The sequence below is a fragment of the Trichosurus vulpecula genome, chromosome 2 (assembly GCF_011100635.1).
Source record: "Trichosurus vulpecula isolate mTriVul1 chromosome 2, mTriVul1.pri, whole genome shotgun sequence".
In the NCBI taxonomy this organism is placed as follows: Eukaryota; Metazoa; Chordata; class Mammalia; order Diprotodontia; family Phalangeridae; genus Trichosurus; species Trichosurus vulpecula.
Window position 1 is genome coordinate 398499953 of NC_050574.1, and position 72089 is coordinate 398572041.

At 38.2% G+C, this 72089-nt stretch overlaps 1 protein-coding gene across 2 annotated transcripts; it reads left to right on the forward strand.

The window, feature by feature from the left end:
* Positions 1 to 10438: 10438 nt before the first annotated feature.
* On the forward strand, positions 10439 to 43233 carry ASMT (acetylserotonin O-methyltransferase). 2 transcript variants are annotated; one of them, XM_036747735.1, is made up of 8 exons: positions 10439 to 10507; positions 13135 to 13306; positions 19448 to 19577; positions 22619 to 22687; positions 24265 to 24383; positions 32319 to 32459; positions 39397 to 39519; positions 43022 to 43233. In XM_036747735.1, exons 1-8 carry the CDS (start codon positions 10439 to 10441, stop codon positions 43231 to 43233), a joined length of 1035 nt encoding a protein of 344 aa, XP_036603630.1. The 2 variants fall into 2 exon arrangements, with proteins under 2 accessions (XP_036603630.1, XP_036603631.1); XM_036747736.1 differs by lacking the exon at positions 32319 to 32459.
* The last annotated feature ends 28856 nt before the right edge of the window (positions 43234 to 72089 follow it).

Genomic DNA, 72089 nt, shown 5'->3' on the forward strand with positions numbered 1-72089 from the left:
TCATGTAGGTCCTTTTCCCTTTTTAATGATCTCTTTGGGATATAGACCTAATAATTGTATTGCTGGATCAAGGGGTGTGCATGGTTTGATTGCCCTTTGGGCATAGTTCCGAATTGCTGTCCAAGAAAGCTTTCTCTTGTAACAAGAAGAACAAAAAAAGAAAGAAAAAGAAAAAAAAAGTTCAGCGACACTCACACAACTAAATCTGTCAGTATATGCAATGTTTTATACCAATATTCTACCCTTCCCCACCCTCTGCAAAGTTTGATGCGAATTCATTTTCTCTTCTCTTCTTTGGGGCTAAGTTCATCTATTACAATTATAAAGGATTAATTTAATTTATTGTTTTTTCCCATTTCATTTGCATTGCTGTCATCATTGTTTTCCTCATTTTATTTGCTTCATTCATAGTTAATTCAAATCTTCCAATGTTTCTCCATATTCTTTGCATTCATCATGCTTCTTCTTCTAGAGTACTCCAACTTCTACTATTCCTTCTCCTCCTTAAGTCACTCTACTCAAGTCTTTCTCCTGCTCCTCTTCAAATCCTTCTTTTCTCACTTCAAAGGAATTTGATCTTTCAGTTCAAGCACTTCTTTAGTTTACGAACCCTTCTATTTCATCTCATGTCCTTCTCTTTCAATCTGTTCTCAAGTTCTCCCACACTTCTCTGAATTAATTTTTCTTATCTTCACAGCTCTGGAATTCTCCAAATCTCCTGCACAATTCTTTCACATTTTTCACAGTTCAAGCCGTCCTTTTCCTGCTTTCTATTCCATAGTCTTCTCCTTCGAAAGCTAGAAGTAGAATCACATTCCTTTAAAGCTGCAGTATAAGAGTTGCTACAAACCATGACTAGCTAGGTTCCTATCAGATATTGAGTTGCTACATCAGCATCCCAGAATACAAGAGTGTAGTTGGGCAGGTAACAGAGAGACCTTGCCCCATAGGGTTGGCATTGTCCATCTCTGCTTTTATTCCCCTACTTATCATGGAAGAGTGGAAGGTACTTAGGGTTTGAAAATGGGAACCCCAAATACTAAAGCTATTTTGTAATTATTGGGCAAATAATCATTACCTGCTTTATACCGTATTTCCCCACATTTAAGACGCACCTTAATTTTGGGGCCCAAAATTTGAAAAAAAATGTATTACATAAAGTTATCGAACTCCTGTTTTATTCATCTGTCCATAACTTTCACACATCTTTTGGGCAAGTCTGGTGTGTGTATGTATAATTAGACCATTCCATTTCATGAACCTGAAGCACCAATTGTGTGTCCTCCTTTGAAATCAGTAACTTCTTTTCCATCAGCAATTTTTCCTGCCTCATGCTGAACCATCTTTGTGGACACAGGAATTCCAATTGCCCTTTGCTCTTCAATCCATATCTTCAATTCTCTCTCTAAATCAGGCCATTTTGCTGACTTGCCTCTCATGGCCTTCTTCTGCTGTAGCGTTTTCAGTAGGGTTTCTTCTTCCCATAGCCAGTCTTGGATTGTTTTCTCAGTTGGAGGCGGACCAAACTTAGATTCAGCAGCACGATTTCCATTCACTTTTGCAAACTGGATCACTTTTAACTTGAATTCAGCACTGTACGAAAATCTCTTCTGAGCCATTTCTGGGCAGAACGTGGCGAAATGCAACAAATGCGAAGCAATGAGCGCAAAGACAACAAGCGCGAAAAAGTGGGACACGCAAGTAAAAAAATCTACAACCACTGTATAAGACACACCCAGTTTTTAGACCTCAGATTTTTTGGAAAAGGGTGTGTCTTATACATGGGGAAACACGGTAGTTTATAGTTTTGGGGGCAGTTAAGTGGCACACTGGATAGAGTGAGGGGCCTCAAGTGAGGAAGACTCATCTTCCTGAGTTCAAATTTGGTCTCAGATACTTACTAGCTGTGTGATCCTGGGAAAATCACTTAAGCCTGCTTGCCTCAGTTTTCGCATTTGTAAAATAAGCTGGAGAAGGTAATGGCATTCTCTTTGCCAAGAAAACTCCAAATGGGGTCAAAAAGAGTTAGACATGACTGACATGATGGAACAACAAGCTTTATAGTTTAGCAATTAGAGATTTAAAATTGGGAAAAATATGGAGCACACCATAAGTAGGATGGGGTCCATCCATGTGTGCCCTTTGGACACATGTTTCCTATTTATTGATCCTCTATATATGCACCCTGGTTACATGTGTCCCCTATGAATGTCTATCTCCACACGTATTTTCTCCATGTATCCACTCCTACTATTGGAGTTGTGTGTATTTTGGGGAGTGATGACCTTTAGTTTATGGAGGAAATGCTATATTGACACTTTTATTGCTCTTTTGCGGCAATAAATACTTATGGTTTGAACAAACTTGGTATTCTGACTGTCTAAGAAAGGCAAACATATCAATGGGGGACTCGTAAGTTATAGTTTTGGGGATGTGGACTTCACAGAATGCCTTGCACCTGGGGTAATTATTCACTTGAGGATTTGCTTTGTGAACAAGAGTTCAGGGTTCACTCCAGTGCTATATAAGTGCTATGAGGGGCCAATATGCACTACAGACAAGATTGTTTATTTTTATGCGTAAGTTAGTTAAAAATGTATCTTTTGCTGTTGTTTAGTCATTTAAGCTGTGTCTTACTCTTTGTGATGCTATTTGGGGTTTTCTTGGCAAAGATACTGGAGCGCTTTGCTATTTCCTTCACCAGCTCATTTTACAGAGGAGGAAACTGAGGCATATAAGGTTAAATGATTTGCCCAGGGTCAAACAGCTAGCAAATGTCAAGCCAACATTTGAACTCAGGTCTTCCTGACTCCGGGCCTGGTGCTGTAACCACTGCATCATCTAGCTGCCAATAATGTGTCCACCTTACACAAAAATCTTCTGTGGCTCCCTACTGTCCTTCAGATGAAATATTTAGCTTTGCTTTTAAAGCCTCCTGTAAGCTAGCCCCAACTTCCATTTCTAGACCCATTTCACATTGCTCTCTTTTGCACATTCTATACTCCAGGCCAGTGTTTCTTAAACTATGGGTCATGACCCCATGGGGGATTGTGAAAAATTTGGCAACATTAAGAAGTTTCTCAACAAGTGTATGACCAAAAATTAATTAAAAATCAAACAAGTAATGAATCCAAGGTACTTCTGACAGTGCTTGCCCATGTTGCATCGCACATTCATTGCAACCTTGCTTCTGATGCAAAGCATGCACACTTTTCACTGCATATGTCCTCAGGCCATGCAATGCCAACCAATGCTGCCTAAATGTGAAAAGGGGTCCTGAGTGGAAAGAGTTTAAGAAGCCTGACTCTAGGCAAACTGGCCTACTAGCTATTCCTTTAACTCAACATTCCATCTCCTACCTCTGTGTCCTTTCATAGGCTTTCTAGAGTGCTTGGACTTCAGGTCCTCCTCACTTGCACTATTTAGAATCCTTGGCTTCTTTCAGGTCTCAGCCTAGGTGTCACTTCCTTTGGGAGGTCTTTCAGATCCTCTAGTCACTAGTGTGTTCTTCTTCCTCAAAGTATGTTGAATTTATTTTTCATCTGAAAGGTAAGGTCATTCAGAATTGCTTTTAGTGCTAAAATTTGCTAACAAACTACTGAAGTCTTTTGTTCTGCTTTTATGATCTGCTGCAATTCAAAATAATGTTGCTGTGTCCTTATCTGCAACATTTATCTCAGGTACAAGTTCTCCTTGGGAATATGATCTGCTGCAATTCAAAATAATGTTGCTGTGTCCTTTTCGTTCTGCTTGGGAATGTGATCTGTTGCAATTCAAAAATCATGTTTCTGTGTCTTTATCTGTGATATTTATCTCAGGTACAAGTATAAACTGTGAGCTTCAGGACTTCAGCAAATTCCAACTACTGTCATTGTCGAAACATGTAGGTAGGGGGTGTGAATAGCAGTTGTTATTTGGAACTCTTGACAGTCATTTTTGCTGTTGTTAATCATGGTTATAGAACACAACATTTAGGGCAGGAAGTAAACTCAGAGATAGTCTAGTCCAACTCCATCATTTTACAAGTAGAACAAGACTTGAGAGAAGTGCAGTGACTTGACCAAGGTCATGCAGGTAGCAATTGAGATTCAAACACAGCCTTTGATCCCAAATGTTTAGTACAATTTCCACTATACTGTGTTGGAATTTATAGAATTTATACATTTTAAAATATAGTTACTTTTATTTTGAATTAACGATAATCAAAAAAGAACATTTTCAAATTGAAAGTGGGACAAAGATGATCACACACACACACATATGTATGTATAAATGTAAAGCCTATTATTTGAAGCGTGCTTTAAAAAAGTATATAGGGAGCTAAGAAGGTGGATTAGGGGCAGCCACCAGCTGAACTTTCCCAACAATTCCCCTCCAAACAACCTTAAAATAACATCTCAAATAAAATTTTATAGTAGCAGAGCCAATAAAATGTTGAGGTGAAACATTTTTCTGGCCTAAAAAAACTTAAGAGGTTGGCAGAAGAATTCTGTTACGTGGGATGGAGGCTTGTCCAGAGCCCGCAAAGGCAGTAGTGGTGATAGGACTGCAGCGGCAGCTTCAGGATCTCTCAGGCCAGAGATGATAAGGGATTTGGACAACCAGTGAGAAAGAGATTATGGAGGACCCTTTGCTAGCACTTGGGAGAGCTGGCATTGAGGGGCAGCTTTATTGCTCATATGCAGTTCTGTGCAGTTCCAGGGTGGAGAAGAGCACTGGTGGTTGGTCACAAGGGAGCAGGGGGCCTGGTCACAGTTCTAAAGCAAAGAGGAATACTAGCACTTGTGGCTGCAGGGGACCAGGACCCTTCTTGGGTAAAGATAAGAGTGCAGACTAAGAAGACAGTGACCACACTTCTCTCAGGATCACACCACCTTGTAAGCAGCAAAAATGGGAAGGCCCACAGAAAGAGCTTTGAAGGCAGCAGCACAAAAAAGCCTAAAGCTTGGGATAGTGCTTCCCCACCCCAAGATGAGCAGAGCCCAACTTTAACGTGAAATTCAAAGTCAAGAAATAGGCTAGAAAAATGAGCAAACAGCAACAAAAAAGGAATCTGGCCATAAAAAACTAACACATTGGCAGGAACACCAAGGCATAGATTCAGAAGAAAACAACAATGTGAAAAAAGCTACCAAAATAAAAAAAGAATGCTAATTGGATACAAGCCCAACAAGAATTCCTGGAAGAGATGAAGAAAGAAATAAGAGTAGTAGAGGAAAAGATGGTAAAATAAAAGAGAATGAGGTAAGAAAATTATCAAAAGAGAACTAACAGCTTGGCAAAAGAGATATTAAAAATGCTGAAGAAAATAATTCCTTAAAAAAAAAAAGAATTGACCAAATGGTAAAAGAGGGACAAAAATCCAGTGGAGAGAACTCCTTGAAAAGCAGAATTGGCCAAATGGAAAAAAGGTACAAAATCTTACTGAAGAAAATAATTCTTTAAAAATTAGAACTGGGCAAGTGGAAGTTAATAACTCCATGAGAAATCAAGAAGCAATAAAACAGTCAAAAGAATGAAAAAACTGAAGAAAATACTAAATATCTCATTGGAAAGCAACTGACATGGAAAATATATTGAGGAGAGAGAATTTAAGATATCAATATGAAAACTCCTAGGGAAGTTATAGCCAAATTCCAGAGCTCTTATGTCAAAGAGAAAATATTGTAAGCAGCCAGAAAGAGACAATTAAAATATCATGGAGCTATCGTCAGGATCACACAAGATTTAGTGGCTTCCACTATAAAGGAGTGGAGGGCTTGGAATGTGATATTCAGGAAGGCAAAGGAACTAGGATTACAAGCAAAACTGAATATAACCTTCAGGGGAAAACTGAATATTTAAGAGCTCAATAAAAATTTTTGAAATTCAAACATGGGACTTAAAAAGGTAAACATGAAAGAGTAATGATAAAGGACTTAATAAAGTTAAATTATTTATACTTCTACATGGGAAGATAATACATGCAACTTCTAAGAATTTTATCTTTATTAGAAGAGTTAAAATGAGTTTACATAGACAGAGAGCACGGATACGTGTTGATTATGTTGGAATGATCTCCAAAACAAATGAAGGGATGAGAAAGAGGAATGCACTGGGACAATGCACAGGGGAGGGGAGAGGTAGAATGGGGAAATTTTTCTCATATAAAAGAGGCATTCAAAGAAGAACTTTTACAATGTAGAGGAAAATGGGGGGGGGGTGGGTGGGCAATACATTTACCTCACTCTCATTGGAATTGGTTCATAGAGGAAAGACTATATATACCCCCTTACTTGTGCATAGAAATGTAACTTACCCAATAGGGAATAGGAGGGGAAAGATAAGAGAGAAGCAAAATGAAGCAAGAAAAACCAGGAGATCATTGTGCACAGTAACAGCAATGTTATAATCAGCATCAACTGTGAAAACTTGGCTATTCTGATTGACACAACGATCCAAGACAATTCCAAAGGAACCCTGATGGGAAAAAAAAAAAATGCCTTCCACTTACAGAGAAAGGACTGATCAACTGAGTACAAATTGAAGTATAGTTTTTTCTCACTTTATTTTTTGCTTGCTTTTTTGAGAAATATGTCAAATTTGGAAATATGCTGTGCATGATTTCACATGTATAATTGATATCATATTGCTTGCCTACTCAGTGGGTGTGAGAGGGGCTGGGTGGGAGGGAGAGAATTTGGAACTCAAAATTTAAAAAGAAAAGAATGTTAAATATATATAAATAATTAATTAAAATGTTAAAGTATATAAGTTCAACATTCTACTTTCAAAGCTGTCCTGCTTGTCTATTTTTCCCTTTGAACTTTATTCAGTTTTTTCTGTACTTTAAGAAAAAAATGGCTTCAGTGGCCTTCTTTTCTCTCCTTACCCTACCTTTCTTTCTCTTACTATTTCTTCTCCTACAAAAGAAAAACACAATTCTTGTAACAAATGAACATAGTCAAGCAAATCAAGTGAATGTCTCATATTGTGCTTTGAGTCCATCACCCGCTCTGTGAGAAGATGGGGAACATGCTTTATCATTAGTCCTCTGGAGTTGCGGTCAGTCATTCAAAGCTATTTTTCTTGGAAGTTTTGTAGTTATTATAGAAATTGTTCTCCTGGTTCTACTCATTCACTTTTCATAAGTTCATAACAGTTTTTCTTAGAGCACAATATTTTTGTTACATTAATTTACCATAATGTGTTCTGCCATTACCTAGTTGAAGGACACTCCCATTGTTTCTAGTTCTTTGTTAAAACAAAAAGTAAAACTACAAATGTTTTCATAGATGTGTATCTTTTTTTTTAATCTTTGGTGGTTACATGATGTATATGGCTTAGCGAATTTTGAGGTTTAGTTGCAAATTACTTTCCAGAATGGCTGGACCAATTCACAGCTCCACTACAAGTCCATTAATGTGCTTGTTTTCCCCCAGACCCTTTAACAATTGTTATTTTCTTCTCTCCTCTCCTCTCCTGTCCTCTCCTCCCCTCTCCTCTCCTCTCCTCCCCTGTCCTCTCCTCCCCTCCCCTCTCCTCACCTCCCTTCTCGTCTCCCCTCTCCTCCCTTCTCCTCTCCCCTCTCCTCCCTTCTCCTCTCCTCTCCTCTCCTCTCCTCTCCTCTCCTCTCCTCTCCTCTCCTCTCCTCCCTTCTCCTCTCTTCCCTTCTCCTCTCCTCCCTTCTCCCTCCTCTCCTCTCCTCTCCTCTCCTCTCCTCTCCTCTCCTCTCCTCTCCTCTCCTCTCCTCTCCTCCCTTCTCCTCTCCTCTCCTCTCCTCTCCTCTCCTCTCCTCGCCTCTCCTCTCCTCTCCTCTCCTCTCCTCTCCTCTCCTCTCCTCTCCTCTCCTCTCCCTCTCCCCTCCCTCTCCCCTCCCTCTCCCCTCCTCCTCTCCTTCTCCACTTCTCTCTTCTCTTTTTGGTCATTAGGGTTACTTAGTAAGCATCTGATAGAATTTGAACTCTGGTCTTCCTGATGATAGGAACTAAGAAGGATTAGGGTTCAACTGTATAGGGATAAAAATGTGGCGAGAATTCACAGAAGAAAGGTATTTTGAATGTAAGAGAGGTAGATGGCACCATGAGGAACAATCTGACCAGAAGATAAAGTCATGTAGAACTCCTCACCGTATCTCTTGACTTTAACTGCCAGTTGTCCTCTCCTAAGCTATTAGTGAGATAAGACATGCAGACCAGGACGACAGCAATGAAGTGGTACCTCTCTGTAAAAAAAAAAAAAAAAAAGTGTGCTCCCACGTCCACCCACCAGATATTTGTACCTGGAGCAAAGCACCTACTGCACCGTCCAAGTTATGGTTCTGTCTTTAAGGTCCCTTCCAGGCACAATGATTCCTAGTACAATGGAACTCCTTCGGTATTGGTGTGGGAGCTAGGACTTGCAGTTGCCTAAAAGGTCATGGATTCCTAAACAGTAATATCTAATTCCTAATAAATCTTAAACCTTTCCTGCCAAATCTCTTAGCTAGTTATTTCTATGGTATTCTTCCCCTGGACGACTAGAATAATATTTGAACTCATATCAGAACAAACCATGTTATACTGAAGGTCTACTTTATGATATCTACTTGAGTAAAGGATCATTAATTTAGAACTTGGAGGTACCTTAGTAGGTCATCTAGTCCAACTCCCTGATTTTACAGTGGAGAAAGTGAGACCCAGTAAGTTTAAATGACTTGGTCACATAGGCAATAAGTGAAAGAGTCAGAATATGAACCCAGGTTCAGACTTCACATCCAGTGATCATTCCACTGTGCCATCATTAGGCAAATGAATTCAGAGGGATAAGTGCTTAATGAATGCTATTCATTCATTCATTTGTCATCTACTCAGAATACCTGGAATTGGTCCTTTTGCTTTTCTATAGGGCTTATAAAGGCTCTCATCTGAGGATACTGTTAATTAATTTTTTTTGTCTTTTGAAGAATGATCAACTCTTATTCATTTCCTGGACAGGCCTGAGTGTGCTTTGGGTTTTTGGCCTAGAAGGTTTTATATGCCTTTAGTCAACACTGATGAAGGTGCAGTCTCTGGGAATCCCTTGAATCTGGAATACAGTCTTTGGGAACCCCCTTGAACTCTCCTTGAATCTTCCTACTAGATCTGGCCATAAGCCTTTCCTTATCACTAGGCCCAAGTCTCTACCTAGTCTAGCCCTCTATTGTCCAGCTGCTTCCCATCCTTGATCCTGAACTCTAGCTCTGTTACTCTAGCCTTCTGTTGTCTTTCATCTCCAGGTAGCCTTCAGCTATTTCCTACCCTGGAGTCTGACCTCACCCCAGTCATCCCAGTCCACTCTAAACCCCTCCTCTAGTTGTCCCAGACTACTCAAGACCACCCCTCAATCCCTCCCACAGTCTTTCTGTGTATATGAGTCTCATTTTGCCTCCATGAAGGTGCTCAGATTCAATCTAGCTCAGTAGGTTGAATCTGGCCCGCTTGTGAAAACAAGCGTCACAAATGGTAAGATTTCTTAAGACAACCCATTATGGCAGATCCTTGATAAACTTTGTCTTTTTCTTTGGCTGAGAAGGCTTGAGTCGAATTCTTTTGGCAGGACCCGGGGTGTTGGTATTTTGGGGTCTCGAGCACCCCTAAAAACCTATGGTTCCCTGCCATCATCATTTTTCTTTAACATCATCAAACACTGCATCTTTAGAGCACAATGTTTGACTTGTGTCCCTTTTGTACAGTCATGATTTGTGGTACTTCTTACCTCCATAAACACAACCAACACATATTTAATCAGAAGTTGCTCATGATACCGTTTTTTGCTTATCTTTTATGCCCTATTCTTTCTCTCTTCTCTTCTTTTTCCTTGCCAATATTTGGCTAGTTCACTCTGTTTGTCAGGAGACTCTCCATAAACTGGCATCTCCCTTCTCCCCCCGCCCATCCCCCATCCGATAGGAGAGGTGCCAATCTGTCAAATACTGCTTCTGATTAGAACCTTTGAAAAAGGTTTACTGGGAGAGGAGTTTGAAGCTGATGGCTAAAATGAAGTTGGAGGATTATCAATGGATTTTATTTATCCCTATTATCCCTGGGCCCTGGGGGCATCTTGGCTGCTGTGATAACCCCCTCTGTCTTCAGACTGGGCTTTCAAGAACTTTTCCCCTGACGCAAGTTTCCCTCAGGGGGCCAAATTAATTCTGCTAATGAATCAACAAGGTTATATGCATGATAGCTTAAAGGACATAGAAGCAGGAAGGACCACTGTAACGTTAGAAATCAGTTCAAGGAGAGCCAGTGTGAGCCCATTAATAAGGTACATGGAACCTTCAGAATTATCTGCTTATGACTAACCCTGGTGTGGCAGTGGGCTTTTGGAAGCAACTACAAAACATTTGGCCGACATGTGACCTTCTCATTTCCAAGAAACTTATTTAAACGAGGACAAACAAGGCCTTTCCAACTCTGGCTAGTTCTGAGAAAAAAAAATGAGTCTGGCAGAGGACCTTGACTATGGCCTTTTCAATGAGTATATAAATGGTTTCATGGTCTCCAAGGTAAGAATGTTACGTAAAGTAAAAACGTGTTGGGAGGAAAACATTTTGTTTTGTAACTCTGTTTTGGCTAAGCTGTATGGGCATAACTGAGTAGTTGGACAATGATCATTCTTTAATGGTGATCATAGTTATTTACTACAATTGGGAAAGAAAAAAAAAGAACAGAGATGTGCTTAGTCGGTTTTGGAGCCTTTACTTAGATCAGGGCTGTCCAAAATGTGGCCCGTGGGCCGCATGCGATTTATGGGGCCCACCTACAAGCATAGAAATTTACATAAATGCTTTAGTAAACAAAGCCTAGCTACCGCAGAGCTCTCACTAAAATGGCAAGTCAAAATATATTGTCTATTGTTTCAATAAAAACTTAAGGTTGGACAGCCCTGGCTTAGATAATGAGGCTTGTTCTAGCCATGCTTATTGTTATCTGTCCGAGGGCCTTCAGTTGATTTGACTCAGTTATGGTGATAAGACCAATTTGTTTTATTATGGTTGCCAGTTAGTCAATAAATATTAAGTACCTACTATGTGCTAGACGCTGTGTTAAGCACAGAAGATACAAAGAAAGGCAAAAGAGAGTCCTTGCCCTTGGGGAGCTTACAATCTAATGGGGAGATGACATGCAAACAGCTATATGTGCAAACAAGATATATTCAGGATAAACTGGAAGGGATTAGAATGAAGAGGGACTGGGAAAGACTTTTGAAAGAAAATGGGATTTTAGTCAGGACTTGAGGAAGTCAAGGAAGCAAGACAACAAGAAATGAGGAAGGAGAGCATTCCTTTAGGTGGGTGGATGTCAGGCTGTTAATATGAATTTCTTTTTTCTTTCCCTTTCCCTTTCCCTCTCCCTTTCCCTTTCCCTTTCCCTTTTCCTTTCCCCTTCCCTTCCCCATTTTTTTCTTCTTCTTTGGACTTCCCCTCTGATTTTATAGCTACAGGCAGCTCCCTCTGCCAATGTAGATCACATCCACTATAACATATAACCTTACAGAATTGCCCATAGCACTGAGTTTAGTGACTCATCTATACTTACCTCATATAGACAATACATGGCAAAGATGGGACTTGGACCCAGCTGGCTGAGGTCACCTCTCCATTCACTCTGCTAGTGCTTGTTGATTATAGTTCTCATAAAATCAGAAGGTGATCAATGTACAATAAAATCTGTTTCCTGTAGAGCCTTGGAGATATAGACTGATTTTAGTGTCATCCAGCGTCTCCAATTGGCAGAAAGAGAACACCAAATTTAGTCTGAGAGGAGACATTGGGATAGTCATGCTCTCTTTTCATTGTCACAGATAAAGCCTATATTTTCATAACATTTCCCCAAAACTTACTAGGTTGATTTTGACGGGCAAGACTATGATACACAAACAGATAAAAAGGGTCCCCACTTGCTAGATGTAACATTCATGGCTCAGTTATAGCACAAAAATAAAACAGTTAAGACTTTGGTAACTTGTAATAAGTTAGAGCAAAAGAAGAAATTAAAATGTAATGATCCTCTAGGCCAAGTTGTGCTTAAAGGTAAACACATATATTACTCAGATGTATGACTTTGCAATTTCTTTCTGGCAAAAAATTTCTTTTGCCTGGAGGTTTTTCTATAATAAATTTGCCAATAACTCATTCCAATTGTAAGAAGTCCTTCAGGAATTTCACTGTCCAGTATCTTTCTCCTGCCTGAGCTGGTGATTTAAAATTTCGTGTGTGTGTGTGTGTGTGTGTGTGTGTGTGTGTGTGTGTGTGTGTGTGTGTATGTGTGTGTCTGTGTGTCTGTGTCTGTGTCTGTGTCTGTGTTTCCTCCTTGTTTTCACTCCATTAAGCCAGCAGTCCTGAAAGTATGGATCCCTAGGAGTTCACAAGGTCAAACTAGTTTTCACAATAACACTAAGGTATTTAAATTTCTGATAGATTGGGATTCTCAGTAATTTTTAAGTATGTAAATGGGTCTTGAAACCAAAGGTTTGAGATTCACCATCATAGGTGGTTTCAAGAGTTACTTAAATGTAACAGAGGTTGAAATAGGGAAGGTGCCTGGGGAAACTACCTATTAAGACTCTTTCAGCTGCTTAACTTCCTTTTGCTGCTTCCCTTTTCCTTTCTGCATTTATCACTGCAAAGGTCTGTATTAGAAACACAATGGCAAATACACTTTCCTCCTTGTCTTGGCGCTCTCCCATCCCTGCTATCGGTTCTTGATACAAAAAGGCAGCAGATATAATGGAGAAAACACTAAATTTGGAATTGGAAGAACTCCGTTTGAGGACCTGTCTTTGTCACTCGCTAACCATGTGACCAGGGACTGTTGTTTCCTTATCTAAAAATTGAGGATAACCATAGTTTATTACCTAACTCACAGGGTTTTCATAGGAAAGCAAAATGCTGTTTAAATAAGAGATATTGTGGAACATTTCTGTTCTCTCCCTTCCTTCCTCCCACACCAGCTAATAACCCCATATCTTATGGGACCAATTCATTTTTCAGAGAATGTTTAACATTCTACATACAAAGCTCATTGAAAAAGCACTACATCTCTTAACCTATTAAGTTCCCATTAGGTATTTTCCCCAGAAGAATAAAACATCCTAACTTTTTTTTTTTTTTTTTGCTTTGCTTGTTATGAGGCTATGTTTACGGCTTGTGAATTGGGAGTGTTTGACCTCTTGGAATCTGAAAAATTTCTGACCTTCGATGTCATTGCTGAACGCTTAGGCACCAATTCCCAAGGAATGGAGCAATTACTCGATATTTGTGTGACCCTGAAGCTACTAAAGGTGGAAATGAAGAGAGAGAAAGGTAAATATAATAGGATTAGGATCCCCAAAGGAATGCTCTTATCATTTGAAATCACAGGGTCCTAAAGTTGGGGAAGCAGTATGGTGCAATAGAAGAAGCACTCTGAAGAAGAAGGCTCTGTAGTGAGAAGGTTTAAATTCAGGGGTGGGTAACCTGCCACCTCAAGGCCACATGTGGCCCTCTGGCCCTTTGACAGAATCCAAATTTCACAGAACAATTGGATTCAGTCAAAGGGCCACACTTGAGGACCTAGAGGACTACATCTGGCCTTGAGACTGCAGTTTCCCCATCCCTGGTACCTTCATATCCCCTGATACCCACTATCTGTATGACCTTAGGAAATTCATTTAGTCTCCCTTTTATCACCTATGAAATGAATTGGACTAGATGACTCTGAAGTTCTTCCTTCCCTGCATCTATGATGCTATGATTTGGAAGGGCCATTTTTGCTAAGCCATACACAAACAGAAATCCTGTCTACTGCATCCTGATAGGTGGCCATCCAAATAAGAAGCTTTTAAAAGAGGTGGTAGATGAGTGCTACCTTTTTAAGATTTAGGGACCCCTAGTAATAAGCTTAGAGAAGTTCAGATAAGATTTAATACTGGTGATAATATTGTTTAAAATCTTATTTGAAACACATAATTCTTAAGTCTTAGAGAGGTCTTGATTAAAGGAAAATGAAGAAATATGGTCCTGAGTAGTAATAGTGGGGCTGTAGTTCTTATAAACGGGGCATGCTGTTTCTGAGTTATTTCTACTGTAATGGCAGACCTGAACCAAGACAGTTTTGGACAGGACACAGATGGGCTAGCTTGGACAACTGTACTCTGTAGGCTGAATTTTCATTCATTTAAACTTCAGATTATCAAGGAATTCTGGGCCCATGCCTGGCAGGACTGTGTCTTGGGATAAGTTCATAGGACATTCTTTGAAGATATGTATGCAAAATACGATGCTGGATTCCATGAATTCTTGCATTATCCACCTCATAAGATAATCTTTTGTAAAGTGTTTTATAAATTGTAAAGCAATATATAAATGTGAACTAATATTAAATGTCTAGTAGGAAGTTGGTTATTTGATAGCTGAAAGACAGCATAGCAGAGTGGTTAGAGAGACAAGCTTGGAGTTAGGAAGACCAGGGTTAGAATCTTACCTCTGTGATACACTAATTCAACTATGATGTCAGGCAACTTAATTTCTTAGGGCCCCAGAAAACTCTTTAAGATGATAAGTTACAGGTAACTTGCTGATCTTCATGGGTATAGAGTTTTATAGGTTCAAACAATAAAAAAGAGATATGACATTGAATATAAAGAACACTATCATTGATGAATTCAAGGCATCTGGCTTAGATGAATTGTATCCTTAGGCACTGAAAGAAATAATTTAGATGATTGCTGAGTCATTGTCAGTGACATTTGAAAGATCATGGGGTAATCCAGGGTTGGAGATTGGCAAACTTCTGATTTTCAAAAAAAGTGAATAGAATTTGCAAAATGTAGGCCAGTGAACTTGACTTCAATTCCTAAAAAAAAATTATGTTAATAAAGAGATAGTGAAGAAAATAGTGAAGAAATAGAAGTTGTGATCACAAAACACCAGCATGGCTTCAGCAAAAATAGATCATATTAGACTAATCTTATTTCCTTACTAAACTGGCAGATTAAAGCAATCCAAAGTTATGATTTAACTAGGTTTTAGAAAAGTATTTGATAAAGAATCTTGTTATTCTTGTGGAAAAATGGAGAGATGTTGGCTGGATACTCTGAGATGCATTAAGAACAAGTAGGATAGTCAGACTCTGAAAGTAGTTGTTAATAGGTCAATGTCAATTTTGAAGACAGTTGCCAGTGGAATTCTGAGTGATCTATGTCTGGCTCTTGGCTTTTCAATATTTTTATCAGTGACTTAGATAAAAATGTATTTGGGATGCTCCTCACATTTTCAATGCCACAAAGCTGGGAGAATCTTTGGATGGGATGACGTAGGGTGACAGAGAGAGGATTCAAAAAAACTTTGAATGGCTAAAATTTTGGGCTAAATCTACTAAGATGAAATTTAATAGGGCTAAATTTAAAGTCTTATACTTGTGTTCAAAATAAATTAGCTTAGTAAGTACATGATGGGAGATATTTGATTCGACAATAGTTTGAAAAAAGATTCTGGCCTTTGTAGAATGGAAACTCAAAAGGATTCAACAATGTGATATGGTAGTCAAAAAAGAAACGTGATCTTGGGCTATTTGAAGAGATGAATATTTTCTAGAAATAAAGAAGTGATAATAGATCTGTTCTCCGTCCTGGTCAGAACAGATATGGCGTGTTGGGTTCAGTTTTAAAAGTATCACAAAAATGAATTGATAAACTGGAGCACAATCAGAGGAGGGCAAATAAACTAAAGAAGAGCCTATAATCTATGTCATAAGAGGAATGATTGAAGGAACTAGGTATCTTTAGCATAGTGTATAGGAGACTTAGGGGGTACATGATAATTTTTTTCAAGTATTTGGAATTTGATAATGTGGATGGTGCAGTGGATAGAGTGCTGGTCCTGGAGTCAGGAGGACCTGAGTTCAAATCCTGCCTCAGACACTTTCTAGCTGTGTGACCCTGGACAAGTCATGTAACCTTGTTTGCCTCAGTTTCCCCATCTATAAAATGACTTGGAGAATAACTCCAGTATCTTTGCCAAGAAAACTCCAAATGGGCTCATGAAGGGTCAGACTTGACTGGAACAATTCAACAACAACGTTGTCGAAGAGGGGCTAGATTTGTTTTGTGTAGTTCCAGAGGAGAGAACTAGAAACAAGAGGAAGTCACAAAAAGGTCAATTTAAATTTTATGTACAGGAAAATTTGATAAGTCGAAAGTTATTCCCAAGTAAATGGATTGTCTGGCAGGTGGTGGGTTCCCCCTCACTGGAGATCTTCAAGTAAAGGTTGGATTTTCACTTTTTGTTATGTTGTGTTGGGATTATTCTTTGGGGATATAGATTGGACTACAAGTCCACTAGGGCCTCTTCCATATCTGAAATTTGATGTCTGATAATAATATAAAACTATTTCATAATCAATTGGTTTCTGTTTTAATCCTGTAAACCTAGACTTCCAACACATTATGATGACTGTTTAAGAGAAATATTTTTTAATATCATGCCTTCAATTTTATAGAGGACTTATTACAGGACAAGAGAATTTAAGAGCTAGAAAGGAATTGGAGTGGCCATTGGAGTGTAAGGGAAAAAGTGAAGACGTTGGAATAAAATCTTGCCTCTGATACTTCTGAGGTGTTTGACTATGTACAAATTGCTTATCCTCTCTGAACCTCAGTTTCCTCATCTTTAAAATGGGGATGATAGATTTAGAGCTGGAAAGGACTTCAGAAGTAATATTGGAAAAGACCTTAGATTCAAAAGACCAAGGTCTCCCACTGTATCCAGGGCCATCACCAATCGTCCTGATCTATGTCTTGCCACTGGACTATAATGATTCTGAAGAAGAGAGAGAGTGAGAATGATGACTTTGCACAGCCCTGCCTCACTTAAATCCAATTCACTTGCAAGTCAAGACATCACATTACCAATGTCACTGGCCTGCTTCAAGACCGTAGGATGGACAATAACAAACAATAGTAAGACCAATGACATCTATAGTCCTACCTCATAAGGATGTTGTGATGACCAAATTGGGTACAAATTGCTTTGCTAGTCTTTAAGAGCTCCAAAATTGGCTGCTGTTATTATTAAACTTCCTTTCCTTGTCTTTTAATCCTTATAGCAAGGGCACTTGCTGGTCCAGTCTTTGCTAACTCTAAGGCACAATAGGTTGCTCTACCCCTTTTGTGGAACTTAAGGCTCTGTAAACCTGGGAAGGCCATATAAATCTGTGGACTGAGTCTTCGTTGGCTTACTTAACTAAGTTGATGATATTCAACACTAAAATTCGTTGCTTGGTTTTTTAACAGGTCAAGAAGCCACTCTCTCTTTTGCTTCCAATGCATCTTCTAATGATGGCCAAAGCTACATATTTTGTTGGTCTTTTGGGATGTTTCAGAACACTGAGTCCAGTGGCTTCAGATAATGGCCTTTAATGATTCCTGCTTATAACTTTCTTTGTTCCCTAAATGTGTTCCCTTACACTAAATGAATAGTATATTGATGAGAATTTTTTGAACACTCCTATCTACCCCTTTCTCTACTACTGACTTAGTGTGCAAATGGATTTTGCAGGATAGATGTGCCTTCTCTCCTCTGAGAAGTAGTGTCAAAGGATCTGTAATTCTCTTTATCTTTTTGTTAGCTCTAAGTTCCCAGCCATGACAGTACTTTTGGCAAAACATCTCAGTGTCAATCTATCTTTATAACTATATCCTCGATAAACACCTGAACTCCATTCCCGATAAGTACAACAACAAATGCTGGTGGTTAACACTGTTTAGAAGGACATTTAGAACAAAGAAAGGTAAACAGACATGCTCAGAGGAAAAGGCTTGAGTTTCCCATTAAGGAGTGATAGGAGAGAAAGGAGGGCGGTAGGTGCCACAGTGGATAGAGCATCAGGCCTAGAATCAGGAAGACTCAATCTCCCTGAGTTCAAATCTGACCTCAGACACTTATTAGCTGTGTGGCCCTGGGCAAGTCACTTAACCCTGTTTGCCTCAGTTTCCTCATCTGTAAAATGAGCTGGAGTAGGAAATGGCAAACCACTCCAGTATTCTTGCCAAGAAAACTCCAATGGAGTCACAAAGAGCCAGACATGACTGAAAAACCACTGAACATACAGGAAAGAAAGGTGATATAAAATCACCACCTTTGGGTCCAGGAGTATTTTAGCTCACAGCTTCTGTCTCAAATGTACATCATGCTGATTAGTCCAAGCACCTCACTCACAGGGTCCTAGCCCCTTTCTTTTTGGTGGTTTCCCTTCCTTTCTGCAAGTTCCATGTAGCTTGTCTGTTACCTGAACTCAGTGAACTTTCCAAAGTCACCCAGAGCTGTGGCCTATTATTCCTCATCCTTTAATGCTTTCTTTCTGATACACTCAAAGGGCTTAATTTGCACCTCATAAAAGGATCACCTGGTGAGGCTGAATTTTTATAGTTAATTTAACAACTCATTATCCCATCTCTTTTCTGTGATTAGGTGTGTGAAAAATCAACTTCCTTACACTCACATCAAGGTTCTTGTACAATTCTGTTTCCTGACAGCACCATAGAATTTTAGAGTTAGACCTCAGACACCATTTAGTCTAGTGGTATCAAACTCAAATAGTAAAAGGCGGCACTAAACTGTACGTAAGGATCTCTGTGAGTATATTGACTTAGAAAACCACATATTAAAATAATCTGTATTTTATTGTATTTTAATTTATTTTGTTAAATATATTTCAATCACATTTTAATCTGGTTCAGGGAGGGGGGCCCTCAGGAGTGTTGTGGGCCATATTGAACCAATGGGATGTGGTTTTTATCCATCTGATCTCATCCATACCCCTTTAAAGATCAGGAAACTGGTGTTCAGAGAGTTTAACTGATAATTCAAGGCCACACAGCAAGAGCTAGATTCCAAGGCTTCTGACTCTCAATTTGGTTCCTTTCCTATGATAGCATATTGCTTTATATAGACTTTCTATAGTTCTGCCTCATAGGCTTGACATACTGTTACCCGGAAGATTTGTGCTATTTGTAAGACTTAGAGATGCACTTTCTGTCTTTGAGATATTTTATACCATTATTAAGTATCTAACTGCTGAGACTATCTGGAGAGGTATGTGTTTATTCCTAATTTTAATTTTTTACCTCTAAGTTATTTTCCTCCTCATGATAAAACGTTGTCTTTATTCTTGAGGTGACTTGTTTTATTCTTTTAAAAAAAGGTTTTTACAAAATTAAAAAAGTTAAACCTGTGAGATTTAACTTGTTTGTACATTTACTTGTTCCTTCTTTAGTAAATCTAATAAATTGATCTGGCATGGTTTTCCTACTAAATCCACAAAGCTATACCGGTTGATGTCAAATTATCCTACCCTTTTGTATCATGTCAGCTTGCTATTGGAGGTAATCTAAGTGCTCAAAGGGGATAAATGAACTAAATACACTTATGATGTTGATAAAGGCAATAATTTTGTTTCCTTTCCAGCTTTATATCAAAACACGGAACTTGCCACCCTGTATCTCACCAAGTCTGGCCCGAAATCCCAGTACAATATGTTACTCTACATGTCCAAAACTACCTATTCATGCTGGAATCATTTAACTGAAGCCATAAGGTAAGGTAGGTAGGATGTTTCGAATAGTGATAGCTTATTCTCTGATGTTTTATTCAGGCTTGCCTGACAACACTTGAAAAGTGAAAAAAAAATTACTAGGTTTCTTTCAACCATAACCTATTAAATTAACCTGAAGGTGGTTTAAAACAATAGTTTGCTTTCTCTTAGAGTAGCACTTGCAGAATTCAATAAATAAGTGCCAGAAGAAAAGATACTTAATTAAACATAGAAACACCTGTGTTACCTGTCAATCTCTAGAAAGCTATGCTAATGGAGGTGAGTGATGATGTAGATAATCTAAAATGGGGGGTGGGGGAGGAGATCCTAAATAATGTATTTGGGCTTCTTAATGTGTTTACATACGCACCTAGGTCATGTAATGGACAGAGTATGAGACTTGGATTCAGGAAAAACCTGAGTTCAAATCCTACCTCAGACATTTGCTAGCTGTGTGATCAGGGGCCACTATAAAAGTAAGGAAAAAATTTTATATCATCCATAAACTTTAATTTAACAGTTTGTACTCTACATGTAATCTTTTTTTCATGACCAAGAGGATGTAATAGTGGAGGGCCTGAATCATAATAATCTTGACATTGTCACTATAAATGAAAAAAGAAAGAAATTATAGCTAAATGGAAGGATGAATCTCAGTCTTTCATCGTAGAGGCAAATAAGGGTATTGACTGAATAGCATTTTTTGGTATTCCCAAAGATAAGAAAAATTATTTCATCGATATTTGTTCATCTTATATTGCAAATAAATAATGAGTATTTGCAAAAAGTTCACCATGAAAATAATAGTATATGAACTAATATCTTTTGGAGAGGATGAGGAGGTAAAGAAATTCTATGAAGAACTTTATAAAACTCACCATATTAAATCAACACGTACTTTGGTATTACCTGGCTTCGAAGCAAAGCCAGGAGTAGGAGAGGACGGTGAGAAACATTTTGGAAAACAGAAGTATTGAATCAAGTTTAAGGAAAGAGAAAGTCTAAAGACTGGTAGACTGGGTAGCAACCTCACACATATATATAATGAATACTTTTTTCAAAAAAGAGCATTGGTAGGTAAAGGTTATGTGGAGCACAAAATAACATCACACATAAAAGCCGATTATATGTTTAAATTATTTTGGTAATTTTGAACTTGACAAGCACTAACAATCATGAATATTTTAATATAGAAAGAACAGAAAAGAGAATTGTATATGAAACTATAAACCCCCATTTCCTAAAGTTTGTTTTTTAAGTATATAATAAATTCAGCATGTTAGTTCCATAGCTGTCTCACTTGCCTGTGTTTCCCTCTGAACCTCCTATTGATTAATGATGCTTATTTCTTACTTTTTTTTTGAAGGGGAGGGTGCATATTGTAGCCCAGGTGTGGTACTGGATACTGGCTCATTGATGCAAAAAATATCACCTTCCTGTATATCATCCAACCTGGTACCTCTGCTCACTTCAATTTTCTCAAAGATGGCACACTCACCCCAACTGCCTTCTCACTAGCAAATCTTGGAATTTTTCCCAAAATGAGACTGACCTCAGTCATCACCTCTTTACTATAATTTGTACCCTCTCAGAGAGCTAGGGGTATTCCTGGTGGGGGGAGGGAGGGAGAGGGAGAGAGAGACAGAGAGAGAGAGGGAGAGAGAGAGAGAGAGAGAAAGAGAGAGAGAGAGAGAGACAGAGACAGAGACAGAGACAGACAGAGACAGACAGAGAGACAGACAGAGACAGACAGAGACAGTCAGAGAAACAGAGACAGACAGAGAGACAGAGGCAGACAGAGAGAGAGAGAGAATAAAACCAGTTGAAGTAAAGTTTGTGGGGAAGAGTTAGCTCAACAAGTTGTTCCAAGGGCATTAAAGGATAAAAATGGAAGGAGGGTAACAAATTCAAGAAAATGGAAAGCATCTGTACAGTTTTTTAAGTTGTATTTTTTTTCCTTCTCCAAAGATAGTAGAGCCATCACACTTAGACTCTAACTTCACCAACCCAAATTTGCTTACATTGTGTAAATGACGTTATAAAGAACAAAGAACCAGACCAAATATACACGAAGGAGATCTATATGGGAGTCAACACAATTGTGAAGATATTATGGGATTTATTTACAAGTTATCTAAAGGAAGGGAAGAGGGGCAGCTAGGTGGTGCAGTGAGTAGAGCGCTAGCCCTGGAGTCAGGAGGACCTGAGTTCAAATCTGGTGTCAGACACTTGACACACTTACTAGCTGTGTGACCTTGGGCAAGTCACTTAACCCCAATTGCCCTGCTTTCTCCCCTCCAAAAAAAAATAAAGGAAGGGAAGATACCAAAAATATTGAAAAATGCCAGACCTCATTAATACTGTAAAAAGGCAACTAAAAAAGCATCTACTAACTTATAGTCCTGCTTTCATAACTACATATAATTTTAAAGAAAATAATTTTCACACATTGAAGAAATCTTCATTGAGGGCATTAGGAACATGTTGCCTTTACAAACAATATTACATAAAACATTGCATCCATATTATGTAATTTTGGGAAATTGTAGATGCTTATTGTTCGAATAAAAACATTTATTTGGTATAGCGAATGTTGCCTTCAAGGCTTTCTTCTAATAATAAATCTTCCATCCAATCATCACAATTATTCAAGAAGCCTTAAAACATATGGCAGTGGAGATCAGCAGCTCTCTTTTCATAAATACCACACGATGGGTTAAACCAGAAGTATACCTGCCAAAGATGTTCATGATAGTAATGGAGATGAGTCTCCCATGGCATTCCATCCATCTCATGTTTTCTTAAGATTGCTTTTAAGAATACTTTTCAAACATTCCCCATCCCCGTTTTTTAGTGGCCTCTTACTGAGTATCCTCTTTGGCTCAACTTGAAGGACTGTGTTTGTTAAGGGAGCCTACAGTTGGGCATGTGTATTTATGAGCTCATTAAGAAAGGGTTTATATGTACTCAGGACTCTGGAACATCTAGTAATATGCTGATGCTCAGTAAGTACACATAAGTAATAATAGCTTTTTCTCCCTCAGGGAAGGAAAAAATCAATATATGAGGACATTTGGTATTCCATCAGATGATCTTTTTGAAGCTATCTACAGGTAAAATGAACACTCTGATGATCTGTTCTCTTTATAATTACTGTAGGAGGGAATAAGTAGGAATAAAAACACAAAGTGAAGCTGAGGCTTGTGATTATCCAAATAATTTTAGCAGTGCTGATAGCCAACTATATAATTCAGACCTGTGAAGTTTAAAATTATTCAACCTACAATAAAAGAAACTGAGGCAGAGCACTATATGGGTGAATGGCACTATGTTAAAAGGTCCATGGTTTCCTCCAATTAAGTGGACTTCAGATTTTCCTCACAATCTGAGATATCCCTGGTTCCCAGAACCTTGTTTATATAGGGTTTGATACTCAACTATGCAAAAGAGGCATGGTAAAATACAGAATCTCATTGGTTTATAGACTTTGCTCTTGAGGGCCAAAAATGAGGTATCATCCAAAAAATGATTTATCAGCTGGGGGTGTCACAGGTTGGGGGAAGCACAGGGTATCTCTGCTGACTAAGTGGTCATAACCTGCTGATGTTGGACAAGAGGGAGTGGTTCAGAAATACAAAAATAAGTTGGAGGACTTTCCAAAAAATCAAAGCATCTTACCCACGCTAGGCTTGGTTATGGAATTTGAGCAAAATGGATGGAGATATCTTTGTCAGCATTTTTTTGGTTGTGCAAGTGAGCATCATAGCTGGTAAACAAGTATTGTATATTACATTAAAGTTTGAGGCCCATTATAAAGGCTGACATAATGACCTATCTTATCTCATTATCCTTATATGATTTATGTAAAATATCAAACTGATTAATACTTATTGGAATGGAGTAGGAGTGCAAATGAATCTTTTCTCACTGACCATCTCAAGTCATATCTGTGTCCTGAGCCATCTCAACATGAATCTGCACCAATTAAACCCCCAATCACTTCACTTTGAGTGTACAGACACAGTCTAAAATCTAAGTAAACAACAAAGACAGCTAGATATCTCATTTGGATCTGAAGAATCCATGTAATTTCTCCCTTTGTTTTGGTATATACATTTGTCATCAATGCTTGAATAATGCTTTGATATTAAACTTCTATGAAAGCATTTTAGTCATCTGATGAAATGGAAACAAGCCCTCTTTGATGGTAATAAATGTGTTTCATTATATAAAACTCATCAGGAGAAAGTTACAGAAGGCTTATTGGATCTCGTAAGATCTAATAAGACTAAAAAATGAATTATATAAAAAGATTAAGGTTTATTTCCTAGCCTAGGCAAAATCCAATCCATTACTATATTCCATTTTTTAAAGGTACATTAGTTAGGGATTGCCTTTAATCACTTTTCACAGTGATATATAGAGTATTTATGTAGTTTTTTTTCTTTTTCTTCTCATGTGATTTCGTAAGTATAGTACATGGCACTCCTGAAAAGTAACATTCTCTTTGTTAGGAGGCTTAGAGAATTGTTTGGAGCACTGAGAGATTAAGTGATTTACCTAGGATAATACAGCCAGTATTGTTAGAGGGGAGACTTGAACCCAAGTCCCTTTGACTCCAAGGTTGGCTCTCTGTCTTCATACTGTTTCTTGATATGACATGTGACATAAATATTATTCCGACTACTAGGTCAGAGGAAGAGCTGGTAAAATTCATGCATGGCCTACATGAAATTTGGAGTATTAATGGCAGAGATGTGCTTACTGCATTTGACCTTTCCCCTTTCCCTCTCATTTACGATCTTGGTGGTAAGTATTAGCTAAAGAATTAAGAATTGCTTCAAATTCACTCTGGATGAATGCTGAGAATCAAGGGCTTTCATAGAGGATGAATAAAAATTGTACATGAAGATTAGAATCATGCTATAACTACAGGAAGGGAATAAGCATCTGTATAATTCCTACTATGTGCCAGGCACTGCGTGAAGGGTATCCCACAGCAACCCCAGGAGGTAGGTGCTATAATTATCCCCATTTTCTAGTTGAGGAAACTGAGACAAACAGAGGTTAAGGCACTTGTCCGGGGTCACACAGCTAGTGAGTGTCTAAAGCTGGATTTGAATTCAGGTCTTTCTGACTCCAGCCCCAACGTTCTATCCACTGTTATCACCAGCTGCTGTGGTGATAGGTAAGTTCCTTCTAGTTTGAGGCCTCCAAAAAGACAATCATTTCTAAATTCTTGAGCCCCAAACATTCCCTCTATGTTGTTGGCTTGGTAGAAATTTTAGACAAGGTAGGGTACTGTGTAGTGCTAAGTGGCCTGAATCTGGAGTCTGGAGACCTATGTTTCAATCCTAACTCTACATGGCCTCAGTTGCCACTTAGCCTCAGTCTTTTCATCTGTGAAATGTCCAGGTTAGACTTTATGATACCCAAGGCTCCTTCCAGATGTGAACCTTACGCTCCTTTAAGAGTTTGCCTCAGGGACTGCGGCAGTATCCATGATTTTGTGATTCAAGGAGCCTTACCTAGAGACACTCATTGATAGCCAGAGACATTTCTCTGTGGAAGATTTCTTTTGATAAAGTAGAAGGAAAGATTTCGTTGAGATTTTCGTTAAGGTACTACGAGTGCCCACTTTAAGAAGTTATCATCCACATTCAAATGTTTTGCTATCTGGCTTTATCAATCTCTCTACCATCAAGTAAGCTAAGTAAGTGAATTAATCAAACAAGTAGTATTTGCTTTTGCTGTTCAGTCATTTTTCCGTTGCATCCTACTCTTTGCGACCCCATTTTGTGGAGTTTTCTTGGCAGAGACACAGGAGTGGTTTTGCCATTTCCTTTTCCCGCCCATTTTACAGATGAAGAAACTGAGGTAAACAGGGTTAAGTGACTTGCCCAGGGTCACACAGCTAGTAAATGTCTGGGGCTGGAGATTTGAAGTGAAGAAGATGAGTCTTCCTGATTCCAAGCCTAGTCCTTTATCCACTGTGCCACCTAGCTGAGGGTACTATTTACTAAGCATTGATGATATGCCAGGTGCTGGGGATATAAATGCAAAGAATGAAACAATCTCTACTCCCAAGGAGCTCACATTTTAATGTGAGAGACAAGTACATACAAAATAATACAGTATGTATATGTGCATATATTTTACATATAACAAATAAATACAAGGTATTTGTATACAAGGTAGTTTGGGAGAGAGAATTTTAGCAGTTGCGGGGATCAGAAAAGACTTTGGGGACAAGATGGTGCCTAAACTGTTTCTTAAAGGAAGGGGGGAATCTATGAGGAAGAGGTGAGGAGAGAGTGCATTCTAGGAATGGAGGACAGCTAATTTAAAGGCACAGAGACAGAAGACGGAGGCTCACGAGTGAGGAACAGAGAGAAGGCCAATTTGGCGGATTGCAGAGTATGTTAAGAAGAGCAATGTCCCATGAGGATGAAAAATAGGTTAGGGTGAAGTTGTTCTGGGTTTTAAAAGCTAAATAGGAATTTATATTTTGTCCCATAGGCAATGGGAAGCCACTAGAATTTGTTGAGTCAGATCTGTGCTTCAGGAAAATTACTTTGGTAGCAATGCATAGAATGGATTGGACTGGGGCCAGCTTGAGGCAAGGCGGCCAATTAGGAAGCTGCTGCGATGATCTAGGTGGAGGTGATGAGGTAGCAGTGTGAGTGACCAGAAGGGTCTGCATGCAGGAGATGTTCTGAAGATAGAACTGACAAGATTCGGAGAATGAATGGACATGTGGCGTGAAGGAAAATCACGAACACAAGTTATTATTGAGATCATGAACCTTCAACATTGGAAATAACTGTGACGACAGAACTATGGAAATTTGGAAGAGGGGAGAGCTTGGGGGGGGGCGGGATAATGGGCTCAATTTTTGGCATGTTGAGTTTAAGATGCTCCTGAGACATCCAGTTTGAAATGTGCAGTAGACAATTTGCTATCTGGAGACTGGGGCTGGACATATATATATATATATATATATATATATATATATATATATATATATATATATATATATATATATACACATATTTAGGAAGGATCTGCACAGAGATTATAGTGCATAAATTAAAAAAGTGGTTGAGGAGCATGGAAAAATATACTGTTGAATCTGTTTTAAAAACCACTAGTATAGTCTTCATAGATTGAAAGAAGCTTGAGACTTGAGACGGTGTTAGACCTGGACTTTGGGATTTGGTCTTTAGAGAGGAACAGCCCAGGTAACCCAGCTGAGTGAGCTGCTTCTCAGAGGGGCTTCACCCAAAAGCAACAGCACCAGAACACCACTAGAGGAGAAGAGGCATTAGGGCCCTGGCCACCTCCCTTAAATGTATGCCTCTCTAATAATGCACTCTATGAATGAATGAATAAAAAGACATTTATTAAACACTTACTATGTACCAAGCTTTCTATTAGTAATAGAATAAAGCAAGTAAGTTCCAAAACTGCATGTTTTGACATTTACAACTGCTCAAGAAAGAACTATCCATTCAGAAACAATCCGGGTGAAAAAGCTGTTCTGCCAGCAGAGGGCCACTTACTCTGACTGTCAATAATCCTTAGCAGACTCAGATAGAAAACAACTCTTTCAATTGTATATTAAGTAGCCTGAGGGAGCTATCTCCATTCCTCCTGTTCCATATCTTGTCAATGAGGTCAGCACCACAGCTCTGTAGACCTTCAGTTTAGTAGTCAGTCTAATAACTCTTCTCTCCCATGCTGTCCTTCGGAGCCTCCCAAACCCTAAGCTAGCTCTGGCAATGAGAGTGTCAACCGCATTATCAATGTGTACACTACCAAGGTAAGTTACCTTATCCACACAACCTCGTTGTTATATGCCTGTGAAACCTGGACAGTTTACCAGCACCGTGCCAGGAAACTGAATCACTTCCATTTGAGTTGTCTTAGGAAGATTCTGAAGATCACCTGGAAGGATAAGATACCAGACACTGAGGTCCTTACTCGAACTAAACTGCCAAGCATTCAAACTCTGCTTCAGAGAGCAGTTCTGAAGGGCTGGCTGTGTTGTTCGAATGCAAAACATACACTTAACAAAAGGACTGTTTTATGGAGAACTCACACAGGGCAAGCATTCTCATGGTGGTCAGAAGAAGCAATAGAAGGACACTCTCAAGGTCTCGCTCAAGAACTTTGGAATAGATTGTGTGACATGGGAGACATTGGCACAGAACCGCTCAGCATGGCATTCCCACATCAGAGAAGGTTCTGTGTTCTATGAGCAAAGCAGAATTGAAACAGCTCAAAGGACATGCAGGATGTGCAAGTTTGGAGTATCCACCCCAAATGTTCACATGGACTCTTTGTACCTGATGTGTGGTAGAGCATTCCAAGCTCATATTGACCTGATCAGCCACAGTCAGACACATTGAATCTTGACTCAAGCATAGTGATGTCATTTTGGTCCTCTTTGAGAATGAAGGACAACAACCAACCAACCAACCAATCAACCAACCAACCAACCAACTAACCAACCAGTATCTTGCCACTAGACTCAGATGGCTCTGCAGGAGAAAGTGAGGCTGGTGACTTTGTACATCCCTCCTTCATTTAAATCCAATTCACTTGCAAATCATGGCATTGCCTTCATGTTGTCATGGTCCTCTTTGAGAATGAGGGACAAACAGCAACAACAACAAGTAGCCTGAGCTGAAGAACTTTCAGAGCAAAATACTCAACAGAAAGGCAATTGGGAAAAAGGTGGTGGTAGAGGATTGATCAGGAGACCTTCAATCAGTTTATTTCACATCAGCCTAGTTGATGAAATTATAGAATGTTAAGGATCAGGGAACAGAGATAATGAATTGTTGAGGTCTTAAACAAAGTGCAGGGAAAGGTTTTACACTTTGTTAGGCTTTTATGAAGTGTGAAGAAGCTTTTCAATTAATTTTGATGCAATGATCAGGTTGCTTAAGAATGGCCATACCCTTGGCAGACCTTTAAAAATTAAGACACACTTCTAGTCAGAAAATAGTTCTGAGGAAATGTGACTTCTGATAACAGAAAAGGGAATCATCTATGGAGGTCTTGAGAAGAAATTATCCCTTGATCAGGTGAGGGGGTGTCATGAAGAAGGGATTTCTATTCATAAAGCATGACGGATCTACTCTCTCATTGGATGGAGTCATTACATCCATCAGAGAGCGGGCCCTGTTAGTCAAGGCATAAGACTGAAAGAAGCTTGTGACTTGAGATAGTATTAGAACTGGCCTTTGGGATTTGGTCTTCAGAGAGAAACAGCCCCAAGTAACCCAGCTGAATGAGCTGCTCCTCAGAGGGGCTTCACCCAAGAGCAACAGCACCAGGACACCACTAGAGGAGAAGGGGCGTTAGGGCCCATAACACTGGAGCAGTAAATTGCCTTGGCCACCTTCCTTAAGTGTATGCTTCTCAAATAATACACTCTATGAATGAATGAATAAAAAGACATTTATTAAACACTTACTATGTACCAAGCTTTCTATTAGTAATAGAATAAAGCAAGACAGACCCTGCCTTCAAGGAGTTGACACCCTGGGCGCAAACCAAGCATGTAAAAGAGTTCAGCTGCAAGGGAGAAGGGAAAACTTAGAGATTTCTTCCAGCAACCAGTATCATGAATGACCAGGTCTTAGGATAAATTAGCAGGTCAGATGACCTGGAAAATCTGGAAGCCACAGTGGAGGGTCAGCAGATTGTTAGACATTTTAGTTTTCCTTGTCACCAGAAAGATTCCTAGTCACCCAGTTGTGGACTCATAACTCATCCAAGCTATGTTGCTCTTCTTACCAGATCTCCCTAATGGGCTCTTGACAGCCAGCGAAAGGTGAAGAGAAGGTTGGAAGGCCGTATCTGCTGGAGAGTCTCCCTCTTCTCAATGATGTCATATGCAGTTGTGGGAAAACTCGGCTGTAGGTTTATGGGGGTAATTTGTTACTGTTGCTTCTGCTATGCCATCTCAGCAAATACTTCTTTTTGGGACTAATTCTGTGTACTGACTAAGTAATTTAGGGTAAGACTCCCATTGTTGACTCATGAGTAGTAGTTTTAAGAGTGTGTACCCAGAGAGTACCTTGAACTCTGTGGGTCCACACTGCACCCAAAACTTAAGGTACTTATCTCCCAGAAGCCCTAGCCTGTGAGTGAGCATGAGTTGAGGGAGGTAACCCAGAAGGGATGCTATAGGAAACTGAAGAGAGCAAAACAAAACTTCTCCAATATATGGCATCCTCCATCTTCCTAAATTTGCCATTTGTTTATTGTATGTTGTGATAATATCCCCTTTGTAGTGTTACCATGCCCTAAACTCACATGCAAAGTTTGGATCACTCAGTGGGTAACTACAGCCAAGTTCAAGGTACTCTGTGGGTCCACAATGTCCCATAATGTGGAACCCACAAGTGTGGGTCTTCAATGCTCATCCCTCCACCCTATTTACCTTGAATAGACTTCCAATAGATAGTTACTTCATAGAAAAGATATTTACTGAGATGGCATAGGTTGGACAACAGTAATAATATGAAATAAGCAGAACCACAAAAATAACATGCACAGTGACTATCACAATAGAAACAGAAATAACAGACAACAAAAGAATAAAAACTGAATGCTGCATCTGTATCATGGCCAAGCTTGGTCCCAAAGAACAGATATGAAGACATCTCTCTCCACTTCTTTTCAGAGATTAGTTGTGGAACACTACCTGCATCAAATATTTTTTGATTTATTCATTAACTTTGTTAAACTTCCCCCTGAGCTTTTTTACTCTTTAATATAAGAGCTGGCTGCGTAGGTGGAGTGGAAGGAGGAATATAGTAGAAAATGTAGGTGACATAAAAACAAAAGATATCAATTTTTTTTTCTAAAAAATGAGTAGGTGTGTCCTATAGCTTTAAGGAATTTAGACTTTAATCAGAGGTAAGATGATGGCATAATCAGTGGAAACATATAGTGGAGATATGGCAGTTATGGATTGTTACATTAGTCATTCATGCCACATAAGGTTTTGCTGTCTTGAGGTTACAGGCTTGGTTCATGAGCATTTGAGCCCCAGAGACAAGAAAATTGTGATTTGATGCATCCGGTTGGGTGTATTATTGTGAAGACTGACAGTCGGGTCAGCAAAGAGCCAAAGCATAATGGTCTATGTAGCCTTAGGCAAATAGCTGGAAATCTCTCAATTGTAAAATGAGGTTTTTGGACAAACTGAGCTCTGATATTCATTCCAACTAAATCCTATGGTGTTGTCATAGTCTGAAGGCATGAGATAGTGTCCAGGAACTCTACTGAGTAGCATTAAGACTAGGGTTGAAAGGTTATGATAGAAGTGGTCTTTGGAGCCTTTGAAGTACCAGCAGCCCAGAAGGGAAGAGGTCTATAGCATGGCAACTGTCAGAGGGCTTTTGTTCGTTTTAAAAATAAAGCAGAGTAGGGCTCCTTGCTCAACTCCTCAGTGCCTGGCCAACTTCAGTAACCTAAATTTGAAGGGCTTTCTACAACTAGGGTTTTATCACTGCCTGTATCTTTTGGCCAAATACCCTGGGATTATTAGAACCTGATTTTTTTTGGAGGGGGGGTGTAGTATGGTACAGTGAACTCTTTTGTTCTTTGTCTTTCTGTTCTCAGCATCTACTATAGTCCCTTGCACTTAAGAGGTGTTTGATATATGGTGGAAAGTGAACTAGTTTTACATGCATTCAGGAGAGCTTGCTATAAACCCAGGTTCTCAATGTTTAACTAGCTTTGTCAACAGGGACAATTCATTTATGCTCATTGAGTCTTTCCTAGTCTGTAAAATGGGTATAATCCTACTTGCACAGCACAATTCAGAGGTTTCTTTTGAGGGAGGTGCCTCGTACTATATTAATACGAGCTTTCGTCTTCTAAGAATGCAATAAAGATGACACAGAACAGAAAAGCTCAAGTCAGAGATTGTATTGCAAGATAAGAAAATAGATTCAATTAAAAAATTTGACAGACATTATTAAGCACCTGTTACATACAAGGTACTGTATTAGATTATGACATCTCAAAGATAAAAAATAAAACACACGTAGAATATGTTCCTGTCCTTGAGTTTAAAACCTTGTAGATGGAATGAGACACGTACATGAATAACTATATTAGAAGTCAGAAAATGATTGCATAGGAAGTGAGGTGGGGTGGTCTACAAACAGAATAGCCTGAGAAATTCAAGTGGGGAGGACTTATTTCTAGTTTTGGAGATCACTGCAGGTATCATGGAAGAAGAGTGGCATATAGGAAGGATAACTGGGTTTGGAGTCTGAGACTTTGGGTTTGAATTCCAACTCCAATGGGTACTACCCATGTGGTGTTGAATAAATCACTTGATCTTTTCAGGCCTCAGTTTCCTTATCTGAAAAAAAGTAGAGTTGAACCAGATTACCTCTGAGGCCTCTTCCTGCTCTAAATCCATAATTCTACAAGGTGGCATCTATGGAAGACCTTGAAGCAGGAGAAAGATATCATTAGGCAGAGATGGGGTGGGGCCCTGGAAATACATGGAGAAAAGGAAAATTTCTGAATCCTGGTGCTAGTGAAAAATTAAATGACCAAAAAAAGCAGTTAGCAAAAGGAAGAAGGTGAAGATCCTGGACAATTAGTATCCTGAACAAAGGGCCCCTGGAATTGACTGATTAGTGATGTGAGTGCAACTGGTGTGACCTCCATCTTGAGCTGGGATTCTTCCTCTGTCTTTTTTTTGAGGTTGTTCTGGAGCCCTAGCCAAGGAGTGTATCACCATATATCCCGAAAGCCAAGTGACAATATTTGAAAAGGAAGAGGTGGTACATGTGGCAAGAAAGCACTTTCCATTCCTTGAGGAACCTCGGATCAGTTTCCACATAGGTAGGTCTGGATACCCACAAGGAAAGACTGATAGTGTTCAAGGGATAAGCTTTTTATTTTTTCTTAGTAAAATATATTTGAAGCAATAGGTGACTCTCAGATTTAGATCTGGAAGGGAACATTTTCATCATTTGTCCAAGAGGCCCAAGAGGTAAAGTAAAATTCATCACACAATTAAATAGCTGCATAGATGGGAAGCCAACCCAGGTCCTCTGTCTACAGAGTCACTGCTCTTGACCTTAAACCAAGGCTGTCTCTCTTTGAAGGTTTTGTATTTTATCCTAGAGGACATAGGGAGCCATGAAGATTTGATTTTTCTTGCTGTATTTGAAAAGGTTTTACTTCTTCTTCTTCACCTGAAATGACCCCAATAGTGCCCTCTTCACCCTAATAAAGGAAGAAACTCTGGAGAAGCTTCATTGTGGATGTAGTCATCCTGTCACAATGAGACAAACAGTAAGGGCCCAAATCCCCCTTTCCAGTTTGAATATGGTAGCTAATGGTAGTAGAAGGAATGTCTTCCATTCCATTCCAGGAGTATTCCATTCCTTCTCCTCTTCCCCTCTGTGCCCTATCATGAATTAGCAGCAGTTCCTAGGGCCAGGCTTTTTACTCCTTTTCCCCAAAGCCTGTTTTTGATGGACCCACATAAGAACCCTATAAAAGCCCAACAGACTTTACCGGGAGGGGGTGGCCCGCCCTAGGTGTCCAGCACACCTGACCTGTTGCTGACTGACCTTATTTTAAGCATATGCCCTTAATAAAACTGGCTTCCTGTACTGTCTTATGTGTTTCACATTTCCCTGTAGTGAACTGTTGGCATTCAGAACCTTCCCAAGTATGCAGTAAGACACCACCACACACCCCTCCTTAGTACCTTTTGAGACAAGGCTTAATCAGAACTGCAGAATATTGTGATTCCTTAGGTAGACTAGAAGATCCTTTCAGGAAGGGACTATTTTGACCTTTGTCTTTCTATTCCCAGCGCCTGACCACAGTGTCTTGCGTATCATAAAGGTTTACTAAGTACGTGTTGGATTAAATTGACCTTCAAAACACTTCAAACAATTTTACATTCACATAGAAGTTGTTTGTTATCTGAGTCTTAGGTAAACACCACCTGTAAAGATTCCAGGGGATACCATGAAGCCAGGTGGCAGAGGAGAGAACCATAGATCTTTTGCTCAGGATCTAAGTGATATTCAGAAATATTTTTAAAAAATCATCTATATTGTTGCTTTATGATTAATTTTCTATTGTCTTCTATCATGACTATAATATCACAAAATGAAACAAATATATGGGACTAGATTGCATGGGAAATTAGGGGGGATATCATGGTATGGTTATAAACAGGGCTAAGAAATATTTTTTCATCATTTTGTACTGGAAGTTCAAGCTGAAAACATGAGTGGAAATTGAATGAAAACTTCCCTTTATCATTTAATCATCAAATTCTGGCTTCTCAGTTTTGAAATTATGCCTCAAGGGACAAATACAAAAAATAATAACTTACATTTATATGATAGTTTGAGATTTCCAAAAAATACTTTGCTAATAACAGCCATGTGAAGGTAGTTTAAATATCATTATACTTATCTTACAGATGAGGAAATGGGAAGCATGGTGCAGTGAAAAGAGCATTGAGTTTTTAATCAGAGGGCCTAGATTTGTGTTCCTTTTGCTGCTACTTATTTCTTGTGTAACCATAGACAAGTGACTCACCTATTATGGACCTACCTCAGTTTCTTCACCTGTAAAAAGAGAGGGTATACTAATTGAGTTCTAAGGTTTCTTCTAGTGCTAAGTCTTATGAATATCCTATTTCACGTATGTTCATAAAGGCCTTTCTAAGAACAGAAGGGTTAAATAATTTAGCAAGGATCTGATGGTCAATGGATGATGTAGTAGGTACCCACAAACCACATGAATCTTTGCCTACATTTAGAAATTAGGATTTAAGTTCCTCTATTTGTGTCCCCAGAGCTTAACAGAATAACTGGAACACAGTAGGCACTTACTAAATGTTTCTATTACCATTCTATTTTTTCCAGAGATCTATCATCTATAACTTTTCTAAGATTCTATTCATCCCCTTAGCTTCTTTCTTATCTGTTTTATGGTCAGATTTATTTTGCTCTGAGAGTAGAAATTTGAGGTCCCCCACTGTTGTAGTTTTATTATTTCCTCCTGTAACTCATTTATATTTTCCTTTAAGAATGTGAATGCTATGACATTTGGTGCATTTATATTTAAAATTGAGCTTACTTCATTGTCTATGGTACATTTTTAGCAAAATGTAGTTTTCGTGCTCATCACTTTTAATTAGATCTATTTTTGCTTTTGCTTTGTCTGAGATCATGATTAGTATCTCTGCTTTTTTTTTTAACCTCAGCTGAAGCATAACAGATTGTGCTCCAGCTCCTTAGTTTTTACTCTTTGTTGTCTTTCTGTTTCATGTGTGTTTCTTTTAAACAACATATTTTTGGATTCTGGTTTTTAATCCATTCTGCTATCTGCTTTGATTTTGTAGGTGAGTTCAACCCATTCACATTACCAGTTATGATTACTATGTATTTCCTTCTATCCCTTTTTTATCCCTCCCTCCCTCCCTCCTTCCCTCTCTACTTCCCCCCTCCTCTCTCTCCTATCCTTCCTGTTTTGCTTCTGATCACTGCCTCCATTTATCTATCCTCCCTTCAATCAGCAATGCCCCCTCCCCCATCCCTTTCCTGTCTTACTTCCCTGTTGGGTAAGATAGATTTCTGTACTCAACTGAGTGTTTATATTATCCACTCTTTGAACCAATTCTTATGAAAGTGAAGTTCAAGCACTGCCCATTCTTCATTTTCCCCTCCACTGTAGAAACTCTTCCTTGCATGCCTCTTTTATGTGAAATAATTTTCCTCATTATTTTTCTACCTTCCTCCTTCTCCCAGTGCATCCCTCTTTCTCACCTTATTTTTTTGATACCAACCCATCAGTCAACTCATATCCGTGCCCTCTATCTATGAATACTTCCTGAAATTGCCCTAATAATAATAAAATTCCTTTATGATTTCTCTTTCCTGTTTACCTTTCTATGCTTCTCTTGAGTCTTATGTTTGAATGACAAATGTTCTATTCAGATCTGGTCTTTTTATCAGGATCGCTTGAAAGTCCTCTCATTTCATTAGATATCTATTTTTCCTCCTGAAGGATTATATTCAGTTTAGCTTGATAGGTTATTCTTGGTTGTAATTCTAATTTCTTTACCCTCTGGAATATCATATTCCAAGCCCCCTGATCCTTTAAGGTAGAAGCTGCTGAATCTTGTATGATCCTGACTAGCTCCATGATACTTGAATCATTCCTTTCTGGTTGCAATAGTGCTCTTTGGCTTGGGAACCATGGAATTTGTCTATAATATTTCTGGAAGTTTTCATTTTGTGATCTCTTTTAGGAAATGATCAGTGGATTCTTTCAATTTCTATTTTATCTTGTGATTCTAAGATATCAAGGTAACTTTCCTTGATAATTTCATGAAATATGATGTCTTGGCTCTTTTTTTGATCATGGCTTCAATTAGTACAATAATTCTTAAAGTATCTGTCCTTAATCTATTTTCTAGATCACTTTTTTGATGGGATAGTTCACACTTTCTTCTGTTTTTTCATTCCTTTGTCTTTGATTTATTGTTTCTTGATTTTTTTTTGTGCAGCCATTATCTTTCACTTGCCCAATTCTAATTTTTAAGGAATTATTTTATTCAAAGAGTTTTTTTTACTTCTTTTTCCATTTGGCCAATCCTATTTTTTAAGGTGTTATTTTCTTCAGATTTGTGTGCGTGTGAGTGTGTGTGTGTGTGTGTGTGTGTGTGTATGTGTGCCTCTTTTTATCAAGGTGTCTACCCTCTTCATAATTTTCTTGCATCACTCTTACTTCTTTTTCCAATTTCTTCTCTACCACTCTTATTTAATTTTAAAAATCATTTTTGAGCTCTTCCAGGAATTCTTATTGGGCTTGTGTCCAATTCATATTTTTTTTTTCTTTAAGGCATTGCTTGCAGCTGTTTGGATATTGATATTTTCTTAGTTTGTGTCTTGAGCTTCCCTGTCACCACAGTAACATTTTATGGGCAGGTTCTTTTTTGTTGTTATTGTTTACTCATTTTTCCATCCATTTCTTGACCTTCAACTGTATTTTAAAGTTGGGCTCTGCTCCCAGGGTTGAGGGGGCACCTGTTCAAAGCTTCAGGTTTTTTTGTGGTGCTATTTTCAAAGTTGTTTCTATGGTTTTGTAAGTTTTTGGTGCTTCCAAGGTGATACAAACCAAGGATAGATGCAATCACAGCTCTACTTGCCTATGCTCTGGCCTTTACCCAGGAAGGGATCTTATTCCCCTGTAGTCACAAATGCTAACATTCCTCTTGGCCCTGGAATTATGATCAGGTCTCCAGTTCTCCTGAAGCCACAAGTGTTAGTGCTCCTTTCTATCTTGAAGCTGAGGCCAGGACCCCTGCTCCCTTGTGAGTGATCATATGAACTCTTTTCTGCCCTGCAACTGTACACTGGACCCCTGCTTCTTTGTAGTCACAAGAACTAGTATTCTTCTTTACCTTCAGCTATGACCTAGACCTGTGTATGGACAATGTAACAGGGTCCTGCACCCAGCAAAGGGTCCTATGTAATTCCTTTCTGACCAGTTGTTTGACCCCCTTACTGTCTCTGGCCTGAGAACTCCTAAAGCTGCCGCTGTGGATGTCACAGATGCTTCTAAGACTTGCTGTTGATGTTGTCACTGCCTGGGCTGTGATCCCAGCAAACCCACCCTGATGTCACAGACCTCTCCTGCTGACTTCCTAAATTGTCTTGGGCTGGAAAGAATGTCTTACTCTGACCTTTTCTTGGGTCTGCCATTCCAGAATTTGATATGAGGCATTATTTCAAATGAAGGGGGATTTGGGAGAGTTCATCTGAGTTGCTGCCTGAACTCTGACATCTTGGCTTACCTCCTCAATTACCCTTTTAGATTACAATCAGAGTCATAAAGGGAAGGAGAATTACTCAGTTACAGGAGGAATTGCACTTGCAAGGTAGAAAATGAAAGATTTCTAGTAACTGTGAGGTGAAAAAGTTAGGCAAAATTTGGGAAGGAGCACTGTAATTTAATTCAATTCAAAAACCATTTATTAAACAGCTTCTATGATTACAAACTGTCAACCATAACCCCAAACTCTGAGTTAATATTCATCAAATTCAGCATTGTGGACTTCTAGAAAATTATATATCTTTGAGTTGTCTTATTCCTATTCTTTGATTATTTTTTCTGGGAACTTCAGAATATAAATTATGACAATCTCCAGAGGCTGAGGTAAAAGGGCTTTCTTTCACCTTCCATGGAGGGATAAGATACATTAAAGGAGGGTCATATCAATGCAAAGAAAAATCTGGCAAAAGCACTGGGAGATATTTCAGGATGGAGATAAAAGTTCTACCTGCTAGTAATAGACTTGGTAAATGCCTTGGTGGTACTTCTAAAGGAAGGGAAAGATTTGTATTTTAGATATAGGGAATTCCATGAGCATTGACCGAGTTTTCATGTCCCTGAATGTCTTCCCCAAGCCCCTCTAACATCTGATGACAGTATTTATATATACAAAGAATTTGGGGGTATAGATACATGTATATTTTCATAATTTTGCATGTTTAGATGCTGCCAAAGAGTCATATTAAATTACCACTCTTGGACTTTTGTGCTGTTTAATGTAATCAGATTTTATTTAATCTAATTTAAGAATTTTCAAATGGATCCCTTTATTTAAGGACACCAGGAAATATGTTGCTTCCAGAATTGAGCCAGTGTTTAAGAAGACATTGGAAAGCAGGCCAGTACATGGTACAGGGGACAGGGTACTGGGTTAGAAACAATGAAGAACATTGCTTAATCTTATAGTACTTTAGGGTTCTCACCCATAAAATTAGGGGTTTGGATTAAATATCTCTAGAGTCCCTTCTAGCTCAAAAATGTCTTCATGGCTGTCTTGGAAGAGCTATTGAGATTAAATGCTTGGCATTGCAAGTATATGACTATGTCATTGTCCTTTTCCTTTTCCCCATTGCAAAAGGTTCAATGTGTGACACACAACTAATACTGTGGCAGATCCACTTAATATAGCAGGATTATTTGCATTGAATGATAAAAGGAGGTTGCTTGGTTGTTTATATATTCATGGTATTCTTGATATGATGGATATGTGACTCATAGTTGTGATCTGTAGGCACTTGTGTCTTGAAAAGCCTTCTGTTTTAGATAAATGACTCAAGTTCAAATTCTGAAGGATATTCTGCCTCCTAGCACCTTTTCAATGGATTTTCTGTCCTTAAGGAAAAATAATCTATACTTGAACTTTAATTAGTGCAGAGTGACTAGGTCTTTTCCTCAGCCTAGAGGGCAGTAATAGAAATGTCCTGGAATTTGCCCCTTCACAAGCTCCCTCCTCCACTATGTCCACATTCCACATGAACTCCATACCACCAGGTTCTACCCCCCAACTAAGTGACTTTGTCTCAGGGGACACTTCTGTCTCCTCTGCCTCCTTACCAGTGGCTAGTCCTTGAGCAAAGTAAAAATCTGATAGTGTCATGTGGCACTCTTTCTCTTCTTGAGTGGCAGTGCCCCAAGTGATCTCTTTCCTCCCAACCGCCTCCTCTTTGCTCAAGGTGCTCAGTTACAGCTCTGACCTTCACACGGCCAATAGATTTATTATTGTTTAGTGTTTTCAAATGTATTTATTGAGGGTTTTGACTCTCCCTCAGGAGAGGCAGCTCAACAAAGGGTTATATTTCCCATGTGTCCTTGCAGCTGCTCTAACATAGGATTCTTTGACATAGCTCAGGTTCGTCCAAATGGAATTGAATTGTTGTATTACCTTAGGCCATTCACTTTTGTATTTCAGGGGACTTTTTCAGAGATCCCATTCCTGAAGCTGATCTGTATATTTTGGCTAGGATCCTCCATGATTGGGCAGATGATAAATGCATACTATTGCTAACAAACATCCACCAAGCCTGTAAACCAGGTATGTATGTTTTTGTTTGTTTGCTTTGGGTACTGTGAACTAAGACACATTTACATTTTGTTGTTGTGGTTGTTTAATCATTCAGTTGTGTCCAAATCTTCACGACCCTGTGGACCATACTGTTTATGGGGTTTTCTTGGCAAAGATACTAGAGTGGTTTGCAATTTCCTTCTCCAGTGAATTAGGGCAAACACTGGCTAAGTCACCCAGGGTCACACTGCTAGTAAGTGTCTGAGGCTGGATTTGAACTCACATCTTCCTAACTCTGGGCCCAGTTTTCTATTTACTGAGCCACCTTGCTGCCTCCTAAAAGGATTATAGATCTAGATTTTAGAAGAGACCTTGTTGCTGTTGTGCAGTCAGTTCCAACTCTTTGTGACCCCATTTGAGATTTTCTTGGCTAGGATACAGGAGTGCCTTGCCATTTCCTTCTCTAGTTCATTTTACAGATGAGGAAACTGAGGCCAACAGGGTTAAGTGACTTGCCCAGGGTCACGCAACTAGTGTCTGAGGCCATATTTGAATGCATGAAGAAGAGTCTTCCTGCCCCTAGGCCCTGTGCTTTATCCACTGCTCCACCAAATTACCTCTCATATTCTGTACAGTGTATTAAAAAATATCTTTGGAACTCGTAGGCGGGAAACATGGGTTTAGATATAGTCTCTGACATTTACTAGTTCTATGACCTTGGGCAAGGCACTTAACTGATGCTAATGGAGCATCAGTTTCCTCATATTGTGGGAGTACTGGAAAGAGCAGTGAATTTGGAGTCATAAGATCTGAGTTCAAATCGTGGTCCCCTTAATCCTTTTCAAGGACAGAGGACAAACAATAATGAAAAAGGATGACACAACAACAACCACCACAACAATGATCCTGGGAAAATTACAAAGTCTGTAAGCCTCTGTTGATTAGGTTAAAATAAATGATTTCAAAAGTACTTCCAGCTCTAGAACAATGCTCTTCTGATCTATAAAAAAGGGATTATTATCCTGGTAAAACTTTATGCAAGTCCATCTTGCTGGGTCTCAGTTTCTTCACCTGTAAAATGGGAACGTTGAACTACATGATCCTTTTGACTCTAAGTTTGTGATCTTGTGATGCTATTACTTAGCGACATAATGACTTGAATCTCAGTCTCCCGACCCTCAGCCCATTTTGGTTGTGCTACATCAAATTGCCTGGAATCTTCCCTGGACCAGAAGCAAATTTAGCTTTACCTTAACTGGGAAAGTTAGCATGTAGTGGAAAGAACACGAGCCTGCGAATCAGGAGGCTTTTATTGTATCTTTGGCCTGTCACCACCGAGCATCACAAGATCACAGAGCTGTAAGGGACCCCAGAGGTGGCCCCCACCACGAGGAAACTGAGGCCAAAAGAGAAGAGAGACCAAGGCAATCAATGAATTTACGTAATGAACATTTATTAAGCACCTACTATGTTTGAAGCTCTTTGCAAGGTGCTGGGGGTACAAATGCAAGGAATGAAATAATTTGTTCTTAAGGAATTTACACTCTATTAGGGAGACAAGTACATATGTAGGTATAGATGAATCAAGCCATTTATCCTTTCAGAGTCACACATACTTCCTTGGTAGAATGAAAATGGGACCTTCTAGATCTCTTCTAGATACAGACAGAGTAAATGGTTGCTTAAGGGGTGTGAATTGTGGACTCCATTAATTTAAATGACCCCCCACACTGATTTCACTGAAATATAAGGCATTTGGTGCCACTCTTCAAATAGCTATGCATTAAAAGTTGTTTTTTAAAATGAAATTAATATAATAATTAAAATTAATTATTAATTAATGAAAATGGAAATTAATTGAATGGAAAGTAGAATAATAATTAAAATTATTAATTACTTAATTAAAAAACCCTGGAAAAGGTGCCATGAGAAAAAATTAAAAATAAATAGAATTTATCCCTACAAACATTTTCTCAATCTAACATCACTGCTGTGGTCCTGCTGGTACTCTTATACCTAGTTTTAAATAAGGTCAAGTGACTAAAGAGTTTATATTTCTCCATACACACTTTTCCTCTCTGCAGTGACTTTTTTAAAAAGAAAATGCAGGTAATAAAGCAAGCATTTCTATAACATAGTACAATCAAAAAAGATGATTGCACAGGAAACTATAAATCTACTATGCACAACTTGCTATTCCTTTCAAGTATATAACAAAATTATCATATAAATTTCTTTTGTGCTTTCTTTCTTCTCTCCCTCCTCCCAGAGATGGCTTCCATTAGATACAATAGGTATATACATACATACATATATATATGTACGTATACATAAAATTATTCTATACATACTTCTATTTATCAGTTCTTTCCCTGGATGCAGATAGCATCTTCATATGTTCTTTATAGCTGAAAACATCATTTTTAAAAGTCTGAACCTTCATATCTGGGAATGAAAGGGTTACTTAAGGCCTGATCCTACTGCCGACTAGTGTTGACCTGATCCATTTCTAACTTGGGTCAGTTTCCCCTCCTTGGGAACCCTGGAAATCTCTTCTCCCCAACCCTGGGAACTCACCATGTTAATGCCAAACTCAATGCAGATGACAATTGGCTTAACCCACTGCAGCTCAGAGCTCTTGAGCGCAAGAGACCCACCAGGTTAGTTGTAGCAGTAGAGGGAGGAAGAGGAGAAAAAGGTTTCTGGTCCAGGAGGCCAAGGAAAGATAAGGGAGAAGAGAGGCCTTTTGGGGGAGGACTGCTACAGAAGCTAGTCCCTGCCCCACCCCCCCTTTTTGGATGAAGAAAGAAAGACCTAGAGAGAAAGAAGTTAAATGACTTGTCTAATGTCACATATAGGTTGTAGAGTCAGGATTTGAACTCAGATTTTGTGGCTCTGATGTCTGCATTTGTCCATTTCCTCCTTGGTACCTCCATGAATTAAAATTTCCAAGACCCTTAATGCAAAGCTAAAGCAAAAGGAAGAGATAGCACTTTGTCTTCTCATCAAGTAAAATGGTCCAAGGTCCAAAGCAGAGGTTGAGAATTGGGAAATCAGAGATAACACCAGAAGTAGGTATCCTAATGTATTATGGCACTAGAATTGAACCATGTATGCTGATCTTCATGGATGCATTGGCATAGGCTTGACTGACATATTACTGTGAGGAAAACCAAAACATGAAGGAATAGAGCCGACCTGGAAGTAGATATTTCTCTAGACAGACTGATTACTTGGGGCAATATACCCTTGCTGAATGAGAGTAGAGCTAAGGCCCTGCAAGTACTGTATGTTCATTGCTTTATTTTCATACTGAAAGGAGCTTGGCATTTTCACCGCATCCAGACTTAAAATGTGGGAAGGACTGACCTCCCTGCTCACCTGAAAACAGGCCCTGCACATTCCCTACGGCCAGCCCCAAAACTGAGCCCACTAATGGGAAGGGGAAAGAACAAGAGACAATGAGGCAGAAACCTGATTCAGTGTCTGCTTCTGGTCTGGCCCAGCTAACACTCATTTTGTTTCTTTCTAGGCTCTGGAGTGTTAGTGGTTGAAACCCTTTTGGATGAAGATAAGAGGGGGCCTTTGACAAGCCAGCTCTATTCTATGAACATGCTGGTACAGGCCGAAGGAAAGGAGAGAAATCCAACAGAATACCGCAAGATCTTCACTCAGGCCGGTTTTCAAGATTTTCAGTTTAAGAAAACTGGAAAAATCTATGATGCTATTTTAGCTAGGAAATAATTATTTCCTATCCCACAGCTATCATTAAATACAGGGTATTCATAAAGTCCGTGTGCGATTTAAAATAGTTGTAACTTTGTAACTATATGTGATAGAATGAATCTGTAAAAAGCAAAAGAAAGAAGAAACACTTAATTTTTTATTGTTCTTGTTAATTTTCAACATGTCCACCGTTATTACCAATACAAAGGGTGATACAATTCCATAGTACATGGAAACATTTTCAAGCTGATTTTCAGTAGTGCCAGCGATCACATCAGTTATCCTAGCTTGCAAGTCTTCTTTAGATCAAGGTTTGGCTGAATAAACATTAGTTTTCACAAGTCCCCATAAAAAGAAATCCAATGGAGTCAAATCTGTTGAATGTGAAGGTCAAGAAAATGGTAGACTTTGGACAGCGGTGGTAGATTTTAGTTCAGCCAACCAAAGAACACAGTTTACTTTGTCTTCTAGTGAAACCATGGGTCAACAGTAACCCTGAAAAATAAGTAATTTTAAGTTGAATTTCTAAAAATAAAAATAAGATAAACATAAAATTTCTAAAGACAAAAATAAACTAGATACATCAAGCTTTCTAATCCTTGTTACAGATCCTTTCTATCATATATAGTTACAAAGTTACAACTATTTTAAATTGCACACAGACTTTATGGATGCCCTGTATATGAAATAATTTGATTAGTCTTTGTGAACATACAATATAATCTACAACCTGCTTAGTGAATGGTGGCAGAACACTGTAGGAATCAAGTTCTTCCTCCCATAGGGAGGGAAGATAATATAATATTCTCATATAATAGATTCTCAGAGTTGGAAGGGAAAGTAGATGCCATCTAGGCTAATCCTTGCCTGAAGAATGGATGCACCATTCTTGATAGGCAGCAGCTATTCATTATTATATTTATCCTCTTACTTATCCCTCTTCTACCTCCCACTTAGATGTAGAGATAAAAGAATATTTGAAGGTGTCATAGAAAAAGTGAATTGCAGAATCCTAGAGCTGGAAGGTCTCAGAGGCCACCCAAGTGCAATGCATACCTGAAAAAAAATCCTTGTACAGTAGATCAGCAAAGTTGTCCAATCTTTACCTTAAGACCTCGAGTGAGGAGAAACCCATTATCTCCCAAGGCAGTCCATTACTTTTTTAGATAGCTCTGACTCTTGGGAAGCTGGTCCTTCCCTCTTTTTTACCCCTCTCTCATATCATTTTACTTAACATTTTTTTGTGTCTTGTGTCTCTTGTTTGTAAAACAATCTTAGCTTAGTGAATAAAGTAAAATTATAAAAGTTATGCATTCTTCTTCTTCAATCTTACTTGCACCGAGAGAAGAAAAAATTAAGGCATATTTCAGAGAAAGCCTGACAACAGAAGATATGCTGCATGTGTAAAGAGAGATATGTTTCTTGCTGTGTCTTTTACACAGAAATCAGTGATATCCAATTTGAATGAAGAAGTTCCAGTGGAAGAAACAGTGAAGGGTGACAATATAACCTACAAATATGAACTTGTGCCCACGATGTCTAGTCCACTTATTTTACAGATGAAGAAATGGAGGCTGAGAGAGGTTAAAGTGACTTGCCCAAGGTCACATAGCTAGTAAGTGTCCAAGGTAGGATTTGAACTGTGGTCCTTATCACTCCAAATCCAGCAATCTCTCCACTGCTCCACTTAGTTCAGAATAGGAGGATAGGAATCGATCAATAAGCATTTTTAAATGTGCTATCTACCAGGCATTGTACTAAGCAATTGTGTTTTGAATACAAAGAACCAAATAATCTTCGCCTTCAATGAATTTATAGTCTAAAAGTCATTTGCTTAGTATAACCATTGACTGAGAGAAATATAAGAAATATCAGGTCCAACCTACCTCACAATTCTAAAATAAACATTAGAAAATATGTTCAAAAAGCTAGTAAGTTTAAAAGTGGAAGAAGGGGAAGTGACATTTTTTCCATGTTTCAATTCCTTCTATTGATTGTTAACCCCAAATATAAGCTATACATGTTGACTTTAATGCAGCAGTCACCAAATTGTCCTGCTTGCTTCTTTTTGAAAAAAAAATTTTTTTTCCAGTTATATTTAAAAACAATTTTAAACATTCATTTATAAAGCTTTGAGTTCCAAATTCTCTCCCTTGCTCCCTCCCCACCTCCCCATCATTGAGAAGGAAAACAGTTAAATACAGGTTATACATGTGTAGTTATGTAAAACATATCCTTAATAGTCTTGTTGTGAAAGAAAACATAAGGAAAAAAAAACTCAAGAAAACTAAAGGAAAAAAGTATGCTTCAATCTGTATTCAAGCACTATCAGTTCTTTGGGGATAGATAGCATTTTTTTTTTATCATAAATCTTTCAGAGTTGGAAATGACATTTATTTAAGAAAGATGTCAGACCACCTTTCATCTAGTTTAGAATTTAAGAAAGTATTAGAATCACACAGGTGGTAAAATGGTTAAGTTTTATCATGAAAAGTTAAAAAGATTTTGCACAAAGCCAATGTAACCCAAGTCAGAAGAAAATTGGGAAAATTTTCAGCAAGTTTCTCTAATAAAGGTCTCATTTCTTAAATATATAGAGAAATGAGCCAAATTTATAAAAAATAGGAGCCATTTGCCAATTGACAAATAGTCAAGGGGCATGAACAGGTAATTTTCAGAGGAAGAAATCAAAGCTATTAATAGTCACAAGGAAAAATACTCTAAATCACTATTGCCTAGAGAAATTCAAATTAAAACAACTCTCAGGTACCACATCACAGCCATCAGATTCACTAAGATGACAGAAAAGGAAACTGACAAATGTTGGAGGGGATGGGGAAAAATTAGGACACTAATGCACTATTAGTGGAGTTGTAAACTGATCCAACCATTCTGGAGAATAATTTGGAACTATGTCCAAAAAGCTAGAAAACTGTGCATGTCCTTTGACCTAGCAATACCTCTTCTACATCCATACCCCAAAGAGATTAACGAAAAGAAAAAGAGTCTATATGTACAAAAATACTTATTTTAGCTCTTTCTATGGTAGCAAAAAGTTGGAAATTGAGGGGATGTTTATCAATTAGGGAATGGCTGAACAAGTTATAGTATATGAATGTGATGGAATAATGTGATAAGAAATAATGGAAGGGGATAGTTTCTAGAATAAAGCAAAAACAAACCTTGGGAATATGTATGTGAATTGATGTGAAATGAAGTGAGTCATACCAGGAGGACAAATTTATACAGTAACAGCAATATTGTAAAGATAATCAACTGTGAAAGACTTAGTAACTCCTATCAATACAATGATCCACTAGAACTCTGAAGGACACATGATGTAAATTGCTCTCAAGCAGATGGAAGTGAATTTTTCCCCTTTCCTATTTTTTTTTTTGCTTTTTTTTGCGGGGGGGGGGAGGAGATACAGCTAATGCAGAAATACGTTTTTCATGTCTTTATATGTATAATGGGGATCATATTTCTTGCCTTCCCTAGGGTGGGAGAAAAGATAGAGAACTTGGAACTAAAACTAAAAATTAAATTAAATAAAAAAATATAATTCACAGACTTCAGTTTTTCTTAAAAAAGGAAATAGTTCATTTTCTATAATTTAGACCTCAGCTTTAAAATTCAATTTTTATAGATTCATCCAGATGAGATCATGCTTTGGTAAATTGACTCATGAAATCCAAACACAAAGAAGCTTTATTTGTAACCCAGAGTGATGATTTATGAATTTATAGTTAGAATTTTGTCAGGAAGATCATATTTTTATGTCAGCTTCTAGTCAAAGCACTTTCTCCCTAATTGAGAAAGCTATTTGGAAGCCAAAATGAGATAAGGGTTTAAAAAACAAAACAAAAACAAAACAGAGAACTACTAACCACTTGAATTAAGGACTTGAACTCAAGTCTTCTTGGATTGGAGACCAGTTCCCTTTAACTGAGTGCCTGCTGTGAATTGCTGTGGAGGAGAATTGCTTTGTTTTTGTTTTTGGTCTGAGCTAGTGGTTTCATCATTGTCTGAGAGACTGTCCTCTGAGAGACAGAGAGGGGTTAAATAACTTGCCCCCAGTCATACAGCCAGTATGTATCAGAAGCAAAACCATTCATTATCTTCCTGTCTTTCCCTCTATCTACTACTACCTCACAATAGGATGTATGCCAAAATCAAATTGTGTTCACTATATGGTTTTATCTGCTGCTAAGTTTGTGAGCCCAGACTATAAAACATGAACACAAAGGCAGCATGGTGGGATGGATCATAATGCAAGTGAATTTGCACTTTATAACCACTGAATAAGTATGTATATTTAATTTGTTGATCAGGTAGGTTTTTTAACTGATGACCCATGAGCCACATATCCTTGAGGATGAAGGAATAGAAAGTCCTTAGGACATGAGTCTAAGTATGAATATGTCCCTTTTCTTCTCTCCCTATTTGGAAATTCATGTGTCCTAGACAGGTATAGTTTTATTCTTATTTTCATCACTGTTTAAATGTGGAGCTGAATTTATGCCCTCAGTGGGTGTGAATATGCCCCATTTAATAATAGCAAAAAGGATGTCACACATAGGTTATATGAGTAATTCTTGATAAATTCATAAATATGAATGTGAAGGAATAATGTGTAGTAAGAAATAATGAAGGGGATAGTTTCCAGAAAAAAAAGCAAACAAATCTTGGGAATATTTATGTGAATTGATCTGAAATGAAGTGAGTCATACCAGGAGGACAAATTTATATAGTAACAGCAATATTGTAAAGATAACTGTGAAAGACTTAGTAACTCCTATCAATACAATGATCCACTACAACTCCGAAGGACACGTGATGTAAGTTGCTCTCAAGCTTCAGATAAAAAAATGGTGGTCATAGATGCAAATGTATTTTTTAAAAACTGGTTCAATTCATTATACACTGATGTTGTTTTGCTGCTCAAGAATCTTAAGTTTCTCAGCTTAGCATTTAAAACTCGCCATCTTTTAGATCTCTTTTAAACCAACTTCATTATTCCTTTTATGTACTCTATATTTCAACTCAACATTCCACCACCCATCTCTGAAAATTTGCAAAACCTGTCCCCCATGCCTGGAGGGATTTCCCTTCTCTCTTTCACTCCTTAGGACCCCTACCTTCCATCAAGGCTTAGCTTCTACTTATAGTCTTTCCTAAGCACCCCCACTTCCCCTTGTCCAACACCCTAGCTTTTGGTCTTTACCTCTTCATACTATCTTGTTTTTGTTTCTGTATATGCTATACCTACTCCTCAAGAATGTAAATTCCTTGAGAGCACAGCTTGTTTTATTTTTGTCTGTTTATCTTCAGAGTTAGGCAGAGTAATTGGGATATAGTAGGCACTTAAAATTTGTTGTGTTGCATTGAATATGAAAATGACTTTGGCTTTTTCAAAAGCTATGCCGATGAAATATAAGCTTTGCCATATCCTATCAAGCTAGAAAGTATTTGAAGAATGGGGTCAGAGGTGTCTCTTGTTTGGGGACTAGCCTATATAAGTTTATGTAAGATTATCACTAGCAGGTTGTAACAGCAAGCACCCAAGCACACCCAGTATGGCCTGCTAGCACAGGTTCTTTGATATGCTTTCAAAAGAAAGACAACTTTTTAAAGGGTCAACAATCTTACTTTAATTACATTTATTAGTTCAGGGGAAAGGTCAGCACCCTGTATGTGGAGAAAATACAAGCAGGGAAAATACAAACAGAGAAATTAGCACAGAGATCAACAGACAGGGCTCCAAATGTCTGAACAAAGTGATACAATCACCTATGTACACCACTGGATTGGGGGGCTTTTAACAAAATGGCTACTCAGAGTCCTGTTCAGGGAATCAAAAGGTCCTTGTCATGAGTAAGCCCCCAAAGCAAAATACCAACTTCAGAATATATATGCACTTCTTAGAGCCAGAAGGCATCACAACCCTTATAACTCTGTACCTAATTAGCTTGGTACCAAAAGGTGTGAAAGCCTTCCTGCAAGTCAGCTTCCCCTAAGCAAGCTTTCCTTTCAGGCAAATTCCTTCCCCATTGGGGTCTATGTGACTCAGGATGTATCACAGCTGGGCTGGAGTTCAAAGCAGCAAGACATCCATGATTGAACACATGTGGTGACATAGGCCTATTAATGAAAGGGTAAAATCTTCATATTCCATTAACATTACACAGGTTGGCTACCAGTTGATGATGATGATGATGGTTTTTTTTAATCTTCAGAAATTCATAAACTTTTTCTACTAAGGCAAAGAAGGTCTCTTCACGATGATATAACCATGGATCCTTGGAGTTTTTAAATGTAACTTTTATAAGTTCTGAAGATCCTCATCTTAAGTCCCAATCACATGGATGAGCCAGGTTCCCCACAGCAAGGCTAGCTATATCCCTCCTCAGGTTTCTAGGGGTAACTCCAAGGGCTGAGGGGGTGTCTTCTCTAATGTTATTGTCTTTAGCTTCCATTTGGATGCATTTTTTTCTAATGTCAGTCACTAATGATTAGAACCAATTAGTTTTCATAAAGGAATATTTAGTGAGAAGAGATAGAAAGAACAGAAGTATAAACATTTTCCTTCAACATCTGGAGGGCATACTCTTCTCTATATTATCTCAGTCCTTGAGAAGAATAGGTCCGTACTTAAACTAGATAATAAAGACAACAGTGAGGTCTTCATGCAGAAAAAATGTTCAGATTAAAAAAAAGGGTTGGCTTTATACCCATAGAGTTAAACTGTATTTTATTGGTTATACTAACAGCAAGACATCAAATTCTAAGTCAGAGGAAAATGTGAACACTTTTATCTATCATATAAATGGAATTTGAACACATGCAATATGGCAAGTGCTTTGCAAGTAGCAGACACTTAGATAAATAAATGAAAATATCCATTGCTAAGATTTGTGCATAGTGGCTTCCTTTGACTTTTTATCTTCTTATTTCTTTGACTTTTTATCTTTTTCTTTATGTCCTTGGTGGTAAGGATTAACATTAGGTTAATATTTCTGTGTACATTAACAATGACTTTTACTGGGAGCCCATTGTTCTCAAAAAAGAGATACAAAACAAACAGAAGACTTTGGAATCTCTGCCCTTGAGAGAGATTCTATTCAGACATTATGTTACAGTAGAAAGAACAACGAACTTGGAATATGTGGATTTGAGGGCTGGCTCTGCCATTTATTAAGTGAAAATTAAGTGTCCTTTAACTTCTCTTAGTTGCTTTCTCATGCATGAACTGATGATATAATACTTGTATTATCTACCTCTGAGCACTGGGTTTACAGTCAGAAGACCAAGGTTCAAGTCAATTTAACTGAGTGTAATGAATACATTGTAAGCATGCATAAGTCCCAAAGTCCTATAGGATATCTTTTGGCCTTCTGGTCTAGGAATATGATGTGTAAACACTGAGGATGGAAAGAAAGTAGACAATATTAATATCAGCTAGTATATTACCATGACAAAATAATCTATTAGAACAAAGCTACCATTGTTAAGAGGCTTCTATTATTTTGTTGCCTTCTAAATATTTGGAGTCTGGGTAGAAAGCAATGATAATGTACATTCCTCTCTCCAACTCTAGATAGAAAAAAATAGGTTTTTACAAAAATCTCATGTCACTGTGGACCATACGATTGTATTTCAGAGGCAAACTTTTCTGCTTTTATGAGAGTATGACATTTATTCCAAAGCAACATGCTCTTTAAAACTGGGCACCGTCCTCAAAGACCATGAAATCTGACACAGAACTTGAAATGCACAAGATGTGATTTTGTTTCCTACTCTCACAGGGATCTGAGGAACTGACAGCAAAGAGCCAAGGAAGTGGGAAAGTAATTTGTTTTGTACTTCACTCCCTCCCTCCCTCCTCCATTAGGAAAATCATATTTGGGTTTGGTCTTTTATTTGGTGTGAGACATATGTGCTTGGCCCAAATGATCTTGTCTCCTCAGATATTTATTTCTCTTTGGGTGAATTTCAAGATGAATTAGTCAATTGGCAAATTATATATCAACTAGTGCCATAAATTGAATTATAGAATCATAGAATTATAGAGTTGGAAGGAACCTGGTTGGCCCTCTTGTCCAACTTGTTCCTAAAAAAAAGAATTCCTGTTTTAATATTCTCAAAGAAGTGGCCATCCTATCTCTGCTTAAAGACCTCCAAGTAGGGGAAGCCTATCACCTCTAAAGGCAGCAGCTCTTTCTGCTTTTGGATTCTTAGGATTTTTTAAAATCAAGCTTAAATTTGCTTAATTTGCCTGGTTCTATCCTCTAGAACCAAACAGAAAAAGTCTAATCCCACTTCCAACAAGAGAACCCTTCAAATACTTAAACAGGGTTATCATGTTTCCTCTCTGCCTTCTCTTCTGTAGGCTAAGCATTACCATTTCTTTCAACCAATCACCACATAATATGGAATCAAAATCTTTTATCCTAGTTGCCCTACTCTGGACATTCTCTAGTTTATCAGTCCTTCCTAAACTTCAGAACCTGGAATTGAATAGCATACTCCAAATGTGGTTTGACTAGGGCAGAGTACAGACAATCCCCCTCTTCAATCTTGCCTCTCTGAATGTAGCCCTGAACTCCATTAGCTTTTCTGTCTGCTCTATTACACTATTAATTAATATTAAGCTTATAAAGTACTCAGAAAATTGATTTTTCTTTTTTTTAATAAAATTGATTTTTCAAACCTGAGTCTAAGACCTTACTTTTATCCCTATTCTCTGTTATCCAGTATATTAGCTTTCCCTCCAATTGTATGTGGATTTGATAAACATGCCAAATATACCTATATCCAAGTCATTGGCAAAAATGTTAACTAGCACAAAGCCAAGAAGAGATCAGCAGAGTACTCTACCATTGACCTCTTATCAAGTTGACACTGAAATGTTATATTTAACAACTCTTCCTTGAATTTGGCCATTCATTTAATTCTGAATCCATCTAATTGCACTACAAGTAAGTGTGGAAATACCTATGTTAGATGATTACTAAATTACCAGAATTAGAAGCTGAGTGAGAATTTCAAATTAGAACTCACAATTAGGTATAGCTGAGTTATTTTTTCTTGATACTGTTTATCCCATTTAAGCAGTGGTATGATCTCAATTTTAGAATCTTTCTTGGAGAAATTAGACTGTATTGTTTGTTTGATTACAGGATCCATTCTGCTATGCTCTTTGGAGTATGACTAGTAGAATTGCTTCCTACGCTACTCTTCTTAAATGAATGTGAACAAGAAGGCTTTTCAAGGGAAGAAATTTCTTTAATAAAGGCTTTGTTGATGTATCAGTTACATTGGCTCCACTAGGCTTGACGTCAAGTACTTACCCAGGATGCATTTATACTTTTTTTTTTTTGAAAATTGTGATATTACTTGATGGTTGCTTTAGGAAAAACTTGTATACTAAGGAAGAAAGTCTCCACTGTTCAAACTCCAGGGAAATCTACATTTCTACTCAGTTTAATAAAATCAAGGTGGAATATGGGAGAAAGAAGATGAAAATGCTATATTGTGTCTAGGTAAGAAAACTTCAGGTTGCAGAAAAATAATTAGCCAAGAAAATACAAGCAAGCAATTTACAACATCCAAAGTCATTTGATATAATGTGTTTAGCAGACTGTTAAAGTAAATAGAAGAGCTCTTTTAGTTCTTCCGGTAAGGAATTACCTGTTTCATTTGGTTAAAGGTCAGTTCTTTTTTGGGAGTGGGCAGAAGGAGGAAGGGTCTTCTCTGGGATTGTATCGTGAACTCAATCACACTTGTTTGGGAAAAGAAGAGAGAGGCCCAAACCACAGAGGCTTTTCCTTTTGAAAATTTCCTTCTAGCAACTAGGTAACCCCCAGGCATATGATTTGATCCCAACCTTCTGGATTGAATCATTGTTCTTAAATGACCCAAGAAGGAAAGATGCAAGATCATTTCAGACTGAGGAAAGCCCATTCAGACCAAATACATATCCTAGGCTTTCAGAGGGTTTTGGTCTGTGATTAAGAAGTGGCTAGCTACATAGAAGGGACAAAAACAGCTTTTGCTGCTACTTTATATACAAAGAAACATCCATTATCTGACTGACTCCTCTTGGACTTACCTTTTGTAATGAACCCATCTTATTTACTGCTGTTTATTGGCAGGTGTTTGAAATACGACAAAATCTGGGACAAAGCTAAATACTGCACATTCAGAAGTCACTGTTCAAGCTTTTTTCCATATACAGTCATATATGGATTCCATCTTCTCTAGGCCATTTATTAGAAGGCGGGGGTCTAGTTGTTGAAAGTGTTTTCAATGAAGAAAAGATCTGGTCACTCATAAGGTAGATATTTTGATTCCTATCCATGTTTAATTACTTAGAGCACAAGAATGTATGCTCAATCGCTCACTCACTCAAACCACTCCAGTATTTCTTAAGCAGCTAATGTGTGCCATGCCTAGGTGAGCTAGATGCTGTGCTAGGAGCTAGGTGTTGAGGATACAAATACAAATACCAAGAATGGAAATAATCCATTATATGGAACTTAAATTCTAATGGGGGAGACAGCAAGTGCATTATAGAAATACATATAAAGTGAATGTATACAAATACATACAAAATAGTTAAATACATGGTATTTTTGGTGGGAAGGTGCTAGTGTTTTGGAGGTGTGTGGTTAGGAAAGGCTTCATGAAACAGTTTGCTTGAGCTGTGTTCTAAAGTCTGTGAGGTAAGAAGAGAATGCATTCCAGGCATATGGGACAACTGAAAAGGTAGTAAGGCAGGAGATGGGATTCCATGTGTGGAAAACAAAGAAGACCAGTTTGGCAGGACTGTAGAATATGGGAGGAGGACTGAAGTCCAAGGAGGCTGGAAAGATAGGTTGTGGCCTGTTTGTTTAAGACTTTAAATGGAAGAATTTATGTTTTCTCCTAGAGGCAATAGGAATCCATTGGAGTCGATATACCTTTAGAATAATGGGAAACTGATTTCTGAGGTTGGCTGAAAAGTTAAAAGCTAGTTTAAAAAATGAACAAATTGGAAAGCTTTATAAGACAGCTTTTGGAAGGAAATAATTGTTTCTGTACTTACAGTTATTCTAAATAAAAACAATACTTCTAAATTAAGTTGGACCTTCTTCTAGGTTAGAATAATAAGTGAGAAAAATGATTATTCCTCTCTTATATCAATAACCATTTACTATTGGGGAGATTCAGGATTTTTCTCTTCCTATTTGTATATTCAGAAATCAATCCCATATAGGTTATTCAGCCAGTATCTGAAGGACATTTCCCATAATGAGATTGGATTAACTTTCTCTTCAATCTGGTTCAGACCCCACCCAAGTGGGGAAGCCCATTGTGTTCTACTCAGGCTTGGGTGGTGGTGGTGGGGTAGATCCATTGTTTAGATTGCCCAAAGCTGGGGGTGATCTGGGAGTAAGAGTGACATAATTAGTCACATCCCTCAGCTTTTCATTATGATAGGTAGACCTCTTATTGTAATAGTCATTCTCTCTTTAATTGTTTACCAATGAGAGTTGATTGCCACCTGTCTGGAACACCCAATCTTCCAAGGATATATAAGGGTCAAGAAGCTGCCATGATCCATCTTTGGTTCATGAAACATGGCCAAATGACTGATCCTTTTATTAATTATCCACTATCAATAATTAATAAATGATTAATTACCCAGAAACTATGTTTCTTGAGCTTTTCATATGTCACACGAGCATGCTTTACTCTGTATATTATAGTACAAAACAAAATTTTGTAGAAGATTGTTGGGAAATAAAAAGGTCCATGACTAGTTTTGGTATGTGATCTTGAGAAAGTCCCCTCCTATTTTGGGCTTTATTTTCCCCATCTGTCAAAGGAGAGGGCTGGCCCAGATGATTTTCAGTATTTCTTCCTGCTTTAATATCCTATGATACTAGTTTTGGATCACTTTCTATTTGACTTGGGATTGAAATGCAAAGTATTCATTAAAGAAATAATTTTCCAAAGTGATGAGAGAGAGAGAGAGAGAGGCAGACAGAGAGAGAGAGAGAGAGAGAGAGGCAGACAGAGAGAGAGAGAGAGAGACAGAGAGACACAGAGAGAGAGACAGAGAGAATGAGAATAATTAGTAAGTGTTAGTAACTCTGCCAGCCATGGAACTCAATAAGTGTATCCATTGGAGTGAATGTGAAATCTATTGTTAGTTCCCAGTTGTTTTTCATCTGCAAGCTTCTGCACTCATGTCCTGTAGTGTTATTCTGGAACTTCCCTTTCTTTACACTCACAGATAGACCATTCATTCCATCTAAAGTTGTAGTGCTTTTGAGAGAGACAAACTGAGATGACCTTCCTCATATTCTTGGTCAGTCAATAAACATTTATTAAGTACTTACTATGTGCCAGGGGTTGTATTAAGTGATGAGGATACAAAAAGATGCAAAAGATAGTCACTGACCTTAAGGAGCTTATAATCTAATTGGAGAGCCAATAGCTAACAAATATGCACAAACTATATACAAGATAAGTCAGAAGTAATTAAAAGAGAGAAGGCACTAGAAGGTCATCTAGAACCCTCCTATGTTCACTTGCACTTCCTTATGTCTTCTTTTGACTCGTGATAAAATAAACAAAAAGAAAAAGTTATTTAGAGTGGTCACCCTCTAATACAATCCTTTCTAAACCATCAGCTTCCTTGCCAGATAAATCTTTAACCCTTTTTGTTTTCCATTTAAGTTAAAAGTCCTGACTCTTCCCTCATTCCTGATTAACAATTTAACTGGGTATGGGGAAAACCAAAATGTGCATTTGTTACCACAGCAGTTATTACAGATTCATATCCTCTTTGATACAGATTGTTGTCATTTAAAGAAACCATAGCCCTTTTGCAGCAGTAACTGTTTAAAGATGATGTACTTTATGGGACACTTAGAGACTTTTTAAGGGCAATTATGACTTTGTATGATTTTAATCTTAAATGCTCACTGATGTTAGGAAACTAACCACCTCATAAGTTATGACTGCTCTGTATATATGATGGAAATTAACAAAGAAGAGTGTCAAATATGGGTTCTTTTTGATTTGGATGGAAGGGAAAAATAGGACAAACTGAATAAAAAATAAATTAGAAAGTCATGGTGGTGCAAGATGAAGAGCAGTAGAAAACCAATAACCAGACTTGCACAATTCACTCAGGGAATGTTAAGTACCTTGAGCTTCACCTGAACATCAGATTCTAAGGCATATCCAACCCCTTTGTGTGGTAAAAGGCAAGTCATTAAACTGCTCTAAGAGCAGATGCCTTCACCTGTAAAATGAGGACGATAATGTTTGCATTACCTGCTGCTAAGAAAATACTTTGTAAATCTCAAAGGGCAATAGAAACATGAATAATTTTATTGTTGTCCAGAAATTTCAAAGAAGTAGTTCTGCTCAGGGAGTTAGCAATATTGTGAAGGAACAGGCAGATAATTTATGACATTAATTATTAGTAATCAGTAGTACAAATTGGGTATATTGTAATAGAAATCCAAATCAACTCCGTAATCACATACTACTTCAATTCAGTATGGGAAGAAATATGGCTTGAGCTCCTATTCAATACCTACTCTACCAACAGAGCAAGAAAGAACCATAAATCATAGCAATGAAAATAGCAAATTATTCAATTAGAACAGAGTTGCAAAGTAAATGGCAGGAAAAATCCTAAAGTAAGATAAATCTCAGTCCCTCACAATGAAATATGTAGATTACTACACTGGTGGGAAAGAGAACAGTTTCCCAGAAAACTCACTTTGAGGCAAAGAAATGCTTCATAGAATCACCAAGTTATAGAATTTTGAGTTGGAAAGGGCCTTGGAAATAAAGAAGTCCATCTGACCACATGAACAAGGAGAGTTTCTTTAGCATTCTTGAAGAGGAGTCCTCCGACCTTTCCTGGAACACCTCTAGCAAGAGGCAGCTGATTATCAACCAAGGCAGCTCAGTCGACTTGTGGATAGTTCAGTCAGCAAGATTTTCCTTATATTAAGGCTAAATATACCTCTTTGCAACTTGGCTCATTGCTTTTAGCTCTTCCTTCTGAGACCAAAGAGAATGAGTCTAATCCTTCCACATGATAGTCCTTCAAAGGCTTGGAAAACTATAATCTATTCCCTGTGTTTTATCCTTTTATGCTAAACGTACCAAGTTCCTTCAGCCAGTCTTAATTTGGGGTAATTCATGGACCTTTATCATATTAGTTGCCCTTTTCTTGATACTCTTTAGCTTATCAACATCCTTCCTAAAACATAATACTCTAGATGTAGTCTGATCAAAACAGAATAGAATAAGACTATCAACTGCCTGGTCCTGGACGACAATGCTCTTTTACCCAAATGCTCAAATGGATCTATGTTCTGATTGATTTGAGGGTCCTCCTGAGATACAGATTGCAATCTTGCTTAACAAATGCAATTCTTATTCTGCTAAAAATTCACTATAGAGGGTCCACTCAATGTGCTGAAGACCATGTTCACTTACTTATTTCTGATTTTGAGAGGGTCCCACCTGACTGTCCACCTTTCATACTTTACTCTTGCTGCGTAAGTAGTTCATCTTCTCTTCTCACTATGCAATGCCTTGATGACATCTGTTGTTTTTATTCTTCTCCAGAGTTCTTCATTGGTTTTAAGTTACAGTCTGTATACACTTACCATGTGTCTCTCCATTGCCCTCCATGTGATGCTCATTTTTAGGTTTTCATAGTCAGGGGTATTCCCTGTTTCACTGCCCAATAACCACTCCAGCAAAACATTGCAACTTAATTTTGTATTAGACCTTTTGGGTGCAAAATATTATTCTGTTAAATCACATTGAGATTGCAGCCCATTAAAACTCCTAGATTATTTAAAAAATCTTACTCTTTTACTTTTAAATTTATTGTGAATTTAACAATAATCTGTAATAGTAATTAAGGTGGGACTTTTTGCTGTTCTTCTCTTAAGTGCCTTTAATGATTCTGGCCTTTGTTTGAATGGGGCAGATAAAGTGTGATCTTTTTGTCTTGGAGTATTTTTCAGCACTGAGACAATTGGGAGTCATTGCTTTGTATATGACGTGGTACTGGGGATGGGGAACTTTCCCACACCCAGCCTGGGTGAGGTGAGCCCTGAGGGCTCTGAACAGGATGTAATTGAGGAGAACTTGGTGTTTGACTTTTGGGGCACACTCACAGAAAGAGTGTTGAGACTCTGGGCAAGCTGTAACTGCCCCCTAGCTTTGCAACGCAGATGTTGGTTCTTCTCTGGTAACTATGTATTGTGATATGAATCAGACAAGGTCTGTCTGTTGATGTTTGTAATTTTTGTTTGTATTTGCCTTGAAGTTCAGGGGGCTGATCTTTTCCCCTAACTGTGAATGATATTTGTATGTTTGATTAAACAGAGATTGTTAACCAATTAAAGTTACTTTCCTTAGTAAAGCAGATCAAAGAACCTGTGTTGGCAGCTTTCTGTGTGCTGGTTGTTGGCAGGTTGTACACCCCTGTAGCAGCTGCTAGCAGATTGTTGCTACATAATCATGAATCACAAATATTCCAATATACATGGAAAAAAGTGAAGTATTGTTTATGAAGCCATGAATTTTTGTTGCATATGTTTTGTTTTTTGAAATTGCATGTTAAATTTAACAAAGTAGTAATAAAGTTGACCTATTGTATGCTCTTCTGAATTTCTTTTTATTTCATTATGTCCATTTTAAAATGTTTTATTGATTATGTTTTCTTTCTTTTGTATCTACTACTTTCCATTAACTCCCATCTTCCAACCCCAAGTAAAAGTCCCTCCACGTAACTAATAAGTATACAATCTCTTTTGAGGCTACTCACCCAAATTGCAATTGAACTTTCTGACTGAGTCCCTAAAATCAGCTGATTGCTTCTTCCCTCACCATTTTTAGGGCAACCCTGAGGAGATGTGGATAATACTGACTTTCATGACCTTCCTTAAGTGTTTTTGCCCAACGATTATCAGACTGACTTAATGGTTGTTGTCCTTCATTCTCGAAGAGGACCAAAATGACATCACTATACTAGAGTCAAGTTTCAATGTGTCTGATTGTGTCTGATCAGATCAATATGAGCTCAGAATGTTCTACCACACATCAAGCACAAATAGTTCATGTGAACAATTGGGGTGAATATTCTAAATTTGTGCATCCTGCATTTCCTTTGAGCTGTTTCAATTCTGCTTTGCTCAGAGAGCACAGAACCTTCTCTGATGTGGGAATGCCGTGCTGAACGGTCCTGTGCCAATGTCTCCCATGTCACTATTCCTAAGTTCTTGAGAGAGACCTTGAGAGTGTCCTTGTATTGCTTCGTCTGACTACCATGTGAATGCTTGCTCTGTGTGAGTTCTCCATAAAACAGTGTTTTTGGTAAGTGTATGTTTTGCATTCAATGTGGCCAGCCCATCAGAGTTGTCCTCTCTGAAGCAGTGTTTGAATGCTTGGCAGTTTAATTAGAGCAAGGACCTCAGTGTCTAGTACCTTATCCTGCTAGGTGATCCTTAGAATTTTCCTAAGACAATTCAAATGGAAGAGATTCAGTTTCCTGGCATGGCGCTGGTAAACTGTCCAGGTTTCACAGTGTAATGGTAATCAGGGTGGTGCTTTTTGCTGTTCTTCTCTTAAGTGTCTTTGATGATTTTTGCCTTTAAAATGTAATGGCCAGCAAAATGAGATTTTTCACTGTTCTTTGAGCACTTCTCAGTACTGAGGTAATCAAATGCCCCAGGGCCCTGAGATGGATACATAAGATCCAAGGGTGGCATTTGACTTTTGGGGCTCTCACTCAATGGAAGAGTGGCATGTGACTTGAAGAGACTCTGGGCAGCTGTTAAGAGCCCCCTGGCTTGTAAACCCAGATATTGGGACTTTGTTAAGCCCTGGTAACTATGAATTGAGATTTGAATCAGACAAGGTGTGTCTGTTGATGTTTGTAATTTGTTTGTATTTGCTCTGAAGTTTAGGGGGCTGATCTTTCCTCCCAGAACTAAGTGATTGATATATGGATGTTTAATTAAACTGAGATTGTTGACCCCTTAAAGTTGCTTTCCTTAGTAAAGTAGATCAAAAGAACCTGTGCTGGCAGCTCTTGTTGCTGGTCTTGTTGGGTCTTATACCCCACAGCAGCTGCTAGCAGCTTGTTGGTACACACAGGCATACAACAATGAGGTCAGCACTACAGCTCTGTAGACCCCAAGGCAAAAAGACCACCAGAAGAATTCGTGTCAACAAATTAGGCTGACCTAATACACTTTTAGAAAATGCCACTGTCCTATGTTGCCACATGGAAACTGCTACCAAAAATTGATGGGACCTCTAAAACTTCCTAGCTTTTGATATTCATAATCTCACAATCTAGTCAATTCTACATCTGCAACCTTGGCTGCTTCAAATCAGGAAATAACAAAGAGACAGAGGTGGCCATGTACTCACAGTCACCATTAGGTCTAAGTGGGAGATAAAGCGCCACTGTTGTTCTCCTTTGACTTCTCCAGGGTTTCCTCCCTGAATCTTGTCACTTTCCAGACAGAAGACAGAAAAAACAGAGTCTCCTTTCTTGAGCGGCCTTCAGCTTGTTCTTGGTGTGTCTCGCAGGCTCTTAATTGGATGAGACTGATCTAGTCTTTCCATTAACAGGGTCAGTGGTTATGGTGGAATGTAATAAGACCCTGAGTTCATTCTCTCCACCCTCCTTGCTCTCCTCTAGTAAAGGTGCAAAGGGTTTGCCTCTTTAGCTCCTGAAATGATGAATTTTATTGCTAGTAGTGTGGTTCTAAGCAAATCATGTAACCTCAGTTTCCCTGTCTTCAAAATTAGAATAGTAGTAACATATACCTCCCACGGTTGTTGTGAAGATAAAATCAGATCAATATAGATAAGCCATTTTGTAAACATTAAATCATTATGTAAATATTATCTATTATTAAATATCTCTTTAAACCTCTGTTTATAGAAATACAGACCTAAGTAATGAGAAATATTAGTTGATCATGAATGAGGTTGTATAATAAAATTGGCAATGCTACCTAAATTAATTTAATAACTCAGAATCATACTAATCAGACTACTAAAGGAATACTTTATTGAAGTAGTAACATAATAATAAAAATATGGAGGCACAGAAGGTCAAGAATCTCAAAGGAAATAGTTAATAAAAAATAATAGCTAATATTTATATAGCACTTACTATGTATCAAGTGCTTTACAATTACTATTTCATTTGATTCTCACAATAACCCTGGGAAATAGATGCTATTTTTAATCCTCATTTTTTTTACAGATGAGGGAACTGAGACAAAAGTTAGGTGACTGAGGTGTCTGAGGCTGGATTGGTTTCTGACTACACAATGGCACTCTATACACTGTACTACCTTGCTGTCCCAAAAAACTAAGAATGATTCATTTTGATTACATAAATCTGAAAAGGTTTTGCACAAACAAATCCAATACAGCTAAGGTTGGAAGGGGCATAATGAACTGGGGAAAAAGAAATCTCTGAAAAATGTTTCTCTAACTGAGGTCTTATTTCTGAGATACGTAGAGAATTCCAAAAGTTTTAGTGTAGTTTTAAGTCTTAATAGCTAAGACTTTAGCTTACATCTTTGGGGGCATTAATATTTTTGGTACTGTATACACACACATGCACACAAAAAATTTGATTAAAATATGTAAGAATAAAAACCATTCCCCAACCAATAAATGGTATAAGGATATAAACAGATTCTCTTCAAGGGAAGAAAGTCAGGCTGTCTCTAGTCACATGAAAAAGATGGTTCAAATCATCACTAGTAGAGAAATGCAAGTCAAAGAATTCTGAGGTTCTTCCTCACACTCATCAGATTTCCAAAGATGACAAAAGAAGAAAATGACAGATGTTGAAAGGGCTATGAGAAAACAGTCATGTTGATGCACTGGCAGTGAAACTGAATGGGTCCAACTACCCTGTAAAACAATTCAAAATTATTCGCAAAAGTTACTAAATATTGCATATTATTTGACCCATATATGCCATTGCTAAGACTAAACCACAAAGAAATCAAAGAAACAGAAAAGGTCATATATATGCAAAAATATTTGTAGTAGCTCCTTTTGGGGTGACAGAAAAGGAAACCAAGGAGATATTCATAGATTGAGGAATGGCTGAACAAATTGTGTCATATGAATGTAATGGGATATTACTGTGCTATATAAAATGAAAAACAAAATCCAGAGACATGGAAACACTTGAATGAACTGATTCAGAGTGAAGTGAGCATAACCAGAAGAATAATTTATGCTATAATATCCATATTACTAAAATGAACAATTTTGAAAGTCTTAAAAACTCCAATCAGCCATGATTCTGAGGGGCTGATGAAGAAAGCCACCCATTTCATGATAGAAAAAGATGATGGACCAATATATAGAATAAGAAATGCATTTTTGACATGACCACTGTGGGAATTTGTTTTGTATGACTGTGTTTATATAATACAGAGTCCCTTCCTTCCTTCCTTCCTTCCTTCCTTCCTTCCTTCCTTCCTTCCTATAAGGGCAAGCAAAGTGGGACTTTTTATTGTTTTTTCTTTTGGAGTGCTTCTCAGCACCAAGGCAATCAAGTGCCTTTGTTTGAGTCTTTCCATTGCTTGTAGGAAGGCCCACACCCTTTTGCTATTTAGGTCACCGGAGGTGGGAAACCCTTGAGAGGTGTGAAGCTCTTGGGCTCTGAAAAAGGCTATATATACCCAGAGGACAGTCATTGAAGTTAGAATTCAGAATTGAGAGAAGAGGACTCTCAGAACTGCAGGAGGAGAGTTTTGTTTGGGGCTCACCCATTGGAAGTGTGTTGTTGTGTGGGGACTCTCAGTAGTCATTAAGGAGCCCTCCCCACCTTTGAAAAACTCAGATATTGGTGCTTCTCTCTCTGGTAATTATGTGTGTATAGCTTTGGTCAGACAGCTAGAAGCTTGTCTGTTGATTTGTGTTATTTGCTATGCTTATATTTCTCTGTTTGTACTTTCTGTTTGTATTTGCTCTGAAGTTCAGGGTGCTGACTTTTCCCCCTGAACTAAGTGAATGATATTTGTATGTTTAATTAGAGTGAAATTGTAAACCCCTTATAGTTGCTTTCCTCAGAAAAGCAGATCAAAGAACCTGTGCTAGTAGCCCTCCTGTGTGCTGGTGTTATTGGCCTTACACAGCCACAGTAGCTGCAAACAGCATTGTTGTTACACTTCCTTCCTTCCTTCCTTTCTTTCTTTCTTCCTTCCTTCCTCCCCTATCTTCCTTCTTTCCTTCCTTCCCTATCTTCTTTCCTTCCTTCCTTCCTGCCTTCCTTCCTTTCCTCCTTTCTTCTGAGAGATAGGAAGGAGAAAAAAGGAAATCTTGAATACTTGACAATCGAGAAACAAAAAAAATGATATTTTAAAGAAAAGTTGATGAAATCAGAAGCACAATCAAATCTATCTACATTTGTGACCTGGATTTATGGTCCATGTTTATGGGAGATGTTTTCTGGTCTAGTCTTATCTTTTACAGTTACTGACTTTACTTGATTAAGTGTATGACAAATTCTTTCCAAAAAGAATTTGAGATAACAGTCCATAGGAATTGAGGCCATTAAAAAAAAGTAGAAGGATTTTTTTGAGAAAACCAAATAGGAGAAAATGAAGCAACACTGGACATCTCCAAAATACCAGGAAATATAACCTGAAACAAGATATAATGGATTTCATAAGCTAGTAGGGACCTCAGAAATCATCTAGTTCAATCCCTCCATTTTACAGATATGAGAACTGAGGCTTAGGGAAGTTAATTGACTTGTCTAAGATCACACAATAGAGGTAGAATTTGAACCCAGGTCCTCTGGCTTTAGAGCCAGTGCTCATTCTACTGCAACCCCCCTGATTTCCTTAGGAGCTGGAGAAATAGCAGCCTTGGGCATATCCCTCGAGCCTGGAGCTAATCAGAGATTAGTTTGAAAAGTTCCTGGATCGTAATCTGATAGAAGATTTTCAAATAGCCAAAACTTGGGACTGTATATTTCAGTGCCTTCCTCATTCACTCCTTTGACAACAAGGTAGGAAGACAACTTATGTTCCTGTGTCAGTAATGCCAGGCACATGTAAACACAGAAAATAATTTACAACTAGGGAGTGAGTCGAAGAGAGGGTAGATAGCTCTCGAAAGGACCTTTCACCAAGATCATTGAGTCCAACCTCTTCATTTTACAAATGAGGAACCTGAAACCCAGAGAAAGGAGCTAGGTTGCCCATGACCTTAGAGGCAGCAAGTAACAGAACTGAGATTAGAAACCATGTCCAATATTAATTATTACGAAAAAAATTCTGCAATTTTTTTAGATTTCCACGTTGAACCATAAACTGATGAAGAAGTAAATTCACTGTAGTGAACTCAAGCTTTCTCTTCTTATTGTTATGTTATTATCTCTCTGTCATTCCTCTGAGCCAGGGTGATTTACAAGGTCCAATTCAAATCCCACACTGTTGATTTCTATATAAAATGCAGACATCAAATCACTTTTATAGTTCCCCATAGCACATACTTTCACAGACTAACACCTTTCAATCTCCCTTCATAAGAATCTGTCTTCCTCTCCATTCTTTTCTAATTCCTCTCAAGTGATGACCCAGGATGATGGGGAAATATTTTCTAATATCATTGAAACATCACACTGCTTCTGTAATTTTTGCACATTTTGCCTGGAACAACTATTCTAGAATGAATCCCATAAGGGTCACCTCCAGGACTCTGGTCCTGTTTTGGCTAGGTTGTATGTGTGTATATATCTATAGCTATTGATGGATGATATAGCAACATACAGATGTACATATACATACACACATATGTACACTCATCTATTCTACATATTATATAACATTATACTTATATACATACCCACCACATTTATTATATAGCAATATATGTATATATCTACCTTATATATCAATATATATACTGTATGTGTATACATGTAAATTATATATATACATATATATGTGTTGTATGTGTGTGTATGTACACACCCACACAAATTGTGCTCTCAGTTTATAGGCTCTTCTGTTTATGAAAAATTTGTGTTTGCCTAGGGGTATGATTATGGTACATAATTCTGCATTATGAAAATTCCAAATGGGATTAATGTCTACACCCAGGGGTGAGGAACATGCAGCCTCGAGGCCACATGTGATCCTCTATGTCTTCAAGTGTGGCCTCAAGGCTGCAGGTTCACCACCCCTGGGACTCTATTCCTCTGCCCAAGCCTGAGCTCATACTGAAGAGGAGATAATTTAACCTGTTCCTTTAAAGCAGAATTTTCCAATCTGGATAGGTTTTAGTGGGGTCTGTGAACTTAGATGGGAAAAAGCGACCTCTCTATTTTTACCAACCTCTAGCTGAAATTTCATATTCCTTCAATTATAAATGTAGGAAACAAGTATCATTTTGAGAAGTTGTCCATGAGTTTCATCAGACTGCTAATGGGGTCCAAGAGACAAAACAGTTAAGAACCCCTGTTTTAAAGTGTTAAGGCCCACTTCTCTACTTGCTGCACCATCAATCACACCAGACAAGCATTTAGGGCAGGCTGTCTGATTTTTTAATTCACAGGCCTACCAGTATGATGGAGTTGAAGGGCAACTAGAGGTACTGGATTCAAATCCCAGTTCTATTAATCACTATCTGAATGGTCTTTAAAAAGTAATTTATACTTTCTGAGGCTGTTTCCAAATCTATAAAATGAAAAGTATGTGCTACGTGGTCTTTAAGACAACCACCAGTCTTGAATAAAAATCTAGGCATCTTAGCTCTATGTTAAAAATAATAACTGTACACAGGAAGACATGATATTTTTTTCATGGCTATGAGAATTTAATGATAGTTGGCATTGTTATAATATATATTATCTCATTTGATCCTTACAATAATCCAGTGAGGTAGGTTTCTGGTTCCCCAGACTTCTTGTACAAATCTGTTAAAATGTCTGGGAAAACTAATGAAATTTGGGGAGTATTGACTGGTGGGGGATTTGAGAGGGAGAGATGTGAAAGTGTAGACTTTGGGGTCTAAGTAATGGGGGACAGGAGAGAAAACAGAAATAAGGAATGCTAAAGCCATCTTCAGCTTTGGAAAGGAGAAACCAACTAAAATACAGTTTTAAGATCTCACTTCTGATAACTTCTTTAAAAAATAAATGAGGATGTACAAAAATATTTATTGTAGCTCTTTTTGTGGTGTCAAAGAATTGGAAATTGAGGGAACGCCCATCATTTGGGGAATGGCTGAACAAGTTGTGATATATGTTTGTGATGGAATAGAAATGATGAGCAGGAGAACTTTGGAAAAACCTGGAAAAACTTTAAGGAACTGATGCTGAGTGAAGTGAGCAGAACCAGAATATTGTACATGGTAACAGCAACATTGTCAACTATAATTATCTTAACTCTTAGCAATACAGTGATACAAGACAACATCAAAAGACTCATGATGGAAAATGCTATCCACATCCAGAGAAAGAACTGATGGAGTCTGGATATAGATCAGAGCATACTATGTTCACTTTTTTGGTAATTTTTTTCCCTTTTGTTCTATTTCTTCTTTAACAAGATGACTAATATGAAAATATATTTTATATGATTGCATATGCATAACCTATATCAAATTGCTTGCTGTTTTAGGGAGAAGGGAGGGGAAGGAGGGAGAGAGAAAAATTTGGAACTCGAAATTTTACAAAAAATGATTGCTAAAACTTGTCTTTACATGTAATTGGAAAAAAATGAAACATTATTTAAAAATAAAGCAATTTTGAGGTTTCAGCTCATACTCATTAATGCCAAAGTTTACAATAAAGTAAAATGACAATTAAAAAAACAAACAAGTAATACAATGTCTGTCAATGAGCATTTAATAAGCACCTACATGTGAATAGTAATATACCAGCTAGGATTTATTTAATGCTTCAAGGCTTACACAGTGCTTTACTTTAATTCATTTTATTTTCACAACAACTCTGGGAAATAAGCACTATTACTATCTCCATTTTACAGATGAGGAAACTGAGGCAAGCAGAGGTTAAGCGATTTGTTCATGGACATACAACCAGCAAGTGTCTAAGACCACTTTTGACTCCTGTCTCAGTCTCCCGTCCTCGGCTCTAGTCACTCTATCCACTGAACCACTTAGATGCCTACGTGAACACAAAGGACGAACAGATCCATCCTGGTGAATGATACAATTCAAATGAAAGCAACAGAATCAGATCTTTTTTCTTGGCTACTAAATGGTATACATATCTCTTAGCTGAAGGAGCCTAATTATTTTTTTCAAGGGTTGTGTTTGTTTTCCAAAGTTTTAGATGGTATAGGAATTCTTTGGTTTGCACATGGCTCAGCTCCTAAAGTTGCTATCGGTGTTGGGGCAGCTACTTGGAATTGTAGGTGTTTTTGTTGAGGGTGAAAGGTTTCAATTTTGCAAACCCAAATTCAAGAGTGAGATGACCTAGAAATGTGTAACACAGGAAAAATTTTTAAGGATATAGTTCCTGGAGCTAAACATCCTGGTTTGTATCCTCTGAGACATGAGACATGGGAAATGTGAACAAGTGCTAAGAAGACTCTCCAAAGCCCGCCAGCCTTGTATTAAAAAAATGAAATTAAGACTTGCAATGATCTATTACTTTTGCACATGCTTGTGCAGTACAGCCAACAGTCCTTTAAGTTTGAAGATCTCTTAATAGAACCCAATACTGGCTGAATGAAAAATTTTGGTGTTTTGAATACACACAACACACACACACACACACACACACACACACACACACACACACACACACATGCACATAATCCCAGGCTTCTGTTAATCAGTCAAATTTAGAGACATCTCCACTCCAAATGTTCCTGTGGACTATTTGTGTCCCAACCCGTGGTAAAGCCTTCCAAGTTCACATTGGTCTCATCAGCCATAGTCAGACACACAGTACCTTTACTCCAACATAGTGACATCATTTTGGTCTTCTTCGAGAATGAAGGACAACAACCATAATCAGTCAGACTCGTTACAATGGTGACCTACGTATGTCCTACTCTATGATTTCTTATTTTAAGAAAAGAGATAGAGAATTTTTGAAATAATTGAAATTTATGTAGGACTTTATTCCAAAGCATTTTACATATATTATCTCATTTGAGCTTCATCTCAATCCTTTAAAATAGGAAGTGTTTGTATTGCTGTATCTTTTTTTCTCTTTTTTGAAGGCAATCTAGTTATTATCCCCATTTTAACAGATGAGGAAACTGAGGCAAAGAAGTTGTGACTTGCCCAGAACCACACGGCTAGGAAGTATCTGAGGCAAAATTGAAATCAGGTCTTCCTGAGTCCAGGCTTGGTGCTCTATGCATTGCATTACCTAGTTATGCCATATTCTATGCATCATAGGAATGTGGCCAGTGCAACACTATTATTAGACAATATTTGACTCATGCCACCCAGCAGGTGCAGATTCAGGGTCTCTGGACTTGGGACTCAGCTTCTCCTTTTTCTGGCATGGAACATGAGACTGGGTACAGACTGAACCTCCTAAGGGTGATGCTTTTCCGTGAAGTGTCCTGTCACTTGCAGAGAGCTCCAAATGCTTCTCCTGGAAGCCAGCCAATTGCTTATGGAACAGGAAAAAAGAATGAAGCAATTTAAAGTTGTGCCACAAAGGAGCAAGCACCTTGTTTCATTCCATGCTGGTTTCTCTCTCTGACTTTGAGTCATTCAGTTTCTGCTTTGGGTGGCTGGGAGAGGTCCTATTCTTTTAGTTTCTCTAAGTCCAAATGACTTTGTCTTTTGCTTCCATGTTTGGCCACCTCCCCTTGTCCGCTTCCTCTCTCATTCTCCACCAGCAGGTAAAGCCACACCCCATTCCTTACTAGGAGCAGAGAAAGAAGACAGGGCTGGAGGAGCACTACATAATTCTAGAACAGAGTTCAAGTAAAAAAAGACATTGAGAAAAAAAATCACCATTTCCCTTTGTACTCCCCAGATCTGACCTGGGTTCAGAGTTCCCAGGGGAAATAACTGTTGGACACAGTCCTACACAGCAAGGAATTATCTCTAAAGGGGTCTTCTTTGTTCTTTAGAAATTCTGCTTTATAAAAAACAGCAATCAGACTTTGAAGAACCCTTGTCCTCTCCCGACTCCGGTTATTTTCACTGGCTGTCCCCCATGTCTAGAACCTTTTCCCTTTTCATTTCAGCTCCTCAGTTTACCTGTCTTCCTTTAGGTCTCAGCTTAATTCTCACTTTCTTTGAGTAGTTTTTCTCAGTTCTCTTTACTGTCTTCCCTCTGAGATAATCTCCGATTTATTCTGTAAATAATTTGTTTGTACATCATTATTTGCATGTGCTCTCTCCCCCATTAGACTGTGAGCTCCTTGAAAGCAGGGACTGATTTTTCTTTTTCTTTTTTATCCTCAGCATTTAGCACAGTACTTGGCACATAGAATAAATAAATATAAATGATCATTGACTTAACTTGGCTTCTACCACTTTCAGGAGTTGGGGAAAATTGATGTTCTCACATTGGCCGTTAGATGGAGCTATAGTTTAGCTTTACAGAATGAGCTGTGTGTTTATCACACAGTTATCTGACTTGAAGGGATATTTTGGGGTCATCGTGATCACCTTTGAAAGAACACAAGGAAATAATCTCAGATAGATTAGAAATTATATATACATACATATACTGTGCGCAGTTTTATTTTTATAAAGGACTGATATGGAAGTAGATTCTATAACCTTTCTTCATGGAATCCAATGGATTCACTGCAATGCTCCTTACTACTAGGACATTTTCACAAGCCTCCTCCCAAAATCCTTGATAACCCATCCTCCCATTTCTTTCTAGAATTTAGATTGCATGGTACATCTTCATGGAATCTGCCTTCTTGAAGACTTTTCTCTTCATGAAAGCCAGTACTTTTGCTATCCTATGTTACTATGCAAGTATTTTTATTTAGTCAGAGAAATGACTGAATTTCTTGTTTTTCAAACATATTTGAATGTGCTTCATAAACTTCACATATATTACATTTAAAAAATGTCAAATGGCTGAGGCTCTTTTTTTTTCTGGAGGAGGTGGAGAACTGATGATTCATTCCTGCCAGACTGAGACACAGACTAGAAAAATAAGTGGTGATAAAGCAGATGGACAAAATCAAGTTCATTTTAAAAAATGGATTTTGGTGTTATTAATTCACATTCCTTCTCTGTTTATTTCTAGCTTTGTGAGAAGCCAAAGCCATTATGGCCCCAAATGCAGCTCATATATTTTCAATGCAATCATGTGTGATATATGCATAATATAAACTGTATATATTGCATGATATATTACACATATGCTATATGTATAGATTAATATTTATATATATTTATTATATATCATACACACTTACATGATTAATATGCGGTAGATATGATCCATATTATGCATAGTTTATAGTATTTTCATGGATGTATATTACTAGACAGAGTCATCATTCTAATCTAATAGAGGAGAATGGTAAGACATAGAGAAAGTAGTGGCCAAATAAGTGTGTCAAGGGGAGTCTGTAAAAGGCTAGGGAATTTCTATTCCTTTATATACAGCTTGAGGCAAATTTTTAAATAAAAGAAGTTTATCTTCCTTTTTTTTTATTCTCTTAGAATAACATTGGCTCTTGGACCTGACGGGGGCTAGTTGCCAGAACCAAAACAAGTATGGGAAAAATGGGCTTTGCTTCAGGGAACAGAAACTTAGAGTGCTCTGATAGCCCTTATTTTGTTTCATTAATACATAAACAACTGAATCTAGAATGTATTTGGCAAGAATTATTGCTTAAATGAACAAGTTACCAGGTGCTCCAATTCTACTTTATTCCCTAGGTCTGTTTCTCCCATCCCACCAAGGGGCTTTACATCTCTAGATCCTTCTCAGTCTTTCCCTCCTAGCTGAATTTGTTTTAAAAAGGTTGATTTGAAGGCATGTTTCATTCTATCCGCCCCAGGCACCAAAGTTGCTAGTTATGCCAATGACTTATTTTTTTTTTGTACTATTATCCCTTAAAATCCCTCCACTGGGACTAGATTCTTCAAAAGGCAACAACTTCAAGTCAGAGGGTCTATATTCAGATTCCATCTCTGTTACTTATTGCCTCTGTGTTCTTGGTGGTTACTTAATTTCTTTTCAACTAAGCTCATCTGTAAAATGAGGAGGTTGCATAAGATGATTTCTCAGGGGCCTTCCAACCTGAAATTCTCTGACCATGCAGAGCTTATGTCTCCAGGGAGGGTATTTCAGTTTCAAGCTTCACTTCTAATTGTAGAATGAACTCAACTCAACAACCATTTAAAAAGCATCTATGCATAAGGCACTGAATTAGGTCCAGGAGTTTTAAATACAAAAGGAAAATGGTGTCCCTCTTTAAAAAGTTTTCAAGTATCAGCTAGGAGGTGGGGGAGACAGTTAGGGGAGGGGCAGTTCATGAAATCACATCCTCTAAGTAGCCAAGAAACTCTTTTCTTTTGCACTCAGCCTGTCCTCAAAACCCAAGGCAAAGCAGACACCTCAGAGGCTGCGGTTCATCCTGGCTCCCTGCCTTGAGATAGAGGATTTGAAATGGGGCCCCTAGGATTCAGCAGTATGCTAAGCCCTAGCAGCTCTCCTGCTCATAGCGATTTAATTAGAGCAGTGATGGCTCCACATGCTGCCTGGCATATTTCAAGCCCTCTCCAAGTGCCAGAAGAGAGATACTTGTGGCTTTCTGGAAAGCATACTTGGACAGGCAGGCTTTGCCACTGTTTGGATTTTGATCAGAGAATTC

What these genes read in the sequence shown, in the direction of transcription:
- ASMT (XM_036747735.1), top strand. Translation starts at nt 10,439, where the DNA reads ATGAGTCTGGCAGAGGACCTTGACTATGGCCTTTTCAATGAGTATATA. An exon ending in CTTTTTGAAGCTATCTACAG is followed by an intron (nt 22,688 to 24,264) that starts GTAAAATGAACA and finishes TCCGACTACTAG; the next exon opens with GTCAGAGGAAGAGCTGGTAA. An exon ending in TCGGATCAGTTTCCACATAG is followed by an intron (nt 32,460 to 39,396) that starts GTAGGTCTGGAT and finishes TTTGTATTTCAG; the next exon opens with GGGACTTTTTCAGAGATCCC.